Here is a 72,089-nt window from a genome sequence, read left to right as displayed (position 1 = left end):
ATAAACTGTGCAGTAAAATAGATACAATATATAGATGGTTACAATCAGTTGCCAAGCTCCAACTTGGACTTTGGTGAGGCTCCAACCTCCAGAGCACCAACTCTATTTTGCCAAGACACCAATCTTGGACTTAGGAGCACCAACTCCCAAGGACTACAATCCTTCCTGCTTTTGAGGCACCAGCCCCAAGGACTCCTATCCTTCTTGCTTTTGAGGCACTTTTGATAATAATGTTCTATTCTCAAAACTCTTCTCTGCTGAGTTCTGTCTATTTACAGCTTCACTGTAGTCTCCAAACTACAGTATCAATGACAACCATGTCTTCTTATGGATGAGTCTTCACAGCTCTGCACACTGCCCACGCATAGTCTCCAATAGCCTTCATGCTCTCTGATAATGTCTTCACACAGCTCTAGTCAGTCTATTGTTAGCTGCACTAAGCTCTGCATAAAGAACAACTTCTTGCTCAAGTTTATGTTTTCTGCTAGCTGCTTCTCCCCTTCGACTGTCTGCTGTCTTGTTAGCCCTACGGCCCTCTTTCTGTTCTGCTGGATCCTCTCGCTGCCTCTGTCTCCTCCAGCTTATTTCCACAGCATTCAACAACCTTCAACAACATTCACCGCTGCTACTTCTGCTATCTCACATTCTGATTTTTTGCAACAATCAACAGCCTCATGCAGTCCTCTGTTTTTACTACTTTTATGCATTCCCATGCCTCTGTCCATTCGTTTCCTCTTACTTGCTAGTTCTTCAGCTTCCTTCTCGCCTGCTTCAACTTCCTCACTGTTGGCTTGTTTGTCGCTATAGCTTCCTCTGTCTCATCGTGCTCACAGGACACGTTGAATCAATGGCCAGGTCCAAACGATCCACGAAGAATCTATCTTCCTTGTTTACCGTAACAGTGCTCCGTTTGGCAATGATGTCGGGCATACACAGAGTTTTACGTTTAACGGACCTGCCATGTCCTATCGCAATCACCATCATCGTAGTTCAGCCTGCTAAACTATCGGAACCGTTATCATATGCATTTTGGCCCTTCAAACCACGCGCAAGGCAAATATGTAAATACATAGGAAATATGAGTGAAACAGTCGAAACTTATTAAAGAGCTGGACTTCAATTTTAGTTCACCCGCAACTATTCCTGTATCGGGTCCGCTCCTCATGACATCACCGATGGCCGATGGGCCGATCCTCCACTGCTCCGATGAACCAGATGCGACGTAGCATTTAACCATGTTTTATATGCCCGTCGGGTCCACAGCCTTATCGCAATCGGTGATTTGAGGCTTCCAGGGGTCTTTTATATATCGACCCCATGACATCGCCGATGGCCGATGGCCGATCCACCACTGGGCGCGATATTATATTAAGCCCGTCTATAATGTTGCATCGGGTTTGGTCTTCCAATCGCAATCGACGCTTGCCCTTGGCTGTCGTCCGATGCGATATCACTATCGGCGATCGCAAGTCGCACAGGGTCACTTAACACTGTAATTACCTTCGCTCCAAAATCCTGATGCAATAATCGCTATCGACGATCGCAAGTAAAGGGACGCTTAACATTGTATGACTTTTCTCCCGAAGTCCCGATGCGATATTGTGTGCCAGACCCGATAGGACTTAACACTCCCGTCCATAAAAAATTAAAGTCCACTTTCTGCCTCCGATAGTGTATTTGCCTATGTACACGCCTTAGCCTCTGTTTGCGCCTCCGATAGTGTTAAACACATATATGCATAGTTTTTGTTGTCGATGGTGTATTTGCATATATAACCAAGTCTTCCGCCTCTGTTTGCATTATATGCATATCTATATGGTTTTTGGTCGCCGATAATGTTATGGACTCCCGATAGCTCTGTGTGCTCCTCTTCTTTGGCATATATATATATATATATATATATATATAGGCTCCATCTCCTCCGCTTGGTGGCTCTGTTTATATATTACTCCATTTGCTCTATATTGCTCTGTTTGCTCTGTTTTCTCTGCTCCCGATAGGCTCTCGATAGCTGTGTATGCTCCTCTTCTTTGACATATATATGGCATATATATATATATATATATATATATTGCTCCTCTTGGCTCCTCTTGCTCCATCTGCTCCTCTTGGTCCGTCTGCTCCATTTGCTCCTCTGGCTTGGTAGTGTCTTCCAAAGACCTCCTTGCATATGTGAATGCCTCTCTTGCTCTAATATCTTGTAATGTGATTTGATATGCCTCCTTAGGTAGCTCCTCTTTGCTTATGGCTTGGCTTTCCTGATGGCCTTGCTCCTGTCTCTTCATGAATCTGCTCTGCATCCCCTAGGCTTCATGTCATCCTCTAGTATCTAGAATATTACCATATTAACATCAATGACAACCTAGGTCAACAAGTGGAGCTTCATTCCACATGACCAACGATAAGAGTTTGTTCAGTACCTTGGAGGAGAAAGACCTCCAGATGTGCATCAAGATGGGTAATGATGAAAGGTATAGTGTTTCAGGAATGGGCACAGTTGCTTTTCAGAGGGAGCATGATGCTCTCATTACCTTGACAGATGTGAAGTACGTGCCTGGACTGAAGAAGAGCTTGGTATCGATTGCGATGGTGGAGGACAAAGGCTACGATGTTGTCTTCAATAAGGGAAAGGTATTCCTTAGACACAGCACCACAGGTCAGGTGAAACAGATCGGTTCATGGGTACAAAACCTGTATGCTCTTGAGGTTCAAGATGCATGGAAGGCCTTAAGGAGCAAGGCAACTGTTAGAGACTTGGTGGTTGAGAGGGAGAATACATTACCTCTCAACATGCAACACCATAAGAAGTCTCAGACAATTATGATGGAGCCATAATTGGTGAAGTACTTTCAGGAGATTGTGGAGTAGCCACAACTAGAGAAGCTGAGAGGAGATCGAGTGGAGGCATCCACTCATGCAGAGACATCTAGTAGGGGGAAATTTCAAGCCAAGTGGGCAGAGGTATCACATGCAGCCATACCTCCAGGTGTGAGGTGGGGCGATGTGAATATATAGTCCCAAGAAGATTGAAATAGGGGCAGGATCCTTGAGGTACCCAACCTCTTTTATTAGACCTTGCTACGGGAGCCCTGACGAGGAGTAGCATGATTGGCTAAGTGGGTAGAGATAGATGCAGATGGAGCGACAGAGGGAGCTTTAACATCAGAGGATGTTTCTAGCCCAACAGGGAGGTCAGTTGGGAGATCAATTACTTACTTCTCAGCCACTGAGTTGCAATGCAACAGTGGGTAGCACGATGCATGCTAGGAGATAGGACCAGCAACAACACAAATGCAGCAGTAAGAATCAGTGTGATTGATGCAGTCAGAGATCAAAGTGACAGAGGCTAGAGCAGTCAAATACTAAAGAGCACAATGGTGCATATTTTTTTAGTCAACAAAGGCAATAGCAGTCAGAGACTTTGATGACAGGGGCATCATTCTGATTCAGGTTGGATATTTTTTGTGTTTTTGAGTTGCTAGAGAAACAACACTTAAGAGAAGTGTTGCATGCAGAACATTCCAAAGGTTCATAATCGGGTTTGAGTTGAATGCCTTTCTTGTTGAGAGGGAATATTGAAAATAGAAACAAGAGATGCTAAAAATAGAACTGATAAAAATAACATTGCTATAAATAGCATTTCAGGATATACTCCAACTCTATTGGAAATAGCATAAAATAGAAATGCTAAAAATAGCATTGCTATAAATAACATTTCAGGATATATTCCAATTTTGATTTTTCCTTGAATCAAAATTGAGAATTAAAATTCGAATTTAGTCTTAGTAGCTGTTTAAAAAATAAGTAATTAATTCATATTGAGTTAATTAGTTGGAGAAATTCAAACATGAAGTCTTTGTGAAGACATGCAATAGTTATCCCTTTGATTGAGGAAGTTATCCCTTAATTAAGGAGATAAGGATGAGTTGTATTTGAGTTGTAATTAGTTAGCTCAGTTAACTGAGTTAAGTCTAGTTAGATTAGTTCCAAACAGTTTGTGGAACTAATTGTGAGTTCAGTCAGTTAATGCATGCATGAATGTAACTAGTGTTCTCCAGATAACTGAATATTCTCTCATAAATAACTCATGGATGTCAGTTCAGATAGAGACCCAGTTGAGATTAAAGACAGGGACATTGTACTATCAGTTGGAGGATTTTTCCTATAAATGAAACTCATCCATGTAGAAGGAATTAATCTCCTTCAGGATGGCACAGTTATTTCAGAGGCCAGAGAAGTGTGTGAGGTGAGAATTACACAGGGGGCAGCTGGAGGACCCAGGAGAAACGACACAAGGAAATAGGAGGCTTGGAGGACTGAAGGAAGGCATATGTGTTGTTTATTCTGTCTATGAGCAGTAGTGAGGGATTGTACTGAGATCTGGATAGGTTGTGAGCTAAAGCTTTGTGTAATCCTGAGATATTTCCACCTGTATGATAATACAGATAGCGAGGTTTTTAGCTGAGACTTTCCCAGAGTATTCTTCTATGTTTCATGTGTATGATTTCTTCTTCTCTATTATATGTGTTCCGATTGATCTTGCTCAAATTGATTAAGCTTCCGCAAAATTTGATAGTAGAAGTACATCAAGTATTTTGCTTCAGTACATTTTATTATCAGGTGATCTACAATGAGAATTTCTACATGGTATCAGATCTAGCTGATCTATAGAGAAATTTCTACAATTCAACTACACTTAGGGATGATTTGGTTCCTACAAGGTGAGACGATTTAGATCTTCCATTGGATTTTAGTGGTTTGATATTGGCATGGGGGACTTCACCAACATGGAAGGCTGGTGAGCAAGAGGATATTAGGTGAACTTCATCTGGGAGAGACTTCATCCCCATTGGGATTGTGTTGTGTCTTCGAGACTTTACTCTTGGAGTGTATGAGGTGGGCTACTTAGTAGGGCAACTACATGGGGAGATAGAGTACTACATTTTCAAGGTGCTCTTCTTATTCATAGTATGCATATGGCTTCTCATACACGTATCTGGCTGGATAGCAAGTGTAGCAAGGTGTGCTTCACATTTATTAAGATTGCTTGGGATCCTTGTATCGAGGGATTCCTTCATGTCGAGAAAATGTTGAGATTGGGGATGACATAGTGGTACATTTGGGACCCAATTATTATTGATGGTCACAATGGTGATCAGCAATTAGAGAGGACATTTGTTTAGAAATTGTTTGACGACAAACAATTTTTGGTGGGGAGGAATATAATGTCCCCAATTAGTAAATTTTCTAAGAGAAATTCTCAATTTTCAAATTCTGGCCAATCATAAATATTTTTAAATAAATAAAATTAGGACAAATAAGTTTTGGAGGTATTAAATAAATTTTGGAGAAAAGTAAATGGTTAGGACTTAAGGAAAAAAAGAAAATTAAAGTGAAGATAAATTTTGGAGATTACCAAAAAGGGAAATCAAGTCATGGGAAAAAAAAGAATTGTATCAAAGCATAGTATGATAGCAATCAAACCATGGTACAAGAAAGGGAAAACAACAATAAAAGGAAAGATAGAGCCTCATTTTGATTATTCTATTTTGGCAATTCATTCCAGAATTGGAGAGTTTTCTTGAGTTGCCTAATAGATTCAACTAGTGTTGTTTAGCTCAAGGAGTTTTTAAGTGAAATTCCACCCTCATTTTGGAGAACTTCGAGTGTCTCCCTAGTGAGTTAATTTGGTGAGTCCAATTCAAGATTAATGTAGGTATTCACTCAATTTTCCACTCCTTATGCAGAGAGACAATTCAAGTTGCTAATTGGAGGAACAACTATTGTACATTGGATTTCCAGCTATTTTGTAGGGGTTGAGCAACAGTGTTTTGCTGGGCATTGGAGTTGATTTTGGCTGGAAGTTTGAGGAATACATTTTGGAGGGATTTGGAAGAGTTTTCCTTTAGTGAATGTGTTCATTCTTACAGTAGTTTGACTTTTGTATCTCAATGGTAGATTGTGAAGGGCTACATGCGGATTTTGGAATTTCAGTGACTGGTGTATTCAGACCAAGATTTTTTTTGGTTTTTCTGGGTTTTGTGATGGAATTTTGTTGTTAAAATTTCATAATTTTTTGGGGGATATTCGGGTTTGAAAACCTCATTCTTATAGGTGGGTGAACTGCTCATTTAACTAGGATTTTCACTTAACTAGCGTCGGTTGGAATTAACTTAAAATATTTCTGGGTTTTATTGGGTGCCATGTGAGGAGCCTCTCTCTAATTTTTCAAAATTTTTGGAGAATATTTGAGGCCTCAAATATTAGTTTGCCTCCACCAACAACAACACAAACTTATGGGAAGTGTGAGTTATATGTTTACGCCATTTCATAATTCACAGGTGCAACTTATTGATTTCTAGTTCTATTTTGGAGACCTAATTTATTATTGCAGCAGATCTTCTGTGGTCATCACTATAGCTATTTCTATTGGAAGCTTTGTATGCAATTTCTATATTAAATAAATAAATTGTTCAATTCTCAATTTCTTATGCTATTTGCAATTGTGGCATTTATGGTTTTTTTGGAATGTTATTTTATTTTTTCCATGGTTCTTGTTCTACAATTGCCTCGAGAAATTTATGGTAGAAAATTTTAAGCAATATCCCAAGAAAATTAGGAAAAATTATAAATCAAAACATTACATATAATAATTATGTATTAAGTAATATTTTAAGATTATATATTAATGATTTAAAAAATATATCAATATATTAATGATTTAAAAAATATATCAATATATTAATGTTAATTACTTAATAAATTAATTAATATATTGTCAAATCTTTTAATCAATGTTAGTTAAACATTTAAATGTTTTAATTAATTAAAGTTTTAATGTTTTAATTAATAAATCAATTAATGTTACAATAACTAAGCATGACTTTCAATGAACAATGTTGAGTATTGTGAAACACTGTAAACAAATGATGTCATATTTCTTTATGTTTGTGTAATTTGTTGATTATCATAATTATGAATTAAGTAATTTTTCTAATTATTTATTAGTTTTGTAATTAATATATCGATGTATTAATGTTAGTAAATTAATATTATTTTTAAATAATATTAATATATTTTAGAAAACAGTCTTTCAGATTAATCACATTGTAAAGATTAGGTTGACGTTTCGAACCAACTAATGTAGTTCATCCTCAAGACAAGGTGAGAAGTCAGACAATCTGAGAGAATAAATAGCATGGATGCATCATTGTTCAGTGTTAGCCATTCAAAATTAATAGTTGGTGAGGTAAAATTATTTAGGAGTGGTTAACTAGTATTTAATTGGAAATTAATCGTTATGTAATAATTAATTATTTATTATCAAAATTGTCGAAATATATTAATTTAAATAATAATATAATCTAAGAAAAATAATAGTATAAGCTAAGGTTAACATAGTAAATGCAAAATAAGAAGAAAACTAGCCATTAACATAATAAAGTAAATAATAATATTAATACATTTATATAATATTATTGGTAAAGATTAACCTATAAAGAAGAAAACTAACCAATAAATAAATAATTAATTCATTACATAATAACTAAAACTTTTAATCAAATATTATTATATAAATCAATATAATGAAAGTGTTAAATCCTAAGTGTTGAATACATCAATTCTCTTTATGACATGCTAATATGTTATCAAAAATGTAGCGAAGTGATTAGTGTAATACTAGTTTAACGGTGAGGATTGAACCCGACCATGATTATCTCCGTTTGTTATAAGCTAGGGTTAACATAGTAAATGCAAAATAAGAAGAAAACTAGCGATTAACATAATAAAGTAAATAATAATATTAATACATTTATATGATATTATTGGTAAAGATTAACCTATAAAGAAGAAAACTAACCATTATAATAAATAATTAATTCATTACATAATAACTAAAACTTTTAACCAAATATTATTATATGAATCAATATAATGAAAGTTTTAAATCCTAAGTGTTGAATACATCAATTTTCTTTATGACATGCTAATATTTTATCAAAAATGTAGTGAAGTGATTATCGTTTAAAAAAAAATAAAAAAAACCTAGTGTAATACTAGTTTAACGGTGAGGATTGAACCCGACCATGATTATCTCCGTTTGTTCCTCGGAGGCTGCCATATTTTTGCTGGGAAATCACAAATTTAATGCATAATATTTTAACTTAAGAAGAATAGATTTGAATAAGAAACTCAATTGATCCGCGACTGTTAACGTGTGGGGAACCATCTCTTGGCCTGAATTTGAATTGGTCGTTGTCAGTGCCTACGGTCATGGCTCTTGCCAGGTTTATAACCATCCCCTGGTGTAAGGCCTCCGAGCTGCGATGCGACGGGCGTCGGGCGGGCGATCGTGCACAAGGGCGCGGGCGGGCACACAGGCGCGCGGGCAAACGGGAGTGCGACGAGCTGCGACATTGGTGCGACGATCATACGCGTTAAATGTGACGAAATGCGACGATAAGGAGCGTGTGCAAAAATGGCTAAGTGTTAGTACACTTGAGCGTATATGGGAGTTTATATGCATATTATATGAAAATAATATGAACATATTATATTATATACGATATGAACATATTATATGTGAATAAAATATAATATAATATGTGAACATACGACATAATAATATTATGGGATGAACATAATAATATAATATTATTATGTGAAAAAGGCTTCATATATTATATGTGAACATACGACATAATAATATTATGGGATGAACATAATAATATAATATTATTATGTGAAAAAGGCTTCATAACATAAGTCGGCTTTAAAGGAGATTACGCATGGTGTGAAGCATATGTATACATGAGCATGAGAGCTCATTAATCCAAGCAACTTCGCACTTCTTTCATACGCTCAAAGGGGTAAAGTACTTCGCAGGTTTTGGAGGTAGATACGCATACCTCATGCGTAGTCTAATCCAAGTACGAGGAGGAAGGGACTTGTAGGTTGAGGTATGAATGTTCGGTTGTGAGTGCGGATTTGGATTCTAAGGTACGGGTTTTGGTGTAGGACTTGGCAGAGGATTTTAGGTGGCTCGGGTGAGCACCATCCTTTGTGCAAGAGGTGCACAAGACTATTGTAAAAGGCAGGTGGCCTACCTTTGTAAAAATTGATTAAGTGTGAGACTTGGTTCGGCCAAGACACACTTGTTGTAAAATCTGATATTCTGATATAATATTATTGTTGGGCAGACTGTTCGGGAGTTGCCCCTCCCTTTATACTTGTGTATTGTTCTCGGTTTATTGTTGATGGTTAATGAATGGGAATGTTCTTTGTTGAAGTATAAAGGATAACATTTTATTCGGTTATAAGGACAAGTAAGTTTATGTTGAAAGAGGCGTAGCCCATAAACATTAGTATTGTTAAAAAGAAAGCGTTCAGTGGTGTCGCACCTCGCCGGCACAGTTGGAAGACTACCGTAGGCTTGGGGGCATGACACCCGGGGTCGTGGCCAGTCTGGACTATGTTTCCGTCCGATCTGTGAACCCTCTCCCATCCTTCGCAGACCTCCGTTCTCCACTCCCCTGTCAGCACGTCCACTTCATTATGTTTATTCCTCCTTTGCCGATTGGGCTTAACGCTATCGGTTTCCCCTTCATGTGTCTCCCTGCATTTAAGTCTTATTAACCGTAGTAACTTTGGTAATAAACATAATAAATTTCATTGTTTTGAATATAAAAATAATGATAATAATAGGGTAGTCAACTCGTTTATTTTTTCCTTTCGTTTCCCCTCCAACGTGGTAATAAACCTAATAAACTTTATTATTTTGAATATAAAAATAATAATAATAGTAGTAGGGTAGTTCGTTCATTTCTTTTCTTCTTTTCCATTTTATAGTCTTATGGAGAAAGGCTTAAATTTTCCCTTGCTACTAAAAAATATGGGGAAGAAATTATGTGTGACATTGAGTTTGGGATTAGGGGTTTACCGGATAATATTAAAGAAATAATAAGACAAGTCTGTGTTGTTGTCTTTAGGAATGCAAAGCCCTCCAAGAACAACATTAGCAAGGAAGAGTTTGATGCCCTCAAATCTTTGAACAGGAACCAGGCATCGTTGTTCTGAATGTCGATAAGGGTGGGGTTGTAGCAATTCTCGATAAGGAGGATTACCGTAAGAACATGGTGGATCACCTTTCTAACAACGAGAGCTACATAAAACTTAATAAGAATCCCTTGAAGAGGATCTCTAGAACAATTGTTTTAGCTATAAAATCTAGTAGCACTGTTGGCTCCTTTAGCCACAATCTCATCGAGAGTAGCCCTATCATAACTGGGATCTATAGACTTCCAAAGATCCATAAGGATGGTCCTCCCCTGACACCCATTGTCAACACCATATGAGAGCCAACCTATCTTCTAGCTAAATATTTAGCCCTGAAGCTTAAACCCCTTGTTGGCCTTACAGAGTCATTTGTCAAAGACTCTTCATCATTTGTCAATGAGTTAAGGGACATGAAGTTTGATCCTGGAGACAACGTTGTTAGTTTCAATGTGGTTTCCCTTTACACTAACATCCCTATCAAGGAGGCCCTTGAGGTCATCAATCACCTCACTTATCCCGACACTTCTAAATTAGTCAAGATTTGTCTTACTTCTACTTTCCCCTACTTTGAAGGGGAATTCTATGAACAAACTTGTGTTGTTGCCATGGGCTCCCCCTTGTCCCCTATTGTAGTTAGTTTCTTTTTGGAAAACTTTGAATCCAAAGCTTTGGCATCGTCTCGATTCAAGCCCGAGCTATGGAAAAGATCTATAGATGACACCTGCGTCATATGGCCTCATGGTCAGGATAAGTTAGATCTCTTTTTCAAACATCTCAACAATCAATCTAACTCCATAAAGTTTACTATGGAGCAGGAAGTTGATGGTTTCTTGTCTTTCCTTAATGTCCTTATTTCGAAGAAGGACGATCTATCTTTCTCCCACCATGTATTTCAGAAGAAAACTCATACTGAGAAGTATCTTCATGCCAAGTCACATCATTTCCCTACTCAAAAGCTAGGTGGTCTCAACACGTTAGGTACTTGTGCATTGAGAATTTCTAATGAAGACCACCTTTTTAAAGAGAAAACCCATCTCCTTAATTGTTTTGTTAATAATGGATATAATAGGCACTGGGGTCTTAAAGCTTTCCTTAAAGCTAGAAAAGGTCCTAAGGTTAAGAAAGATCTCAAGGATCGGATTTGAAGGGTGCATATCCCTTTCATCTGAGGGACATTAGACAAGATTGTGAAAATCCTGAAAAAGCATAATGTTCCTTCAACCTTTAGACCCATCAACACCATTTGAAGCTCCTTAAAATATGTAAAATACCTAGTGGACCCCAAGGATATGAAAGGTGTATATGTTATCCCATGTTCTTGTGGAACCCCCTATATTGGTGAAACAAGTTGCTCTATAAATCAAAAGATTCTTGAGCACATAGTCAATATTAGGCATAGGAGGATCTGCTCTTCAGCTTTGGCGCAACATGTGGAAAAGACAAAGCATCATAGATGCAATGAGGAGGCCTCAGTTATTGCAAGGATTACTCATTTTCATGACCATAAGTTTAGGGAGGCCATAGAAACCTAGTAATCTAAACAGGAACAATGACTGGAAAATTACCAGTTGCCCTTTCCTCTTAGCAAATTTTCCTTTCTTATCTCATTTGGTTGTATCGATTTCTATTATTCCCCATTTTTATTTTTATTTTTATTTTTATCTCCATTCTTAAAAAAAAAAATTAGAAATAAAATAATTTTTATTTCTTTTTAGGTTCTCTAAATCGGTCTCTTATAATTTCTCCCGTGAAGTTTATTGCTTCCTCTTTGTTCCCTTACTTTGTGTTAATTTATTTTGTCCCTTTCCTTTTATATTTTGTTATTTAATTTAATTTAATTTATTTTTTATATTTACATTCAATATTTGACTTTGATAATCTCTAATAATCTCTAATATATTTTAGGAATTCTTTTTAATTAAACCTTAAAATAATAATGATATTTCATATATATATATATATATTATTTAGTTATTTATTTAGATCAAAAATAAGAAATTCTTTTTCATTAAACCTTAAAATAATAATAATATTTCATATATATATTTAATAGTTATTTATTTAGATCAAAAATCAAGTCAAAAGTAGTCTCATATTATGAATTGGATAATAATCTTATCGTAATTTCAACGTTTTATATATATAATTTAGTTATTTAAATTAGAAAGAAAATATTCTTTCTTCTAATTTTTTGTAGAGTCAAAAGTAACTATTTTATTATAATTTTTGAAATGGTTTATCTTGAATTGGATAATAATCTTATTGTAATTTCAACGTGTTATATATATATATATATATATATATATATATATATATATAATTTAGTTATGTAAATTAAGAAAAAAATAATCTTTCTTCTAATTTTTAGTACAGTCAAAAGTAACTATTTTATTATAATTTTTGAAATAGTTTATCTTTTTATTTAACCCGTTGTCATGATCTAATTTTTCGTCTTATTTTGGCAGATTCCTCGACAAATAAATTTTGATGAAATTAACACTAAAAAATACTCAAAAATTAATATGAATCACCTAAGCCTAAATTTGATCATATACAAATATTATGAAAAATAATAAAATAACTAAACTTTATTAATATTTATTTGAATTTCTGACCATCGTTATTATTTTTTAACCAATACAAAAATTTCGTCATCTCCATAGTTAGGTATTTATTAAATGTTCTCCATAGTTTCTTTCACCTTTATAAATTTAACGTTTTAATTAAAGGCAAAGTTGATGATCGTTTGACTAAGTATTAAACCCTCTCCGTAGTTTCTGTCACCTTTGCAAATTTAAGTTTTTTACTGAAAGCTGCGACTCTGTATCCCATTTTATTTTACTGATCGAATTATTTTATTAAATGCAAAGTTGTAAAAGTGTATAAATCCTACATATTTTATTAAACTCTAAATCAAATCCATTTTACTCTTGTGAATTTGTATTGACCCAGGAAAATAATTACCCAATTACTCCATTGTATTGGACAACACAAGTTGCAACTATAACTCTTATAGAGGACGTATAAAATTAATAAAAATAAAAAATTTCAAAAATTATTTTTATTAAAGAGAATAATTGTACTATAAAAATTAGTTTGTATCATTGAAATTTTGATAAATCTGAAATTACACTATATATAATAAATCATATATTATATAATTAAGATAGTTTAAAAAAAATTGTATTTTTGTAATTTTTTTTTTTAATATGCCGTGGAACTTATGAAAGGATAGTTGAGAACCATATCTTATATAATTAAGATAGTTAAAAAAAATTGCTTTTTTGTAAAAAAATAAATTTCAATGCAGTGGAACTTATGGCAAGATAGTTGAAAGCGAAAAAAGTGTGGATCAATTTTAAGAAATGCATCAAAAAGTGGGAACCTTTGATATGGAGGGAAGTTAAAATAGTACCACACAAGAAAATGAAAAAGCTTAACTGCAAAAGGCAAAAGCACAACTTTGGAACCATCTACACAAATGAAAATGAGAATATATGAGTTGAAATGGAAATTGTAAAAGGAACAATTAAACGATCATAATCAAATGCAACAATTTAATGCTAGACTTAAGAGAATACAAGTGTTGATGACATCCATGGGATTATAAGCCATGGAAACCACTAACCCTACATTGAAGCAAGCTATGAATTAGGTAATCCTCTAGGGTTCTCATCTCTTTGATCTCCAATAGAATGATCGACTTTATTCGTGTGGGCTAAAAGGAAAGTGAAAAGCGTTACACTCTTCTAATACCCATCTCTCGCATGGCTTAAGGGTAGAACACACTCAATGAGACAATAAACACTTTTTCCAGGATCAAATTAACAAAAAACTTTGTGTACTTCGATGCCACAACCCCTCACATTCCTTAAAACACGCTTTGATACCCATTTCCTGCAAAGCTCAAAGAAGGTTAGAACAAGCTCAGATAATTGTCTGATCACTTAGGTCATCATTGGATTGACATACAAATTTGTGTACACCCACCTCATAATCTCTCCCCGGGGCGTCCTCGGAATATCTTTTACTTGTTCGTAAAATGTGTAAGATCCACTAATCCTTCTAGGTTGACAATCGATGAGAAGGTGCCTTCCTTGAGCACAGATGACGTGAGGGTTCAACTAATGTTAAGTTTTGGATTTGGATGCATCTCAGCTAAAAGGGAAGAGGTTAAAATGTATAAGTTCATGAATATCCACTTAAAAAATGAAATGAAAAACATAGTGACACACCAAACACAAATATCATTATATATTTTTATTGATTTGACAATAGTTACATATATAGAAATATATCACCAAATGGATACGGTGTAGGTGGATCTCATTAACTAAAAATAACTAGTGAAACTCACAACAATTAACACCTTGTACCACACCTATAAGCATTAATTCTAAGTCTCTCCCTTAATGCTTACATTACAAATATCAAAAATCACAAATTACAACACTGAAATTAAACATTGATGATTATCTAATCTGGTCATCATAGCACTTTCAGCCACTTTTGCATCTCGCACACTATGCTCTTTCTCCACCACACCGTCGAGCTTACCACTTGACCCATTTAAGACAAAACCACTTCTGACCATCATTGTCATACTTGTAAAATTAACAATATTGACACACTCGGCTCGTCGGGGTTTCTGCAAGAAAAACATTCAAGTAACTCAATCAATCTATGGACATGCATCCATTTGTTGAATACATGGTCTTTCACCATATTCACTAGTTATTTAGGAAGATCGTCTAGATATTCAATGTATTCAAAAGTTAATTGTACAATATGACCTCTTAAACGCACACACGAAATAACTTGTAAACTGATGTTTCTTGCTTCAGACGATGGGATCAACATATAACATATTGTAAACATATTCAAATCAACGATGTTCTTGTATCACCATATGCAGCAAAACCCACCAATTTGAATTATGTTACTATGCTCTATAATTTTGGTTCTTCATAATTCATTACAAATAAAAAATACAAGAGTGAAATTTTCCCACCACTAAATAAATTTCAAACCCACACCACATAATTATTTGCAATTGAAAGCTTCCAAAGAAAACAACAATATACAATGATCACGAAGCTATGAGCACGTGCACGGGCTTTTGGTTTTTTCTTCTTTGACATCCGCACGGCTTCTAAAGAAGAAAGACAATGCCTCCAACATGAGAAAATATCCTAGCCCTTTATTTAGCAAAAAAATATGGTTGATTCAATGACCCTAAATCCAAGTCTCTAGGTTTTCTTCCAGTCGTAAGAACCGTGAGGCTCAAGGAAATTTTACCACTCAAAACCCCCTTGAAACAAGATTGGAGATTCACAATATAACAATGAAATACAAAAAAAAGAAAAAATAATTACACCAACAAAGGTAAGAAATTAACCAAGTCATGATTGAGTCTTCTTGCCATTGAACAACAAGTTCACCTGTATTCCCTAGTAAACTGTCATTTGGATCATCTTGAAGGTCTCGAGTTCGAATCTTGATGAAACCCCTTTCCACAATTTCGCTACAAATACCACTAACAAATTTGAAATAGATACAAAACATATAATTTCGATGGGGTATTTCATATTTCAGAAGTTGGGAATTCATAAATGCACAAATTTTATGGAAATTCTTCAATAACAAGACGAATACATTCCTTTGACAATGACTATGCAAATTTTTTGAGTAGCACATGTACAATACTTTGGACGGTGATTTTGTACTCCGGATCCTTCTCACAATCACACACAACAAAACTATCAAATTCAATACTCCAACAATCACTCATACGGAAAATAAACACTCTCGCATTCTACCCTATGTAAAAGGATTTAAGCTTGTAGAATTGGCATCATCATAACAGCTCTCTTGAGAGAATTTGGGCTAAACCTATTTTGATACCAACTCAAAAATGAGGGAGCAAGCACAGTTACACACGAAACACAATCTCACTATATTTGTATTGATTTAACAATGGTGATTTAACAATAGTTACGTATATAGGAGTAGATTATGGACTAGATCCAATAGAAGTGGACTTGATAAACTAAAAATTGCTAACCTAGAAATTCACAAAACAATAACACACCTATAACCATTAATTCTAATTGAACCAAATAGTGAAAAATTGGAAAAAAATTGAATCTATTATAATTTAAATTTTCAAAAAAAGAAAATCAAAGACATAAATATTTATAAATTCAATATACATTTTTTGTCCATACATACCACAACGAATATTGCTGATATATATATAATTTGGACATCCAATTTCAAACACACTACCAACAATATTTTGTATAAAATGTATTATTTTAATCCATTTTTATTAAAAAAATTGTATAAATAAGTATTAGATTTTTCCTTTAAAAATTAAAAGTATGTTTTTTTTTTTTAAATTAATAAAAAAAACATTGCTAAAATAAAAACTAATTTTTATAAATATAAATTATAGTAACATAGTTTATAATTTTTATAAATTAGTGTTGATAAATTAGAAAAATAAATTATGGTAACATAGTTTATAACACTGGACCCATATAAGAAAAAAAAAAGGCACAAAACCAACCTTCATACTTTATATAATGAACTTGAAATACTTTTCTAACATAAAAAAAAATTAAAATCCCATAAAAAAAAATTCACAAACCAACCTTGATACTATATATAATAAGCTTGAAATACTTTTCTAACCTAAAAACAAAAATTTTAAAAATCCCATAATTTGTTTTTATGATTTTTTCATTCAATTTTCCATTTTATTCTTATTATGAATTATTCATTATCTATTTTCCCACCATTTTATAAGAATGTTAACTATGTAATTAATGTTATTGCAAGAGACATTAACTACCATCATCTAATAAAATCATAATAATTATAATATTTTATTATTAAATTAATTATATTTTAAATAATATTGATATCGTTAAATAATAAACATTAACCATCATCTAATAGTAATTATAATATTATTTATTATTATAAATTAAATTATTCTTTAAATAATATTTATATTATTAGAATAATTATTGAGATTGTTCGTCACATATCTTAAATGGATTTAGATCATTAAAAGAGAAAATATCATCACGGCATTATGGATTCATTTTTTTGTGGTTTGCCTAACCACCATCTATCATATCTTGCTCGACTAACAATTCATTTCAAAGATTAAAATTTCTCAATCCGACTTGTTTGGGAGGCCGTGTTTAATACGTCTACGTAAATTTTTTTCAAAACCTGTTATAAATATGTATATTCATTAGAAATCCAAAGTGTGGTCCTTCAATAAACAATGATAGGTACACTTTGACTCTTCGGTACTTTAAGAAGGAAGGAGGATGTTTATTTAGGTAGCATCCTCTATAAATTTATATCATTGCATTTTGCATACAAATAATTAAGGAGAATTGAGTTGCGGTCAATTTGTGAAAAGTTGACAAAGTATGCAGGACTTTGATCAAGGTTGAAGAGCTCGAAGTGACGCTCTATCTCATCCCTAGTTTACTGGCTTTTGTTGAAAAGAGCGAAGATATAGGTCTCAATGTTCATACCTGGCCTCTTGGGTGTCCTTGAATTCGATAAAACATGTTGGATGAGATTGTTGTTATAAGCCTGAGCATTCTAAGTTGTGGCCGAATCCGCGCCAGCGGAAGGCCATCCGCTTTCAGTGATAATGAGCGGGATGTTGGAATATCCCAAGGCTTCCATTGCGGAGAAAATAGAATCCACCATCGCATCGAACAAATTGCTGTAGCTGTGATCTTCATCTGGCACTGCTGTAGCCATGCGCTGAAAGAGAGCGTAGTCTGTTAGAAAAACTAATAAACGTAAACAGCGATTCTGCATGCGGAAAGAACTGAAAAGAATCATTGAAACTTAATGCCCAGGGATATGAATTACCTCCAGCCATTGGTGAAACTGTTGATGCAATTTCCTTCTGAAACACCACGCTCCCGCTGCACAAGCAAAAGGGAAAGAAGACAAATGATCTGAAGGCACTTCCAAGCTCTGCCTCTGCTATCTCAGCTAGATGGTGTAGAACTGAAGGGGATTGAGATATGAGCTTGGGGACCAAACAGATGAATATATAGCTAAGCTTCCATCAAGCTTCTAATAGCTATTGGTTAGATGTCCCACAAAGGTAGAGATCAGATCAAAGTGATGGACCACTTTAGTAGCTCCCAATTATAAATTTAGTAATTGCAGTTGATTTTCTTAACTTAAGGAAACTACTGCAGTTGGTTTCCATTAGTTAAGAAAAGCTGCAATTCCATAAATCAAGGCAGCGATTAATGGAAAAATCAATGGAGCTTAACATAGTCCAGATGAATGTTGTTGCTGTCGCCAACGTAGCTGAAATATGGATACACATTGGACATGAACGAAGCCCTGTTATCTGACAGAAATTTGAGTATAGAGCTCATGGTATCTTTCTCATCGTCACTGAATGCTCCATGTGAAGGCGGGTAACTGTTGCCTATAACATTGAAGGCATGGGGGGTAGAGACCTTGATGTTCTGCAGATTTGCGTTCTGGATCGCGGTTTGAATGTTGTTCATGGCAGGAACAAGATACGATACATACTGCGATCTAAACAAAACCTCGTTGCCCACCGCAATATATTTGATAGTGGTGCTGGAATAGGGGACAATATTAGCATTAACCCAAGCATTTGCTGAGTCCTGGCTAGAGGAGATGGCCTGCAAATCATGGTTACTGACAACTACAATTACATTGATCCCAGAATTTGCAAAAGACTGAAAATCTGTTGGGAATTTTCTGCTAAATTTCAAAACAAAATAACTTGAACAGAGAATGATGCTCTGTTTCTACCACATGATCTTTACACAGGGAAGCATAAAAGAAATTGTTTGCTGGAGAACAGAGTTTTACACACCAAAATAAACTTGTATTCATTAATCAAAGACAACTATTGTTACAAATTCTTCCTCTGCCAGAGGGATTTTCCAAGACTGCTTCAGATGCAGTTAAAAATACTTCACTGTCTCCCTCAAAGTTACTCTGTCTCTTCTTGCACAAAATTACACTGCTGTGTGTATAAAATTTTACATTTACTGCTGTGTAAAATTTTTTTACATATGCCCTGCTGTTACATACATTTCAACCAAAAAAAAAAAAAAAATCATGCATTCATTCGCACTCAGTGCGTTCTTCCCCTTTTTCTTATCGCGCTGCTTCGCCTCCATTTTCATTACATTACATTGAACAACCAAAAAACTTACCTCACACTGCTGTGTGTATATTCTCTCATGCGCTGCCTCACTTACATTACACTTCATATGCAATAATTAAAAAAAACTTACATACGTTTACTATGCCATGCTTTTGTAAGTAAAAAAAACATTAAAATTAAAATCTTTTACTTACAATCTACGACCATAATAAATTCATTAAATTACTTTCCTAACACGCTGGCGGTCAAATGAAACTTTTACTCCACGCAAGGTTCATGGATCAATGGTGGAGACCTGTACAACAACTTTGTTTCAATCGGATGGTGGACAGCCTTCATTTTAATCAAACAGTTATCACTTGAACAAAACAAATGAACATTACATTCCGGGAAAATGGCTGTTTTGAAAACTCCCTGCGGACACGTGTCAAACAACGTACAGTATCGGGGCCGTTTGAGAGAATACCACTGCTTAGAGAAAAGCGGTGAGATGAATGTACTGGTGGTTTTCTATAAATTAAATGCGCACGGCTTAACAGTTGCGGCAGTTGAAATTACAATTTCAACACTCCCTTTTAATTTCAACTGCTGGGTTATCAGTCATACCCAGAAATTTTCTCAAAAATTCAAAACTTTTCTGCCCCAATGGTTTGGTCAGAATGTCTGCAACCTGCTCCTAAGTCCTGCAGTGTTGTAAAACAATTTCTCCACTGTTTACCAATTCCGTGATGTAGTGAAACTTTGTGTCAATGTGTTTCGTTCTCTTATGAAACATAGCGTTCTTGGATAATACAATAGCTGAGCTATTGTCACAAAAAATCATAGTTCCTTTTACTTGTTCTTGGCCTAAGCTCCTTAACGTCCTCCTCATCCCAACTGCTTGACATGTTATTGCTATAGCTGCCACATATTCTGCCTCTGTTGTAAACAATGCTACAATAGGCTATTTTTTAGAAGCCCATGAAATGGCTCCTGAACCCATGTGAAAAACATAACCGAATGTGCTTTTCCAATCATCTACACTTCCAGCCCAATCACTATCAGTGTATCCAATTAAATCTGAACATTCTGAAGTGGTATATAAAATGCCAAACCTTTTAGTACCTTTAACATAATTCAGAATCCTTTTTGCTGCCTGCCAATGTGCTTCTTTTGGCCTCTCTATGAATCTGGAAATTAAACTAACATCATACATTATATCCGCCCTAGTTTCATTTAAATACATGAGGCTGCCAACTATGCTCTTGTACAAGTTAGGATCAAAATCCTTGCTGCTGTCCTTTTTGCTGAGTTTTAATCCCATCAATGTGGGAGTGATTGCTGCCTTGCTCTCTTACATATTAAATCTTTCCAACACTTCATTAACATATTTTTCTTGTGAGATAAAAATCCCATTTTCATTTTTATCTACTTCTATTTCTAAGAAGTATCTCAGCAAACCCATGTCAGTCATTTCAAATTCTTCTTTCATGACTGTTTTGAAATTTTCAATAAGGTAATCATCATTACCTGTGAAAATGACATCATCAACATATAACACAACAATTAGAATTTTACCATCATTTTCTTTGATGTAGAGGGTGGGTTCTCCCTTACACTTTTCAAATCCATTTTCCAGTAGATAGGAATCTATCCTACTGTACCATGCTCTTGGTGCTTGCTTCAGCCCATAAAGAGCTTTCTTCAATCTGCACACTTTGTGCTCTTGGCCTTTCTTTTCATAGTCTAGAGGTTGTTCAATATAAACCTCCTCCTTTAACACTCCATTTAGGAATGCTGACTTCACGCCCATTTGGTAAACTTTCCACTTGTTTTGTGCTGTTATGGACATCACTGCTTTCACTGTTTCCATTCTTGCAACTGGTGCAAAAGTTTCCTCATAGTCTCTCGCATACTGCTGCTTGTATCCTTTGACAACCAATTTTGCCTTGTGTCTTTCTATTTTGCCTTTAGCATTACTCTTGGTTTTGTAAACCCATTTAACTCCAATGACTTCTTTTCCTTTTAGTAGTTCAACTAAATCTCATGTCTTGTTTCTCTCTATGGCATTGATCTCCTCATCCATAGCTTCTATCAATTTCTTATCCTTAATTGCATCTTGAATAGGGTCATCAACATGACAATATAATGCAAACAAAGAATTCATACCTTCATTTGCTGCTTCTTGCTCATAAATATCACTTAAATTTCTTAACTTCTTACCTCTTTCATTTGGTGTGCAAGAGCTTGAAAAAGCACTTGAATTTCCTCCTTGTGGTGTGCTTGTAGAAGCACTTTCATTTCTCCTAAGGGTGTCCCTTGCTGTCCTTGTGTTGGTGCTGCTGTTTGGGGATGTATTTCAGCCATCTCCTCATCAATTTCATCATGAGACATAGAGTTTTTAACATTCACTATTTTCTCTATGCTTCCATCCCAAGCTTCCTCCTCAATGAACTGAACATCTCTACTCACAATGAACTTATTGGTGGATGGGTTATACAACCTGTAAGCTTTGGATTCCTCACTGTATCCAATGAAAATACATTTCTCCTTTTTGCTGTTCAACTTCTTCCTTAGCTGATCTGGAATGTGTGCATAAGCCACACATCCAAAAACTTTCATGTGGGTGACTCCTTGCTTTCTCCCATTCCATGCTTCTTCCAACACTCTGTTCATCACTGCTTTTGTAGGGCATCTATTCAAAATGTACGCTGCACAATGTACAGCTTCAGCCCAATAATCATTTGGCAAATGCTTTGCCTTTAACATACTCCTCGCCATGTCCATGATAGTCCTATTCTTCCTTTCGGCAACTCCATTTTGCTGCGGAGTGTACCTAGCTGTAAACTGCTTATGAATTCCATTTTCTCTACAAAACTGTAGAAATTCCTTGGAGATATACTCACCTCCTCTATCAGTGTTCAAAACTTTGATATGCAGCCCGCTTTGGTTCTCTACAAGTGTTTTGAAATTGCAAAATCTTTCAAACACTTCACTTTTGTTCTTCAGGAAGTAAACCCAAGTTGTTTTTTTTAAAATCATCAATGAATGTTAATATGTAGTGGCTCTCTGCAAGCGATTGAGTTTGCATCGATCCACATAAATCTGAGTGGACAATCTCTAAGGGTGCTTTTGCCCTTATGCTTTTCCCTGATGAAAAATTTTCTCTGTGTTGTTTCCCTAAGATACAACCTTCACAAAGGCTGTCTGGTTTCTCTATCAATGGTAATCCTCTTACCATTCATTTTCTACTCAACAAATTAAGACCTCCAAAGTTGAGATGTCCAAATCTCAAGTGCCACAACCAATTTTCATCCTCTAGTTCGCTTTGGAAAACCTCTTAAGTCTGTTGCAATTACTTCTTTATTTCTCCAATCTACTTTTATTTTGAGAGGGAACATCCTGTTCCTTGTCATCTTCACTTCAGCAATACATTGTTTGCTGGGTGCTCTATCTATGATGGTGCATACATAATTCTCAAAGAAAACATTGTAACCCTTTTGTACAAGCTGTCCAATATTTAAGAGATTACATTTCATTTCAAGAACATAATAAACATCTGCTATGGTTTTCTTTTCACCATTCTTTGTTAAGACATTTACTTCTCCTTTTCCCATAAAAGAAACTTTATTATCAGTCCCTAGTTTGACTTATGACTTCACATTCTGATCTAACATAGAAAACAAAGCTATGTTTCCTGTCATATGGTTGCTGCAACCGGAGTCTAGAAACCATACATCTTCACTCTTTTCTTCAGCAATATTACAGGCTAAAAACAAATTGTTTTGGCTGATATTTTCTCTAGTAAGATTTGCATTAGTTCTATTATTCATATAATGTTGTTTCTTCCTACATTCATTTGCATAATGTCCATATTTTTTACAATAATAACATTGGACATTGGCTTTATCATACCTTTGTCCTTGAGCATGATGTTGTCCACTTTGTTGGTTGTTGCCTTGGCCTTGGTTTTGATTTGGATTACTTCCTCTTCCTTGAGCATTTGCTGGACTGTTTCTTCTACCTCTCTTTTGGCTTCCGCCTCTTCCTCTCTTGTTTCCTCTGTCTTGATGTCTTCCTCTTCCAAAGGACATCTGGGTCTTAAAAGCATGTTCTAGAGATGATTTTTCATTCCTACTCAACCTCTGTTCATGTGTTATCAGTGATGCATGTAGTTCATCAACTGTGAAGTTTGTGGGATCCTTTGTCTCTTCTATGGTGGTGACAATCACATCGAAATTTGAGGGTAGAACCCTCAACACTTTCTCCACAATCCTCCTTTCTTCAAGAATCTCTCCATGAGACCTTATCTGTGTGGCCAGACTAATCACTTGTGTGAAGAACGAGTCAATATTGTCTGACTCCTTCATGCATAGATTCTCAAAATCTCTCCTCAGCAACTATAGTTTTGCTGTCTTCACTTTCTCCATGCCTTGATAGGCTGTCTTGAGGGTTTTCCATGCTTCTTTGGATGTCTTAGCTGCTGCTATCCTTGGAAACACACTCTCATGCACTGCTTGATACAAAAATACGAGGGCTTTTGAGTCCTTCTTCTTATAGCTCTTCAACAGATCTTTCTCTGCTTGTGTCAAGTTATTAAACTCTTCTTCATCTGCTGGTTCTTCAAATCCATCCTCAACAAATTCCCATAAATCTTGTGAGGCAAGCCAAACCTTCATGGTTATTGCCCAATAGTCATAGTTTTTCCCATTAAACTGTGGGAGTTGAGTATTAAAGATATCCATGCTAGCGCTGGTGCTGGAGCTAGCCATTCTCGCACTCTTAACTAAGCTTTAAAATGCTTAACTGTGTATTAAAATAACTCACTGTCTTCAACAGCAACACAAAAAACTAGCTTGAGAAATACCTTGGATTTTTTTGACTGAGTTTTCACTCTGCTGGAAACGCTGTTGCAGCAAGAAAACCCTTCCGCTTCTTTCACACCTTCAAAGAGCCTGGACAAGCTCTAATACCAATGTTAGGAATTTTCTGCTAAATTCCAAAAAAAAAAAACTTAAACAGAGAATGATGCTCTGTTTTTACCACATGATCTTTACACAGGGAAGCATAAAAAAAATTGTTTGCCAGAGAATAGAGTTTCACACACCAAAATAAACTTGTATTCATTAATCAAAGACAACTGTTGTTACAGATTCTTCCTCTACCAAAGGGATTTTTCAAGACTGCTTCAGATGCAGCTAAAAAGAATTCACCGTCTTTGAAAATTACTCTCTCTTTTTGCACAAAATTACACTGCTGTGTGTGTAAAATTTTACATTTACTGCTGTGTAAAATTTATTTATATATGCCCTCCTGTTACATACATTTCTAACTAAAAAATAAAAAAAAATTATTTATATATGCCCTCCTGTTACATACATTTCTAACTAAAAAATAAAAAATCATGCACTCATTCGCACTCCGTGCGTTCTTCTCTTTTTTCTTATCGCGTTGCTATGCCTCCACTTTCATTACATTACATTTAACAACCAAAAAACTTACCTCACACTGCTATGTGTATATTCTCTCAGGCGCTGCTTCACTTACATTACACTTCATATGCAATAATAAAAAAAAAATTACATGCGTTTACTATGCTATGCTTCCGTAAGTAAAAAATCATTAAAATTAAAATCTTTTACCTACAATCTACGACCATAATAAATTCATTAAATTATTTTTCTGACAAGCGGATGGTCAAACGAGACTTTTACTCCACGCAAGGTTCATGGATCAATGACGGAGACGTGTACAACAACTTTGTTTCAATCGGACGGTGAACAACCTTCATTTTAATCGAATAGTTATCACTTGAACAAAACAAACGAACATTACGTTCACGTCAAATAGCGTACAATGTCGGGGCCGTTTGAGAGAATACCACTGCTGGGAAAAAAGCGGTGCGATGAACGTACTAGTGGTTTTCTGGAAATTAAATGCGCAAGGTTCAACAGTGGCGGTAGTTGAAATTACAATTTCAACAAAATCTTCGTTTTCCCGATATTGTGGCCGTTCAGCAAAGTTACCACCTGGCCTGCAGGTGAGCATTCCGTAGTTCACTCCTATTTTATCACCATCTGCACAACCAATTGAAGAAAAATAATCGGTTTAATACAACTCAATCGATGTTAAGTCTTGAATAGCAATTGCATTTTAAAAATTAAAGAATAGTTGGGTAATGCTAATTTTTTTTTTTTTTAAATGGGGGTGGCTAGGCCCCTGAAGAATCATTATAGGCCAACTGTACAAATTTATATATATGAATACATCTGAATACATCACATCAATCATAAGCCAACTGTACAAATTTATACATATGAATACATCACATCAAATTTATACATATGAATACATCTGAATACATCACATCAATCAAATTCTGAATACATCACATCATTCAAATCGACAAATCGCTGCACAGCAGCATCGCAGATAGGGTTCGAAACTGGGCAGGGGCGTATAAGCCGCCGGCCCCGCCGTTAGACCATGCATTCGCGTGCATCGGGTAATGCTAATTTACCAGTGACGATTGCACAACAGAAGACGGCAATCAACCCAATCAAGATTCTCTTCATCTGTTCACTAGACGCTGCCATATTTCTCACAGGAAATGAGAGACTTGAGAAACTCTCCCGCGAGGACGGAAGCTCGACTGCTCTCCACAGCGATTGAATATTCAAAATTGTAGACCAAGTTGGACACCGTGCCGTGTGGGATCGGTTGCAACCTACGACCATTGACTGTTTAATCGTGGTAGTCTCCTAGGTGGCAGGGTTGCAGCCTACCACCATTGAATGTTTCACTAAATATGTGAAAGAACGAGAGCCGCCGGCACCCTTAGTCTTCGCCAGTGCAAAGAATTCCAATTTACAACTTTCGAGGTTTAGCAAGAACCAGTGTAGTCTGCAAGAATCGCATAGTTTATTCGCAAGCAGTCGTTATTGGCCTGCAGCGCGATCATAGCGAGAAAAGACCGTGTTAGTATTTATAAGTGCGCGTCAACGGTTTCATGAGTATGGGCATAATTTTAAGAGTTGGGCGGTAGAAGAGTTTTTTTTAAAAGAGAGATTAAAGATTTTTATATTCATGCCTCGCAATTATAATGGGCTTAAAATATTCTAAAGGTTTTGTTCAAGTTTTTTTAGACAAGGCCTAGTATATTGTAATCCGTTTATCAAAAATTAAATCCGTTTATCAAACTAATTTTTGAGTTTAATTTAGTTGCTATTAATACTATTTTTTTAATATTTGTTAATTAGAAAAATAAATTTTAATTTTTATAAAAAATATATTCTAATTTTATCATTGCCTAAAATTTTTGATAGGTTATTTTATAGACTCTAAAATTTATTTGTCACAAATAAAAGGTTAATTTGAAAATTAAAATTAAAAAAAAACACTCATTTCAAAAAAGACTCACACTAACTTCTGTCCAAATTATTAATGATCAAAGCATGCACGCGTTTCAAGATTTGGTACTTCTGTACTTTACCACGATTCATTTTGTTCCATTTCAAAATATTTAAATAAACCTTGGGCCAGGCCTGGAATTTCAAATCCCCACAACTTGTCAAATTGAATGAAAATTTGATGATAATTTTGAATTTTTCATACGTTTCGTTTGAAATTCTAATCGAATTTGTAAGCGTTATACTTCCACTTATTTGAAAACTTTTTTTCAAAAAACTTACAAATTTATTCTAGAACACAAAATAAGTCATGCACTGAAAACTAAATCAAATATATAGCGCGTGCAAAAAAATCAAATATACAGCAAGTGCAAAAAATTAGAGATCACATAGTGAAATTACGAATCAACTAGTGCAATAGCTCTTAGAATACAACTCCATCAAAGAACTCACTCGAAAGATTGTTGTAGTAAATGCAAATTTGAAGAAATTTCTACTAATTGGAGAATTATATTTCATAAATAGACCACACAAAACTTTTACCGCATTACGTACTTGCTATACATAGATCTACTGCACTACTTAGATTATAAATTGGTTTTTTATGCTATTTAAAAGTGAAATTGGTTTTCTCATGGTGGTTACTTTTCTTTTGGCATGTACTGTTGATGTCCGTCAGTATGGCTGGGGTTTATTTTTTGACAAGTTCTCCATCCTTTTGCATAGTTTCATCTATATGAGAGATAGTCCCTCAAATGTAATGGTACATAATGCTATGTTTATATTTCCAATATAAATACAATTATGCTTTTTCAATCTGAAAAAAGTGAAATTGCAAAAAAAAAATACGGTTGTATATATTTGTATAGGGTAAGAAATTGGGTCTAAAAATGAAATTGCAGAAAAAAATATGGTTATTTATATTTGTATAGGGTGATAAATTGGGTGAGAAATGGTTAGGAATGTAAATTAGGGAAAAATTAATCCAACCAAAAAATATTGCTAGAAAAGCGGTTTTTTTAAAGTGTTTCTGAAAAAATGGTAATTCCTAAATCTAAAGGTTTTAATTTTTATTTTTTTTTTAAGATTTTGGGCACTTGCTCTACATAGATTTACTACACTGCTTCGATTATAAATTGCTTCGATATGCTATCTCAAAGTGAAATTGTAGAAACAAGCATGGTTGTATACATTTGTATGGGGTGAGAAATGGTTCTGAATGTAAATTAGGAAAAATTTAATCCAACCAAAAAATATCATTGGAAAAACGTTTTTGCTTTAAAAGTGTTTTTGAAAAATAGTAATCACCAAATCTAAATATGTCTAATTTTTTTTTTAAGCCAACTAACCATAAATTTAACAAGTGATAATCAATTTAACTGATGGTCCATCTTAACTCATCTCCAGAATTATGAAAATAACTCATCAAATTCTAAGTTTATAACTGCTCTTATTTATAAAGATTAATTTTAAATGTTCATTATTCATAAATATTAATTTTAAAATGAGTTTATTTAATAGAGTCTTTAATGGCTAACCATATGTGGCCCACACGATACATGGACCTGTATATTACAGGCTGATTTAACAACAATCTAAAGAGTTTAATAAAGAAATTTAGTTAGCTATTAGTATATTTAAACTTTTATTAATCTTGTTACTAATTTGTGAAGGAAGCATGCGTAGATTGCTGAGTAGAATTATTTATTTCGGAGAGAATACATGACTTTGTTCGTTGAAGGGTTTTTGGTTAATATTTTAATGTGTGAATGAAGTATTTATTTATGAGAGAATACAAGACTTTGATCATTGAAGGGTTTTTGTCAATATTTTAATGTGTCAATAATGTTTCTAGTTGAATATTAGTTTATTTGTTTGTTGAAAATAGAGGACGATTCTATAATGCTTACATCAGCTTTGAGTCAGGTTAGATATTATGTCAACTTATAATTGATGGACTATAATTAAATTATATAGTGAGATTTTTCCAAAGCATAGTATATCTCATTAAAAGTCAAGCATTCTAGAGAAAATAAAAAAAAATATGCAATAATAGATCATAATTGTACTTCACTTAAATTTAGTTTCTCAAGAAACTACAGAAAAACTTATCAATAAGAATATCTCAGTACATCTATCCTTTATTAAACATAACCAAGAAGAACTTTCAAAGCACAAGAATCCTTCTTGACTTTCTATCTGTCCATACCTCATAAACTGCATGCCAATCAACATTAGAAGATTCAGGCCTATTCAAAGATACTCTCATTAGAGCATCTAGTGTATCCAAATCTAGCTTTGATTTTCTAATGTCCTTGATGATGTTTTTCTTAGAAACTCCCCTTTCATAATCCACTGTACTTGTAGGAATAGTGAGTACAACTTGCCATAATTTCATCATATTAGGATAATTTGTGTCATTGTTTTGTGTTACAAAAGACTTTCCATGCTCCTTTCATAGAAAAACCCTCACAATCCAGATTTAATGAATCAACAAAAAGGTGCAACTCTCTTTTACAAGATTTAACATCAAATAAATCTACAAATCTAATATAACTTGATATGGTATGTTGCAAATGTTGGAAAAGCTTTAAAATTCAATGTTCTTAATTTTTCTCATGATTACGATGCTCTTCTGGATAATAACAAGGGTTGAAAATTTTTGCTGCATTAAAAAGATGAAGGCCTAGAAATTTTTCATTCAAAGAATCTATGAGACTCTCTATATAACCTTCTATGAGTTGCTGGCAATTCTCTTGTGTACCTTCAATACAAGGTTTCATAGATTCTTTCCTTGCTTCATTGGATTCAATATCCATGACTGAGATAAAAATGTATCGTAACTCATGTCTATCTACAATTGTCCCTTCATCTTTAATATCAATTTATCCATTTTGAGAATCACTCAAAAATTTTGAAAGATAAGTTGTGCCTTCTACAAATGTCTCTTTTCTGAAGAACCATCTAGATAATGCGCTTATAATTACTTCAAGTGCTAACCCAATAGTTGTAATATCTACATTTTCTTCTTGAAAAGGCACATTCAACTTGTTCAATTCCCTTAGTACATCAACAAACATATGTAAACAAAACTGGATAGAATATATTCATGTCTTGTCATACCATGATGAAGTTTTTTTTTTTCATTTTTCCACATAGTTAAAATTGTTGGGATAACATTCACAAGACTTATAATAACACCCCCTTCAGATAACCATCTCACTGAATTCATTTGTAGAAAATCAAGAATATCAATTTGCATGACTCTAAGCAAATCATTAAGTTTATTATTTCTCTATGGGGATTTATGAACCCATGAATACACTTTGTTTGCAATTTTTTCAAAAAACAGTAACTCAAGTAATTTCTTAGAAGCATCTGAAGCTGCTAAAGACTCACGATGAGCCACAAAATGAATTGTAATAAGGCTTGGATTGTTCTTTTTCCTAAATGAAACAAGACCATTTTCATGTCCAATCATTGTTGAAGCCCCATCTATAGAAACAACTATCAAATGTTTATATTGAAGGCCTCTAACATTTATTAATTGATTGACATTATCATATTTTTTTTTCCTTTTCCATCCACTACATCCTTGAGCTTCATAAACTGGGAGAAATGTGGCCTGAGACCCTTTAAATATAAATATGTTGCATAAGTAACAAGGTGTTGCCTTAAGGTTCAATCCGTGCTTTCATCAACCATCAATGAAAGGAATGGACTTTCGAACATATTCTTTATCCAATTTTGTTAAAGATGTTTTGATATGCAATATATAAAATCATTTGTAGACTTACTATTTGTGTATGAAGAATACTCTAAATACTTTGGTACATTTGGAGTTTTTGCTTCCATTGGAAATTTGCAAAGCTTCTCATACTTTGATAGAGATAAATCTCCACAAATGAAATATGATACTTTCATTGTAAAAATCACTTTCCTTATTGGAATCTCCGACCTGTCTAATATGATCTGTAATTGGTTTCATCTTTCCCTCTAATGGATTAATCTCTCTTGCATTAGCATCTTTATGCACCCGTGATTTTTCATGAGTAACAAGAGCACCATGTTGTAATGTTGTGCAACCATTCCCTAAACCCCATGGTCCATTCATCCTATACTTCTCACAATAGATACACTTCATAGTTATTTTCTCATCAAACCTCACATAATTCAACCAAACAAACTTATCTAACCATTCCATGTGAAATTTTCTTTTTGTTTGAACTTTCATTATTAAATTATTATCAACCTTTTCTTCAACTTCATTTGTTTCTTCGTCTACATCATGATCAGAAGAACTTCCAAAAAATTCATGTAATTGTTGTTCCACATGAGCATTATGAGTTTTTTCACATGCTTCTAAATTGCTTTGAGTCTTAGATGTTTTCTCTTTTGTCCATCCATACATTTCCCCAATTGGAAATTGTATTTATCTCTTTTAAGACATTTGTAAATTTGCAACCAATTGTATAAAAAAATATATGCAAAAACTAGAATTCAATAAATCATACAAAATAGGTCCAATTAATACAATTAATACTTTTCAATAATGCATATTTTTAATTACTAAAAAACATTAAAGTTGTATAACACCATTACCAAAAAAATTATTTGTTAAAAAAAAAATTAAATGTAATGAGAAATAATAGGTATACTATATTTCATTTCGTAACATTAGTTAAAGAAAAAAAGAGTTAATGTGAAAAATATAAGAAATATAAACCGAAATTAATCGAATTTAGACATAGACATGAGTTGATACAATAATGAACAAGGATGGCTGCGAAGCAGCTAGTCCCTGCACATAGTTCTATCTAGCCTGCTGACAGTTTCCGAACTAGATCAGGAGATTCAGAGTTGATGTTTGAACGCAAATAAGCAGCTTGGCTTTCAACCAGGTTTTCTTCCCGGAAATCTCAAGCCTAAGTTTCACTTTCAGAAAACATAGTTTCCGAACTAGATCAGGAGATTCAGAGTTGATGTTTGAACGCAAATAAGCAGCTTGGCTTTCAACCAGGTTTTCTTCCCGGAAATCTCAAGCCTAAGTTTCACTTTCAGAAAACATAATGAATAATAAATACGTTGATAAATGTTTACAAAACCAAGTACATGGGCTGTCGTAGGCTTCAATTTTTAAGAAGTGCTAGCAAGAGCTAAGAGCAAAATGCAGCTTCTGTATCCAGAAGTTTTAAACAGGAAAGAAAAGACAATTTGAGGATAAAAAGGCATGTTTCAATGTAATTTAAACTTGCTAACATTTCACAATTAGAAATCATAATAAGACAATTCATTACCCTGGACAGCTACAGGAAACTAATTTCACTATTTACAAGATTTCTCCCCAGTAAGAAACTCTTCATGCTATAGCAGGAGATATAGTGGAGTAAGTTACTCCCCGCAGATTTGAAGTAGTTCTCAGAAAAAGAGAGTAGACTAGTTCACCAGTTTCAGTAATACATAAATCACACAATTGCAATATACACAATTGCAATATATATAGTCACATGAACAAGTTTCAGTAATACATAAACACGATTCAAGATACACCAGCTACAGGAAACTAATTTCACTATTTACAATATTTCTCCCCAGTAAGAAACTCTTCATGCTATAGCAGGAGATATATTGGAGTAAGTTACTCCCCGCAGATTTGAAGTAGTTCTCAGAAAAAGAGAGTTACAATATATATAGTCACATGAACAAGTTTCAGTAATACATAAACACGATTCAAGATACACCAGTTTATGTTGCTAGCCCAAAATGACACAACTGCAATAGAAATAGAGACATGAGAATACAAGACAAGCACGAATGCTAACAATTAGGACATTAGTGCCGCAGTCGAGCAGAGACGATAGAAGCATAAAAAATGCGAGTTGCAGCACCATGGCGGACCCAAATGCATATTTGAAGCATCGTTCGTACACCTGTAACAGAGAAGGAAGCGGGGAAATAAGACATGTGAAGAATACAAGACAAGCATGAATGCTAACAATTAGGACATTAGTGCCGCAGTCAAGCAGAGACGATAGAAGCATAAAAAATGCGAGTTGCAACACGATGGCGGACCCAAATGCATATTTGAAGCATCCGTCGTACACCTGTAACAGAGAAGGAAGCGGGGAAATAAGACAATGCGTAAGATGATGCAAAAGAGATGTTATTGTTTTTTTGGTTTCTTTTTTCTTTGTCTTTCGACTTTTACGATGTCAATAATCAGAAGAGTCATGAGAATAAGTGCTAAGAGAAACAATGCTGTGAGTTCAGTAAGTTGGCTTATGCTAATGGATTCCATGTTATGTGAAGCGGGGAGGTGTATGTGAATATCCAGGTGCAGAAGAGGCCAATTTATACAAAAGTTCAACGTGTTTGTAAGGTGGTTTTAAGTGTGAATGGAGCTAAAATACTTGAGGCTCAGATGGAGCAGGGCAGAATTTAATGGTCGGCATAAAACGAAAAGCTTACGTTAAGTGAGCAATCGGTGCAATTAAGTGGTCGATATGACATGGGGAGCAAATGGCATATGGAATGATGTATGTGGCGGCAGAAGTAAATGCGAAATTAGGTGATGTATCTGACGTTGGGCAATCTTGGTGGTAGATTGGGTCCGACAGGAAATCTATGTCAATATCTAGGTGCAGAAATCTTGAAGATCAGATTGGAGCAGGCCAGTATTTAATGATGGGCATAAAACGAAGACCTTACGTTAAGTGAGCGATCGGTGCAATTAGGTGATCGATCTGACATGGGGAGCAAATGGCATATGGAATGATGGATGTGGCGGCAGTAGTAAATGCGAAATTAGGTGCCCCTTTGAGTCTGTGGTGGTAGATTAAATATGTTGCTGTTATAGAAGACAGTAGGGGAGTTGCGAGGGGTCTTGGTTTTTCATAAAACATGGATTGTTAATTAACTTGCCTTGCTCAAGACCATGAAGCTAGCTGTATTCTCTAACATCAAGACAAGAGCCAAGATTACAAAACGAAGGCAGAGTAACCGCCAAAACAATACGAGTTATACTTTTGTCTCACATCAGCTGAACTTAGAGATACATGATTACTTAGGAAAATGCTTATGTGATGCAGAGTAACCCAATACGGGTTGTTCACTAATTACAAGCAGATTATGACATATCAGTTATTATGGATATGAAAGAGGTATAAGTAATACAAACAACTGAATACTTTACACAAGGTATGTTATAGCGTTTGACCTAATTAAAACATCTATACACTTTGAACAAGCTAGTTAAGCATAGTGATTACCCTTTTTCTATATCACTAAGCATGGGTTAGAGATTACCATTACTTTAGACGATAGGCTCATGTGTTAGTAATACTATGGTAATTACAGTACCTATGTTCTTTACAAAGTTTGACTCAGTCAGTGCAAGTTTGATGAATGACCTCACAGTTTGACTTGCAGGTTTCAAGGACAATCGAAGAGTATGACTTGTAAGTTTGACTCATACTCTCCAGGAAAAGCATAAATACCCTTTAGACAGGGACTTTCCACATTGTTTCCATCTGTTTGAGTGAATTTCCTCCATTCGTTGACTGCAAGTGACAAAGATAACTATAGGAGGGCAAAGTAACCCATCGAGGGTACCAACCAACACATTTTGGCCGTTCACCAAAAGAGCTGGGCATCTAGAGCATCAAAGACAGGAGGTTTTATCTAGATTTTACTCATTGATTGACTGTTACAGGCATCTTACAGCATCCATAGAGGTAACCTCTACATGTTGTTTTCTTCGTTTATTCATTGCTGTTTTTTATTTAGGTTTATAGCAAATTATTTTACAGGTTTTAAAAGGGATTTTTGAGTTATTTGGGTTATTTTCTGGAACTGTTCTTTTCAGGGGTTACTTTCTGCCTATAATAGCCTTCACTGGCAAAAACAACAACCTCAGCCTTTGACCTGTAGACTACTAGGCTGTTAGCTTGCTGTCCGCTGGCCCATTTCATAACAGCAACTGGAGAATATAGCAGCAAACAGTGCTATGGCAAGCTCTAAAAAGTGGCAAAACATTAAACCAAAACAGTGAAAATGGAAAGGACGGACTTTGCTTGCGTTTGCTGCGTTTTCATTGTGTGATACACTTGTGATACCTAGAACATGCAAATGGTACAAAAGCATGAATTGAGCACATTAAAAGCTACTCCTATCAATGCTATAAGTGGTCAAACTCTAAAGTTGTCCACATGAAATAAGCAGAAAGTGATAGGACAAATCTTTCCACTTTTAATATTAAACTTCCCTGATGTCCACTAATGAACTAAAATGCAGTCAACAAGACCATAGTAAAAGACACAATTGAGAATGCCTCATGCAACTCCAAATTTAATAAGAGATACTACAAGAGAGCTACACAGGTTCAGAAAGCCAAAATAAAGAACAGAAAATAAGTCCTTGAATGGTGTAGGACCTTTAGTATGAAAGAAGCGGCAATTGATACAATAAAAGTTTCCAGTTTTAACATGAACTAGCAGAGGAGGCCAACAATATAATTGCCTCCATTTGTCCTTCCAGCTCTTGTTTCTGTCCAGCCTTATTTTCTAAAATTGTTTAACAGGTTTATGTTAAATGAAACAAATCTTACAAACAATTGACCAAACAATAACTCAAGATCCACTTTCCTCCCTTGCAGTAAGGAACTAGGGAAAAGAAAAGCTTGGGACTAATTAGTGTCACAGTATCCAAAAGCTTTTATTCAACTAACCTCGTAAAGATCAATTTCCTCATCTGGTGGAAAACCAGCCATCGCATTCAGCTTTGTAATAATTTCTATTGGCTTGCCCAGAGCCTTGACAAAAAGCCTCCCAACATACCTGAAAGACAATATTCTATTAGGCTGGAATAAGCCAACTAAATTCTGATAAAAAATCCATATTTGGAAAAGTATATGAGTGGAAATAAAATGCACATTGCATACCATTGTGAGAACAGTTGATTTTTTCAACCAGTTTGGATTTCCAATGAATGAACCTGCAAATAACAATCCACAGATTCTTTCACTTCCCAAGTAAGGGCGACGGAAGAGGGTCGTTAAGTCGTATCCGTTGACAGAGGCAAATAAAATTGAAGAGTAAAAATGGAAAAGACTTGCAGTTTTCCCTGAAAAATTGTAATTAGATATCATTACATGAGAAGAGATGATACAGGAGCTATATCCATTGATTTAATTAGACAATAATCGTGACAAGATAGGATAGCACTGGTTATAAGCTCATATTGGACATTCATTACTTATGATGCATTATGATTATGGATTCCTTATAGGTGATAGGTAGAAACAGGCAGCAAGCAGCACATACCTTAATGACACAGAGCTATATAGCTATGAACAGCGAGGTATAACAAGAGATTTTCTAGCTTACCTCACCTCCGTGGGCTATGGCTGGTTCAAGATACTAGTATGTTTCAACCAAACTCATTGCTCATATAAAACACGTATTCTCCATATAGAGATGATATCATGACATAACAGCTACTATTCCACCTTAAACGTAGCTGGCAGAAAAACCTGTGAACCTTTCTGGCAATATCAAAAGCACTACCCGAATCAGTTCATTTGCCATGGATGGTGTAATATGCACTGCCCTTTGTGAAAATAGAGGGAGCGGAAAATTATGATTAAACCTCGGGGTACATAATATTTTTACTAAATCATAAAAAGGGGATTTCACTTCACGCAATGGTTCAGTCATACGAGAATGATATCTGCTTTATATCAAAATTAGTAAGTATAAAGACAGCGATCCAAAATATGGAATCTTCAAGAGGATTACTATCACCTTGAAATATAGATGTAAGTAGTTTTTGAAATTTCGAAAACTTTCTGAAAATCTTTGATCCCTTAAAAACATTATGTGCTTCATAGAGTGCAGGCGTTATCAGCATGTTAACCCTCCGGTGATACTTTGTAAAAGCCCTCACAGGTTCCGGCTTCTGTAGCTGACGTGAGGCAGAATATGATTAAAATCTGCCCTGAAGTTAACTCTGAACAAGCTTACACTCTTGAATTTTGGTTAATCTATACATACATTGTTCTGTCAAGCTCAGGTTTTGAAGATTGGATTGTATGAATTGCTGTACATTGAATTGGACTATTCATTCTGCTCACTACAGTGTTACAATTATTGACACAGTGTACCAGAAAATACATAGAGCAAAGGAACTACAACAATATGTGAGCTGTTTGTATCAAGAAGACAAGAATTAATTGGCCAATGCTTTCATGGCATACCTTTATGTTCAGTACTGCTGCCCATGATAGGCATTAACCAGTGTTTGGATTGGGTCAAAACTGTGTAATGAGCGGGTTGATCAACAGACCCGCTTGACCAACATAGTCCCTCTCATGTGTGTTGAGCAGATGTAATAAATAGGCGTTGAATACGAATAAGAGAGGGGTGTTACCATTAGTATTTGATACTGTACTTCAATGATTGAACTAAAGGATACATAAGAGGTATATGACAGAAAATGCAGCTGGTATTAAGTACCCAACCTTGAACCTTAAGCTCAATCTGGAACTATAGGATCTGAACCTACCCCCTGGAATATTGTGATTATACCTGTATAGAGATTCGTTTCATTTTGTGCATGCTCCTACCTTTACCATTGCACCTGCCTCTGCTCCCATTGCCTTCGGTTCTATAAAAACAAGATCAACGCCCGGCTCGTGGTAATTTCCAATGTTTCCATCCGTTCGAGATGTAGTTGTAGTAGCCAGTTCCATTATAGCCCAAAAAGGAGCGGTGTTGAATATTACCCAACCAGTAGGGAAGCGGTAGGGTCAAACCCCATTAGCTAAAGCTCATAACAGCATCTCCTTCCCTTCCTTGGTTCGTCGCTTACTTTCAGTTGCGCTCCGGCCCGGCCCTATCCTCCCCTGGTTCGGGGCATCTCAATCTGGAACTATAGGATCTGAACCTGCTCCCTGGAATATTGTGATTATACCTGTATAGAGATTCGTTTCATTCTGTGCATGCTCCTACCTTTACCATTGCACCTGCCTCTGCTCCCATTGCCTCTGGTTCTATAAAACAAGATCAATGCCCGGCTCGTGGTAATTTCCAATGTTTCCATCCGTTCGAGATGTAGTTGTAGTAGCCAGTTCCATTATAGCCCAAAAAGGAGCGGTGTTGAATATTACCCAACCAGTAGGGAAGCGGTAGGGTCAAACCCCATTAGCTAAAGCTCATAACAGCATCTCCTTCCCTTCCTTGGTTCATAGTCGCAGTTATTCAGCCTTTCATTTGGTCGAAGTTTCATTGGGAGCTAGTGAGACCTCATTGGGCTCTTCTTTGCTCTTTCTTTCACACTTCAGCACCATTAGCTTTCGCTCTTTCTTTCCACCACCATACCCGTTCCGATTAGGTGGAAGAGTAACCTTCCGTCCCATTGAGTGTTCATTAGCAGCCATGAGCTCCAGCGATTAACAACATTTGAACCATTAGCTTTCGCTCATCCGCTTTTGGCTATTCCTAAATGGTCCTGTTTATCAGTAGCAGGACCGGGACGAGCAGAACCAGAAGTTGTTGCTGCATCAGAAGCCATACCCGCAAACAAGCTCAAGAAGCCCGTCCGCACTGTCGATCCAGCACCAAAAGCCCGAGGCGGCAAGAACATAGGCGGTAGGCGGTGGTTGATGACACCTCCCGCCATGCACGGACACCTGCACACCTGCAGCACCAACACCCGTTAACATGAAACCTTAGCATACCCTGCAAACAAAACAAAACACCCGTTAGCATACCCTGCAAACAAATTAATGTTAACATTAATATGAAACCGTGACGGTTAACGATAATGAACAGGTCGCAAAACGCAAATTAGGCTATGCTCCAGCCTCTTCCGCCTCGGGAAGAGGCCAAATAACATGGCAAAGCCTCAACCCGCAATAAACTTTGGTTATTTCTGCACATCCCCGCACAGCACCTTCCGAAACTTTATTATAAACGCCGAATAACACCGCAGGAAAACTGCAAACTAATGCTAACTCAAATCTGACTGATTACTATAGTCCCTGCCGGATGCCAGATGGCAGGGACTAATAAGGGCATTATGATTTATGGAATTCAAATAAAATATTTCCACTCTCTGTCTTTCTTGATGTTAAATAGAGGCACTTGAAAAATAAATCATATACTGAAAATCATGAAGTTAAAAGAGAAAATGGAAAATCCACTCGTAGATTATAAATATCCTCTAGTGAGAAATCTGTGGTGTAAAAAGGTGGAAGGAAAACGCACTCTGAAAACATAAAGATCCTTAAAGAGAAGAAGGTAAAATGAATTTTCTGCAGTGGGCCATAGGAATTTTTCTAACGTAGGCCACTTTGTTGCAGCATACCATATTTTTTAGGAATTATAATAAAACATGGCTTGTTTTTTCAGGTATTTTTCTACATCAATCCATGATATGTTTTTTTGGGAATTTTACTAAAGAAAACCATGTTCTTTTAAGGAATGTTCCTAAAGCGGTTGTATTTAGAGTTCACTACTTTATATCTTTGACTAACAACTCTTAAATATATCAGTGATCTCAATTTTTAAAGATGATGAAAGCTTGAATTATAACCAAAATCATTTTTTCTTATTTTAATCATAATTCTAAAATAAAACTTGAAAATTATAATAATTAGACAATGCCTTTGAAAAATTATGCAGGAGAATGAAAATTCACCTCTGTATTATGGATGTGTTGCAATATTCCATTGACTGACATCAAGTCTTTTCTTTTGGGAGACAAGACAAAGGAACTGTCAATTGTCATGTAAGCCAAGATGCCACAACAGTAGGATTCATTGAGATTCGATTGTGGGAATCCTAGAGGAGACACTAGTTTCATAGGTCACATATAGAAACATTCGTCCAACTCCACTTTTTTCTTCCCTGTAGCATCAAGATGGAGGGGTTTCTTATCAGGATGTTTCAACATCGAGTGATCTGACAATTGCGGTGTAATGATGCGGGCAAATAATTGAATGTGTGGGCATGACAAAGTTTTTTCCATGATTCAAACTTAAACAAGAACACTACAAATTACAGATATAGTCATAAATACATAGATGTAGTAGAAAAACACTTCATTTCATTAATATAAAAATAATGAATTATGCTTACAAACAGAATGGAAATAAGATAGCTCGGACAATGATAACTTATCTTTGAGAAGAGATGTGGCGGCTACATGCCAATTGAACTGTGTTACAATTAGGCTCAAGGGCCTATTTATTATTGAAAAACATGAGGAAACCCTAAACAACCAAAACCATAACCCCAGGGGATGTAACACCAATATTTTGTGGGCCCCACTGGGATTAGTTGGGTAGCCAACTTCTTGGGGTCGTAACTTGGTCATATTATCTCCATTTGATGCGTATAATACCTTGTAGGAAAGGCCTCTATTAGTATTATAAGTTTTTCCGTGGGTCGTTGCCTAAGGCTATGGACATGTAGTGTACCTCAAGAAAATGTCATTTAGGGGTTCAACATTGCTTCAGAATTTCAGGACCCGAAAAAATGCGAAAAATAGCAAATGCTGAAATAAATAAGTAAACAAATGAAACTGACTCGAGGGTCTAGGTGGAATAGGTAGGTAGCCACCAATATCCACCTATATCATTCCTCCCCCCTCAAGGAGCAATGGTACCCATTGCATGCAAAGCATCCAAGAGGTGAGGAAATTGCTATTGAACCTAGTCCCTAGTGAACCACTTAACCTAATGAATGAGTTGACTTGCTTTGACAACTTGATATAACTGTATCCTATGTTGGAGAGGGTCCTTGATCTATGTGTCCATGATCTGGTCAGTTGTGGCCAGTTGCATGCAGTCTAGGTTGAGCTTTGTTGGCGTGAGTTGTTCTGTAATGTTGGATGTGTCCAACAATGGTGGGAAGTATGGCTGAAGGTGGTCTACATTGAACACTAAGTGCAGACCAAGGAACGGTGGGATGTTGATCTTAAAGGAATTATCAGTGATAGCATTGGAGATGGTCTATGGTCCATATCTGAGCGAGTGAAGCTTGAGATGGGGTCCATCGAGGCGCGCCTTCTGCAAATGTAGCCAATTTTTTTGCCCACCTAGAACTTGTGCGACACTTGATGTTGATCATGACACTGCTTGTAGTTAGCATTGACTCTATCCAAGATATCATGGACCTGCTGATGGATGTGTTGAATGCTCTCATTGAATTTGTTAGCCCTTTTGCCTTCATACTAGATGTAAGCCAAATCTCCCTGTGTGGCTGCAAATGGTATGGCCACATCAGTGGGACATAATGGCTAAAATCCCAGCCCTACACGAAAATCATTTTGGTCTGTTGAGATGTGGAGAGCTCTATTGTAGCTCTGTTGGACATAAGGGAGAATTTCATTCCACTTGCGTGGATGCTTCAAGTTGTACATTCATAGAATGTGTACGATCATCCTGTTGACAACCTCTGTTTGGCCATCAGTTTGGGGATGGAAATCCGTGGACTTAGTAAGTTTCGTATCTAGCATCGACATGAGACTGGACTAGAATGTACTCAGGAATCTGCTTTCTCGATTTGAGACAATGGACTATGGGATCCAAAAGTGTACCCACACTCACTCAAAGAAGAGCTTAGCAGTGGCCTCTGTTGTGATACTCTTCTTGTAGGCCACCATGATGACCATCTTAGAGAATCTGTCGATGATCACGAAAACAAAATCATTTCTATGCTAGGTAGAAGGAAGGCCCAACATGTAATCCATGGAGATAGATTCCCAAGGCCGACTAGGAGTAGGTAGATGAGTATACATGCCTTGCTTCTTGATGGTTGGCTTGGAAATCACATAGACGGTGTAGGATATAATGTACTTCCCAAAATCCTAATGAAGTTTCAGCTAATAAAAATACTTCTGCAATATTGACACTATTTTCTCTACTCTAAAATGTCCAGTGACCCAACTATAGTGTGCCTCCCAAATCATCTTAGCATGCTCGCTTGAAGGAATAGAGATGTGTCCAAAGTGGCAAAAAAATGCATCCTTAAGGTGAAAATTTTGAACTTGCTTCCCTTCTAGGAGTGTCTGCCATGTGCTTCAGAATTTCGGATCACTCTTGTAAACATGTGGTCACCCCGAAATCACATGCCAATAGGAGTCGAGCACAGTGATCAATGTAATGACTAGCTGTCCGCTAAAGAAATCAACAACTTATTGGTGTTGCCCTTCTTATACTTAATGTTCAAGTGGAACTATTGCAGGTAGGTGGACCATTTCTGATGGCGATCGTTTTGCAACTTCCCCTTTGTATGTATGAACTACAGGGGTCGGTGGTCTATGTGGATGATCGTTCCCTTCCCAAGAATGTAATGCTTCCATTGATGACAGACCTGCACAATAGAATACATTCCTTTGTCGTAAGTGGGATACTTTCAGACTCTGTCTGAAAGTGTCTCACTATGGTAATCCACTGTATGCCCATGTTGAGTAAGAACCACAAAAATAGAATAGTCGGAGGCATCTGTCTTAATCTCAAATGGTTGTTGCGAGTCTGGTAATGTGAGCATTGGTGCAAAGAAAAGGTGATGCTTCAACTCGGAAAACACATGTTGTTGGATTTTAGACTGAAAAATAGTTTCTTTCGCTCTGCCCTTGGTGACTTAACTTAAAGGCCAAGTGATAGGAGATAACCCCAACACGAACTAGAGGTAGAAATTGGCAAGACCCAAAAAGTTGCAGAGCTCTGTTAGAGTGGTTGGGGCTGGCCAATCCTGAATGAATTATCTCTTGGATGGGTCCACATGTACACCCTACTCATCAATGATGGACCCCAGATATTGAACCTGGGTCAGGCCAAAAGTGCATTTCTCCAAGTTAGCACACAACTTGTGTTATCACAGGCTTTGAAGGACCTGTCGAATATGGTGGAGATGCTCTTCCCAACTCTAGCTGAAGATCAAGATTTCATCTAAATACTCCACCATGAATCGATTGGTGAAGGGTCACAAGGTGTCGTCCATGAGTTTCATGAAGTTTGTAGGGGGATTCCTTAATCTGAATGACATGACCAACCGTTCGAAAAGGCCCTCCTTGGATTTGAAGGCAATCTTCCATACATCAAAGGGTTCGATAAGCACATGGTGATAAACTGACTTCATGTCAATCTTGTTGAAATGTTTGCCCCCCTTCAGATGGTCCATGAGGTCATCAATCTATGGGATTGGGTACTTATTCCAGGCAATGATCTTGTTTAGTGCCCGATAGACAATACAGAGTCTCTAGGTCGAATCCTTCTTCTGTACCAATACAATTGGGCTTCTAGAGGGTGATGAACTTGGCCTGATGTGCCATTTCTGTAATAGTTCCTGAATCCATCTCTTGATCTCATCGTTCTCTAGAACAGAGTGTTGATAGTTGGTCCATTGGGCAGCGGCATGCCCAGGGTCATATCGATGGAGTGCTTTACCTAACAGTGCAAAGGTACCCTCGTAAGTGAGGCGAAAATACCCTGTGCTTCTCCATTACCTTATACATTTGTTGCTACTTTGCAGAGGAGCCCTGCTTGGAAGCCGTCGCCACGACCTTCTTCTTGCCCAGAGGGCGAATCATAACGAAAATAAATTTTCTAGTATGGGAAATGATATTATTGTATTTCTTTGCAATGATCAAAGAGATGGCAGTAGGCGGGGCTACCTCCATATCATGTACAACTTATAGGCCAAAGTAATAATCACAAAACGAGGTCTAGATTCATATACAACATGTCGTTTCCACAAGTATGGTTGTCCTAACAATACATCACAAACTTCAAGAGGATAAACATCACACAGTACCTTATCCATGAAGGGCTTGATGTTGTAGGGAAGGTGACACTGCTGGCTGATGCGTAGATGTCATCCTTGATGAAGCCACTGGATGGTGTAAGGATGTGGATGTGCTGTAGTCTTTAGGCCCAGCCGCTTCATGACTTCTATTGAAATGAGGTTATTTTGGTACCTGCAGTTGACAATCAAATACAATGGAGAACCCTTCACCCACATCTGTGAGTGGAAGAGGCATTCCCCCTCATCTAGATCTTCAGGATCAATCTTCTGGATCCTGGTGGTAGCCACGGTGGCACAGGGCTCAGCATTAATGATTTTCTTCCTATTTTCATTCCCCTTATCAGGTTCTGATTTAGAGTAGGAACATGCATCTCATTAAGAGGCCTTCAGCTTGGCAACCAGTGACTGCCTGCCCTGACACTAACTTGTGTTGTGAGTGGAGCTCTTATGGAACTCACACAATTTTCCCGTGTCCTTATTTTTCTTCGTGGTGTTGTTCTTTTCTTGCGACTTCGACGGGTTGTCCTAGGTAGCCCCACCTTGGCTTTGTCCTTTTCTCTTTGGTTTGGAGGTGCATTTTCCTTGCTTTGGATTCACAGATCCAAAGTCCCGCTTATTCTGTTTAAACTTCTGCTCAATCTTGATAGCGTATCGGTACATCGTGCAAAGCGATGAAATATCCAAGAACTCCATCTCATCTTGGATGTACTTGGGTAAATAGTCACAGTACTTAAGTACCAAATGCCACCCAATACCCTTGATACCCAGCTTCATGTGAAGGGTATGGAAAATATTTGTGAACTCCGACACATATTAGTCCCTTCCCTGCCGTAGCATGCTCCACTTTCTGTATTTATCTTCATAGCTTCCAACAAGGTAATATTGTCCCTTGATGGCATCTCAAAAATAATCCCAAGTGGGTGTGCTAAAAACAATGAGGGTCCACTCTCGGCCTTTTTCCGTAGTAGGTGTCCCACTAGTCCTTGACATGTGGGGTGGTTTTGAGAAGTGAAAAAGTAATCTTTTCTTGATTGGAAAAGTCATGAACTGAAAATATCCTTCCAACAGATTTAATCATTTAATATGAGAATATTGTTTTATTACTATTATTATTTCAAACCATATATTATATGTAAATTGTTGACATTGAAATAACTTAATTAACATGAAATATTTTATTTATGAATTACATTGTAAAGAATTTTTTTACTATAATATATTTTTAAATGCATCTCAATATTACTTAATTTTACATTAGTTTATTTATGGTGCACATTGAAATTTTCAATTACAACTAATATTTTTTAAATGTTACATGTTAATTATATAGTAAAAATGGAATGAATTACACATCTCCCTCTTATTAATATTATTACAAAGGAGTTTAATCTTTTTATTTTCAATTACTTCTTGACTTTGCACAACAAAATATTTATTGTTGTTAGCATGTACACTCACATACACATATTTTTTGCAAAAGGGAAAACAAATCATAGTAAGGATAACCATCATTAACTATTAATCTCAAATGCAAGCTTACCCATCACTATTATTCAAATAAAACCACATCACCTATAATCAGTTGTACAATTTTAAAATATACCCAAACTTAATTCTATATATAAATATATATATACACTCTAAAATTAATAATAAAATAAAATATTTATCCATACTTTTCAAATTGAAAAACAAAGAACCGAAACTTTGCATTTATCCATACTTTTCAAATTGAAAAACAAGAAACCGAAACTTTGCATACATTCCTAAACCTAAGAGATTTATAATACTTTTAAGTAAATCAAGACTTTTTTGGTCGCGATGACAACCACTAATAACTATATTTTATAATAATTTTAAGTAAATCAATATTATATATATATAAAAGAGAGACGAAATCACGACAAAGATAAAATTAAAATAGATACTTTTAAAATAAATTTTAATTTACATTTAAAATTTTAAAATATTGTAAAATTAAATTTATAATTTGTTGTTATAAAATATTCGATGAAAGTTAAATCTATGCGGCCGGATTATTGATCATTAAATTATGTTACAGCTCCTAATAATTGTTAATGAACATTAAATTATAATCCGGCTAATAATAATTAAATAGAACGAACAGGAGAAGCAAGTTTATTAAGGAGTTGTTTATAATGTGATTTTTTAGAGATTCCGGTAACGGAATCCGGCGGAAGAAATTGAGGTTAAATTTTGATTTGTTGCAGTTAAAATGGTTTTTTAACTGCATATTTGGATTCAGCACCCTGGAAAACCCCCGCGACGCTTTCATTGTGCAGAAACTAACTCTCAAACTTGCGATTCCAATAAATTCCTGCCGGATTTCGACGGAAAAAACCCGCCGAAAAAACTTTCAAAACGTCGCATTATAGACCACTGCGTTTATTAAGCTATCACAATCACCATCGCCACCGCCTATCTACCCTTTACCCACCTTCCGACGAAGAGCTTTACTACTTCGTTTCACTTCTTTCTGCTTTCCGATTGTGCACCGCGTGCCAGGCTCCAGTTAAATGAATAATTGTTATTGAACATTAAATTATAATACACCTAATAATTAAATAGAACGAACATAGAAGCAAGTTTATTAAGTAATTTCGTATTGAAATCTTCCCATAGTGTAAAAGTCATGTCCTAGTTAGACGTCAACGTCGAGAGTATTTCAAGACTTTGCCTGTTATAATCGATGGCGGCTATTTAAAAGTCATGCCCTAGTTAGACGTTAGACGTGAACGTCATGAGTACTTCAAGACTTTGCCTGTTATAATCGATGGCGGCTGTTCAACTCTTGGGCAGCGACAAATTGATGAAGAAAAATGAGCAGAAACGACCAATGACATTTCATTTCACGACGAATAAATGTGCCCCCAGCTCTCCCTATTGTACAACTTTGGATATAACGTGACGTACCGGAACAAATTGTCAGTGCAAACGAGACAGAGCTAATCCGATACGGCACGGCATCGTTCTTGCCCTATCGATTTTGAATTTTCAATCCATGCGCAGACCAATCGAGCTCCTTATAAATACAACGCCCTCGCATGCTATTTATCAATCCTCTCATTTCCTGTGATAAAAATGGCAGCCTTTAAAGACCAATCTAGGATCTTCCTGATTGGATGTGTGGCCATCTTCTGTTGTTTAATTCTCGCAGGTAAATTAACATGATATTGCATTCTTTTCCTTCCTACTTTGATACATGCTTCATACAATAGGATTGTTATTCAAAGATTTAAGTTCAATGTTGTCGCTCTATTAAACTGATTTAATTGAATTCGGTGTGCAGATGGTGATAAAATAGGAGTGGACTATGGCATGGACGCAGACAATCTTCCATCTGCAGACGAGGCGGTAACTTTGATGAAGTCCAACAACATTGGGAAAACGAGAATTTACCAGGAAAACAATGTTGTACTGCAAGCTTTGGCGAATTCTGGTATCGATGTAATAGTGGGTGTCGCTAACGGCGAACTGCAGGCCATATCTTCCAGCCAAGAGTCGGCAAACCGTTGGGTTAACGAGAACATTGTGCCCTTCTATCCCGCCACCAATGTCAAATACATTGCAGTGGGAAACGAGGTTTTGATAACCTCGGACAACGTTCAGTACGTACCCTATCTTGTTCCGGCCATGAACAACATTCAAACTGCGATCCAGAACGCTAATCTGCAGAATAGCATCAAGGTCTCTACCACCCACAGGCCGGATGTTAGCAGCGGCTACCCGCCGTCTAAAGGAGTCTTCGTAGATGCTGTGAAGGACACGATGAGCCAAATACTCAATTTTCTGTCACAGAACGGTGGTCCCTTCATGGCGGACGTCTATCCATACTTCAGCTACATCGGCAACACAAAAGACATTTCTCTGGATTATGCTCTGTTTAAGTCTACGTCTACGGTGGTGCAAGACGGTGATCACAGCTACACCAACCTGTTCGATGCCATGGTTGATACTCTTTTGTCGGCCATGGAAGCCTCGGGGTATCCCAACATCCCGATCGTCATTACCGAAAGTGGATGGCCTTCCGCTGGCGCGGATGTGGCCACCATTGAGAATGCTCAGACCTATAACAATAATCTTATTAAACATGTATTATCGAATGCAGGAACACCAAAGAGGCCAGGAATGAGCATCGACACATATGTTTTCGCGCTTTTCAACGAGGATTTGAAGACGGGGGATGAGACGGAGCGTCACTTTGGGCTTTTCAACCCTGATCAAAGCCCTGTATACCCTGTCAACTTTTCTCCATAATTGAGCCAAGTCGATGTCGACCAGGCTTAGTAGTGATATATAATTATAGGAGAATGCTACATAAATAATCATCTATCTGACTAATGTGTAGATGACGATGTGTCGAAGCCGTCTCACCATGAGTTGTGTTGGAATCCACATCACATGTGACCCGAGTCGATGCAGACAAGCCCTTATCTTCATGCAGGGCTATATGTAATCGGCTAAGTGTATGGTCATTACTACTAAAATAATTTGTGAACAATAAAATGTCAAAGAAGTTGAGTTTAATATCGTTTTGGAAACTGAAAGTCTTTACATTTGTTTTCAAAAGTGACGTTGAGAGTTGAGAAACAACCCGTGTAGTTCGCCAATTATAAGCATGCAGGCAGACTTCCCTGAGTTTTAACCAAAACAAATAGCTATATCAAATTTTCTTTGAAGCTACCGTGGCAACCTAAAAATCACAAAATCATGTAAAAGAAGAGTTCATGAGAATTTTTGCAGTAAGGGAAAAATTTTTTTGTGGTAAAGTAAAATTGTAATAAAATTTTGATGTGTATGGTTTAAATTTGTTTTTTTAATATATAAATTTAGCATTCTAAAAAATTTTAAACATTTAGATTATCAAAAATTTACTCATCAAACTTATAATTTCAATTAATGCAAAACAAAACATGGTTTCGAAATTTAGACTAACTGCGTTTATTAGTATCCATTCTACGCCTATGTAGGTGTCCAAACCATATGCCTCTGCAAGTTCTTTGAATTTACAGAGTTATATATTTAAAATGAATGGACACGTTGGATGCATGCGCTCGTCTGTACAGTTGGGTAGTTTTTTCGCATTCAAAGCATTTTTGATGACTAGTAAATTGTGTGCCTTCGGGTTTCTAAGTCTATTGTAGACATGTTCCTGGATATTGGCGAGTTGGGTTGTTGTTCGCACATTCCAATCCCTTCAATCCACCACGCAGGAGCACCACAGCCGTCCAGAACTCAAACTTAGCAAAACAACCCCACCGAATTATGAAGGTATACATTCCATCTGATTCAACAACCTTCATCGTGAATATGGATCATGGAATGGAATAGGTAAGATTCAAGAATGCAAATTGCATCAACATCTCTCATTAGATTTGGTTTAGCGTAGACTCTGGAGTGAAAGAAAACTTTAGAACCGCGGTCCACATTTATTTACACTGAGGTAGAAACTAGGAGGACGGTAGTTATCCATTAAATTTTCATATTAGTTGTATACCATTTGGATTAATTTTAAATATCATTCGCATGGGTTGATTTGGGCATCGAGAGTTACTCCCATTAATGTTAGGTAGTAAGTACTATGGTGGTAGGCAGTGAGACGCCAGAGAATTTAAATCGCCTTCAGTTCAAATGTCTTGTGTACCATGAAATATAGGTATTATAATTTTTTACGGTTTAATTGCGAAAGTGGACATCATTTTGACAAGTTGAATATGTAGAAAGAACGCCAGGTTTGATGTTGAACTCTTTTAAGCTGTCGTCAAATGCATTTGGAAACCAAAAATACATCCCGTGGGACGTCAAGTTCCAGGCTGGGCCAGGCCAATCTGTTAAAAAAGTGCAGGGCACGATGCCTGTGGTACATTCAATGCATCAACTACCCTTAAGAAATAAACTAATTGTATCTTGACCTCTAATTGCATCTTGACCTCTTCTCTGAGTGATTTTCCCTCCAGCGTACTTGTCATGTCTAAGGTTTACGAGTTCAATGTCATTTTCAAGCTAAAGAAAAAACCTATCACTTTAGGCTGGAGCAAGTTTTTCATTACACTCATTTTGGAGTAACACATTATCTATATGTTCTCGACACAAAGCCACATATACAAAAACATATGCCGTTTGAGAAATAGAATATCTTAGCTTGCATTGAATGTTAAAATCACACTTTCCAAAAATTCTCTCCAACAACCCATGATATATGTGTGCTCAACACATACACAGCGAGACATTTAAAAAAATAATTGCATCATTTGAGCGATGGAATATCTCCACCAAATTGTCATTATGTTTTTTTTCCATGTTTAATTTAATTTTCAAAAGTTTTATATATGTGCTCCGCACATAGCCACACATCAAAAAAAAATTGCACCATTTGAGTGATAGAATATCTTTGTCAAATTCTCATTACGTTTTTTTATTATTTAATTTAATTTTAAATTTTGATTTTGATTTTTTGATTTTTTTTTAATTGGATCAAAATGAATAAAGGTGCCATTAAAATAATTTAATTACAAAATTTTAAATAAATTTGAAATCTAACAAAGCGTAAGCAAAATCAGACAATTGATTTCTGTTCTATCCATTAAATTTTCAAATATTTCAAACTTTATAATTAATTGAAATATATCCATTAAATTTTCAAATATTTCAAAATTTATAATTAATTGAAATATATATGATTCTCCAACTCACCATGTAAGGTAAGAAACTTAACCAAAATATGTGTTGTCCATAAAGACCACAATTTTGCTTGGTGAAATTTTTGGTCGAAATTTAGTGAAAAAATTCAAGAAATCCATTCTTAGTATTTTTTTGAATTGTTTTTTGATGGTTGAAATGGATTAAGCAGCATCAAAAGCCCCTGGAGCACCCAAGAGCCTTAAAATTGATAGCTATAACCTATATTTCAAAAAACAATTGCCAGATCTACTTGATAGCTATAACCTATATTTCAAAAAACAATTACCAGATCTTTTCAAATACGACCATAATTTCCATTGTTTTCATGCCTCCTTGCGCCAAAATACACCAAACATGCCCCATTTAAACAATATAATATGCTAACTTCAGTTGGCCACAAAAGGAAATATCTTTATATTCCTAGTCTCTCAGTAAATTTGTACCGTAAAATTGTCAACAATGTCTATATACTCATAGCTTCTCTCAGATTTTGTGCTCCAACAATGTCAATATATGCATAGCTTCTCTATGTAAAAATTTCCATATACACATAGGCTATCTAGAAATTCTAGAAATTGTTGTTTAATAGTTACCATCTTTGGACACTAATTAATAAATTTTAACCTCTAATTACAATTACAATAAAATGAAAATATCGTGTTGTACCGTAAAATTGTCAACAATGTCTATATACTCATAGCTTCTCTCAGATTTTGTGCTCCAACAATGTCAATATATGCATAGCTTCTCTATGTAAAAATTTCCATATACACATAGGCTATCTAGAAATTCTAGAAATTGTTGTTTAATAGTTACCATCTTTGGACACTAATTAATAAATTTTAACCTCTAATTACAATTACAATAAAATGAGAATATCGTGTTGAACTCCATAAATAAGGTGTTTTTTGCTTGGACATAGGCACTCGTGTTATGGCTTGCTTCAAAGATGGATCTCCTCTTAGGGATAGGTTACAATCTACAAATAGTTAACAAGGAAGTTTTAATTAGTGCAAATACTTATCACTCCAACATAAAAGTCCAAGACCATACGATGCAGGCATATATTCATTTCTAAATATATTTTATTAATATTGTGCATGGTGGTGTAATTTACTTTATTTGTATAATACATCTACACACATTTTTGAAGTCAAATAAGGTTTTTAAGTATAAGGGGGTTTACGCAGTGCATTATATTAGATATCATTTTCGGATTCAACTGCATTGAGTAAGTCATTCACGTATGACCATTTCCATGAGAGGTAGTCGTAAATGACTAATTTCTCATGATTTTTGAATAGTTCAATTAGCACTCATTTCATCAGGTGATGCTCGCAGGAGTAAAGAAGTGGGATTGAAACTAGTGAAATGAATCACATAGCGTCAATCATCACTTCTGGGGCTTACACTTGGTAACCAGGACTTCCAGGGAGGTCACCCATCCCAGATCGCCTCTGGCTCAAGCGCACTTAACTGTGGATTTTTCCACACAATCAAGCCCACCTAGTTTGCTACCCCATTTGCAAAACCTTAGCAAGTATTGTGCCTCATGAACCATTCATGTAGAGATTGCTTCACTCTTTTTGAATTTAAGTATTAGGGGGTTTATACAGTGCATTATATTAGATAGCATGTTGGGATTCAACTGAGCTAAGTAAGTCATTCATGTATGACCATTTCCATGAGAGGTAGTCGTAACTGACTAATTTCTCATGATTTTTGAATAGTTCACTTAGCACTCATTGCATCGGGTGATGCTCACAACAAGAAAAGAAGAAGAAGATCAAGCAAATTTGGAAGGTGAAGGGTCAATCTAGTCATTGCGAAAGTGGTGGTCATTAGAGAGCCACATGTTGGAGGCTCCATCCACAGCAATGTCGCAAGGACAAGAGCATCTGAGCATGAACTAGGCGAAACAATTTTTCAACTAGTGAATGTGCCATAGGGAAGATCATCCATCCACTTTGATAAGTGAGGTATGGTTCTTCTAGTTGTGGTAGAATGTCATGGCCTTATTTTTTCATATGTTTCATTTTAAATTGTAAAAGTGATCATGTGTTTTCCATCACTTGTTGCAGCAACAATGATGCTTGGCCTTATTTTGTGTTTCTTTTTGAACTCTGAAAGTGATGCTGTGTTTCTATCACTTGTTGAAGCCACAATAGTGTTTGGCCTTCTTTGTGTAAATCATGTGCTGCAACGATGATGTGTTTTCCATCACTTGTTGAAGCAACAATGATGTTTGGCCTCGTCTTGATAGCTGGAGTATTGTTTCCTTTTTAATGTAAACTTGACCACAGAGTATATGTTATAAACTCATGGAAATTATGGGATGCTTGGCTCATTTTGGTCATAGAGCTAAACATGTAGTTTGCAAGATATTGTACTACAAGTTTGCAGGGGATGCAATTGTTGGTGCATCGCTTATGGCTCCGAAGGACAGAGGTGAAGGAGAAGGAAGGATGTCTTGTTAGGGCACTTGTGGTGCTAATAGAGTATAGAGTAAATGCAGATTAATTAATGCTTTTGGAGGAACAACATATTCTCTTAGTGGGGAGGATTGATCCAGGAGGATTGATTTAGGAGGATCTAAGAGGATTGATCCAAGTGGATCTCTCTAAAGTACCAGTGGCATGGTAAAAGGATAAAAACTCAAAGTGGTAAAATATGGGTAGGTTTAGCATCGGATCGAAGTGATCGTCATCCTGAATCCAATGGTATGAACAACACTCAAATCTGAGTCCAGATGAAAAAGTTAGAGCAATTCAAACTTTTAGTTTGACTTTTCCAAGTGAAAAGAAGAAGATGACATGGCAAAGTTTCAACGAATGGCGTGCCATGTGGTAGTTCCACTTGGCCCCACATATCGCTTATCGGTGAAAAGGATGAGAGCTCAAGGAAGAATCGACTCCTCGCGTTCCTAGCTACGATTGCGATATCGCATATCACAGTCTGGAGGAAGAACATAAAGGTAAATTGGCCACGCTGAGACTTTTTTAAGATGCGATATCGTATATCACGATCACATATTAGGAGAGGTTTTGGATCGACCCTAACAGGACTTCGTTGCGATGTGATACATATCACAATCACATAAAATTGTTTGTGTTTACGAAGTGGTTTGGCTGTAATCGTTGATTGCGATTTGCGACAGGATTGCCCAGATGTGATATTTATAAATTGTATTAAATAAACCCGATCGGTCTATGTTATGAAGACTTGCGTCTATCCACTGATGGAAGCCTCTCATTGCAAGTTGTGATGGACTGCCAGAAGAAAGATTTTTATGAACAACATTTGGTAAAGTCGTTGGGACTGTGTATCGCGAAATGTGGAGAGTGTTGTTTTCTAGACTCGCCTTGCCTGCTGATTGAACGAACATCGATTCTTTGTTAAAGCCATCAGTTTAAGACCTAAAATAGAAACAAGCTATTGGACTGCTCTTCGATGGGGTTTTCTATGTTAAGGATGTAAAACACCGAGAGTTGTTCGCCAATAAGTATTGCCGCCAAGATGTATGCAAGATTAAAATGGGTTTTCACCATTTTTGCAAGTTTGGTTTCCTTGTATCATACATGTCCGAGATCCTTGGTCTCACGATAATCCCGCTTGATAAACTTGCCATTTGCTCTTAAAACTACCCAATTATGAAGGATTCAACCACACCAGCATATAAATATGACTATTTAGGTCTGAGGAAAGGGGGGAGAGCATAGAGCAGTGCAAGTTTGCATAGCAGAGCAGTGGCACCTACTCCTAGCAGGTGGTCGGGACCTTATCTCAGAGATCAAAAGGTTCCGAGAAGGCTACAAAAGGCACGATTATCTGAATGGGGTGTTCGGATAGGCGTTTTTGCACTATTTTTCGCTAGGAAGGTAGTGGTGTTGTATGTTTCTAGAGATGGGCTCTCTATTTTCCAGTTATCTTCCAGATTGGACATATAAGGATGGTTATGTAAAAATATTCTTGTACTTCTCTCTTTTCATGCTAGTTAATAAAAGAAGGCATCCCCACTATTGAGTAGGTCTCAAAGATGTAGTCCAAATTGGACAACTTTGTAGTCAAATCTATATGTCATGATCTTTTGTTATCATGTCTCTTTGTCTTCATTTTTCATGCTTATGTTTCCATGGGTTTTAAGCGTTGTAACTCATGTTAACTCCGATGCATCCATAAGTATAATAATCATGGATCATTGGTGGTATCCAACACCATCAACAACTCCTTTTTTGGTGAGGGGCATCAAAGTCAAGGTTACCAACTTAATGAGAACTAAAACCTAAAAACGAGAACTCTAGCCAAAAAAACCCAAAAAACATGAAAAAAGAGCTCGAAAACAAAAAGTGTTGATGTTGGAACAAAAATTTTATTTCCTTTTTTCGGGGTAAATTTTCACTTTTCTTAAAAATGGAAGTAAAAACCATTTTTTTTGCACAAAAAACATGAAAAAATCCCCTTGAATGAAAAGTGTTGAGGCAATTTGATGTTAAAATTTCATTTCTTTTGGGTTGCAACTTATTGCATCAACACTTTTCTTTTGGGTTAAACTTTTATATTGTTAACATTGACATTAAAAACTAAAATCTTTGTGCAGTAAACACAAAAAATCACACGAAAATATGGCATCAACATTTTTTTGGCTAAAGTTCCAACATGTTTTAGAATTGGCATTAAAAATAAAATATCATGAATCCAAAATTAATTAAAATTCCAATAGTTTCAACAATACGGTGAAGTTAAAATATCACAACTCCAAAAAAGCTAAAAATTCCAACAATTTTCAACTATGGCATTAAACATAAATATCATGAATCTGAAAAACATTAAAGTTTTGGCATTTTCTAACCATGGCATTAAAGATAAAATATCACGACTTTGAAAAACTTAAAATTTCAACATCTTTTAGCCATGGAATCAAAATAAATATCATGGCTATAACAAACCTTAGGTTTTCAACGTATTTCGAGATCAAATATCATGATTAAATTAAACCTTAGTAATAAATACCTAAATCAAAAGGTATTTCTACCAAATGTTAAAAATATAGTTTTTTTAAAACATTAGCCTAAGAAAACTTGGCACATAACAACAAAAAATTAGAAGTCAACCATCAAATTGACACGTAGTAGGGCCATTCTTGATCCATTGTAATGAAAACTTGAAAATAAACCATCAAATCAAGACATAGTGGAGGTGAATTTGATTCCTTATAATGAAAACTAAAAATAAGCTATCAAATTGACACATATTGGAGTCGGGTTGCTAGTCGAACATCAACACAACCTTTATAGCAAGACATAAATTAATAGATTAATAAAATAAAAAAAACCAAAAAAAAAATATCATAACCCAAAAATAATAATAAGCTAAAAACATTCCACGAGGTCTTGGATAGTAGGTGATCGGGTGCTCTATTAATGAACACCTTGATGTGAAGTTATCAGTTCAATTCCCTACCCTCATTAAGGTGATATATTGGGCATGATGAAGATGTAGTTCGACAAAGCTTATAAAAAAGCATTGAAAAAGAAAAGTTAAAAATGAAAAATGACACATATAGATAACCAAAATAAAAAAAGAATAAATAAATAACATAATTTAATAACATAGATGCATTATATGGTAGATGTGGATAAAGGATCAATCAAGGAGGGTGATGAGGAGGGGTTGGAGGAGTTGAGGGTGCAGGAGGGGTGGCTACGGTTCTAGCTACCGCCTCCCTGGTTCATGCCTTTGTTGGTTCTTCTTTGTCTTTTTGAGATGTCATGGCTCTTCCACTTGTTCTTGCTGCTGACCATGTGTGTGTTGGCTTGGCTTTTTCTGGGTAGTTTTTTTGTTGATTCGTGTTGTTACTAGTGTCACTTTTGCTATATATTTTAGCTAGAGTCATCTCTCCTTCTTGCAACTACTTTCCTCATCGCTTTGACGAGTTGTCTATTGGCTTATGGCTACCTTGACACTCGCTTGGGATTAGGGCATTGCCGCATTTTTCTTTGGATTCCTGTTGACAGTTTCTCTTGCCTCTGCAAACGGCCTATTCCATCCACTTTCTTGGGGCTTATGTTTCTGCTGAAGTGGTTGTTGGCTCCCATTTGGGCTCATGGCCCTACTCCGTCATCGTGATTTCCGTGATGGTCTCCTTGTGTGGGCTTATGCACCTCGCAATCGTGTTTTTTAGTGTCCTCTCCTAGCATTGATGTTGTTAAGGGTCTCCATCATTAGCTAATGTTGGGTGCATTACGGTCGCCTTTGCTGTGGCTCTCTTGCCGTCTTTGTCTTAGACTTGGTAGTTGAGGGAGCAAGGTTGAAGTGGCTCTCCCACTGCTTTTGACTTTAGCCTCATGCCTCTTCTCTCTTTTTTGTGGTTCATCCCATTGTAGAGGTGTTTTTGTCACAAATTCTTTAGGTTTGTCTTCGCTATTTGGGCAGCCTGCGCCTAGGATTTGTTTAAAGTTTGAGCCAGATTTTTTGTTGGCTTCTTGGTTTTCTATTTCGCCCTATGGCCTTTTTTCGAGTGGGCCTTCCAGCTAATGTATGTAATGTCCTCAGGCATCTGCACAATGTAATTTTGTCTTTGAATCAAATATCAATTTTTTTCTTGGAAAAAAAAGCATAATTAAAAAAATAACCCATTAACAATGAAAATTTAAACATAAAAAAATAAGAAAAAAAATTATGAGAATTGACCTGTCGCCCAGACATGGTGCCAAAGGGTTGTCGCTAGGGTAGCTGGAGCAGCGCATGTTGTAGGGGGGCTTGATTCCAGGAATCAAATGCTCGGCTTGACATGGTGCCAAAGGGCCACCACTAGGCTAGTTGGAGCGGCACACCATTCCTTTGGCCCTGTCAACAACCCTTTAGGGCACAACCAAGGCAGGGACCCATGTGTGTGTGTGTATATATATATATATATATATATTATATTTCCTTTTAAATTTTTAAATATTTTTTTAATTCTTTTGATGTATATTTTCACATTTTTCAAAATATTTTTTTATTTATTTTCATTTCATTTTTAAATTAATAATTTTATTTTTATTATTTTTTCTACTAAATTTATATTCTGATTAAAAAAAGGTATTTTGTATTCAGGCTTTTGTGATCCATAATGAATTAAACAAAGTATTCGGTAGAAATCACATAAGAGAAATTTTTGGCCGACGCATTTCAAACCAACAAGTGTGGTTCATCATGAGGACTAGATGAAGAGGGAGACCATGGAAAAGGCTTAAATAGAGAGCAATGTAGAGACATATTTCAAGTAATGACTATATTTGAATAATAATATTTAAATTATGATATTAATTTTATTAATATATTAAAAACAAATATTATTGAGTAACGACTATATTAAACAACTAGTCTTTGAAAAATAATATTTAAATAATCATATTAATTTATTAAAAATACTAATAGGTAAGGTTATATTAAACGATTAGTTTTTGAAAAATAATATTTAAATAATGATATTATTTTATTAATTTATTAAAAATATTACTAAGTAATGGCTATATTAAACAACTATTCTTTGAAAAATAATATTAAAATTATGATATTAGATTATTAAAAACAAATATTAATAACCACTATATCAAACAACTAGTTTTTGAAATATAATATTAAAAAAAAGTCAAACTCTAAACAAGGAGGGAAGTCAAAAGTTATAAGAGGAGTCAAGACCCTACTCATCGTAAAGTGAGGAAGGCCCTAGAAGTTCTAAAGAGACCCAATAATTTGAATAGATATGATGGTTGGAATATTAGTAGAAGTTGGGTCCTTGTCCTATCCTCCTAGTTTCTTATGCTTCTATTTGGGATTTATCTTCTTTATTTGTTTATCTATGTAGATATTAGCGTCCTTTTTATAGTATTTGTTGTTGATTTATTCTTCATTAGAGTTTATTTTCTTGATCCTCCACTTTTTTTATGTATTTTATCATCTTATTCGTTCTTAATTCCTTTTAGTATTTTTGTTATTTGTTTAATGAACCTCAACCCCATATCTTATTGTTGACCATGTTTTATTTATTGATTTTCTTTGAATATCTATCTATCTATATATATTTCTTTTGACTTGTGTATGTTTTTATTTTATTTTATATATTTTTCCAATTATTTTTAATTTGGTTTATTTTATTTCAATTAATTATTTTATTTATTAAATGATATTGTCTCGATTAGGGCCTTGACTCCTTTTATAATTTTTGGCTTCCCTCCTTGCTTAGAGTTTGACTTTTTATTTTTTATTTTTTTAATTAATTTTTTTTTTTAAACTAGTTGTTTAATATAGTGGTTACTTATTAATATTTGCTTTTAATAAACAAATAAAATAATATCATAATTTAAATATTAATTTTCAAAAACTAGTAATATTTGGTTTTATTTAATTAATTTAAATATTATTTTTTCAAAAACTAGCCATTGACTATAGCCATTACTTATTAATATTTTTACTAAATTAATAAACTAGTATAATTATTTAAATATTATTTTTCAAAAACTAACCATTTAATATAGCCATTACTTAATAATATTTGTTTTTAATATATTAATAAATTGATATCATAATTTAAATATTATTGTTCAAATATAGTCATTACTTGAAATTATGTCTTTAGATTACTCTCTATTTAAGTCTTTGCCATGGTCTATGTCTTCATCTAGTCCTGATGATGAACCACACTTGTTGGTTCAAAACGCACTGGCCAAAACTTTCTCTCATGTGATTTCTACCGAAAAACTTTGCTTAAATTATTATTTTTATTTTAATATTTCTAAACAATTAATATTTTATAATTATGATTGTTATTTTTTAATTTATATTATAATATTACTTTTTCAAATTATATATATTCAAGTTTGTTTTTATTTTCCTTCTTGTATTCAATTAAATTATGTTTTGTTTGTTGTGTTTTTTTCCTAATTTATTTAATACTTTTTTTTCTAATTTTTTTTGTTTTTGAATTTTTAATTTCTGAACATTTTTTATAATTGTTTAATATTTTCTACTTTTAATAAAAAAAATCTCTTTCCTTTTTTATATATTGATTTTAACTAAATTCTATTGTTTTATTTATTGGTTAATTTAATGTTTTTTTCAATCTTTTTAAAATGCTTTAAATTGTTTCTTTAAACAAAAAATTTCAATTTACTTTTATTTTAAAGAATATTTTCAAATTTTTTTTTTAATATTTAAGTTTTTTATTTTGTTATTTCTACTTAAACTTTTATGTGAATCATTATTTTTGGAAAAACACCATCAAATATTATCAATTTTGGACATAAACTTCATAAAATTTGCTATTGTTTCAATTTTTTATGTTCATTTTTTTCCATAAAAATCATTTATTTGACGTGTCACTTTTAGGGAAAAATCCTAAGATATGTACTTTTCTAATTACATCTCTATGAAAAATGTGTAGTTTTTAATCAATAATTTAAAATTAATTTTTTTAGTGACAACTATTTTATGTGTATTGAAGTTATTATTAATGATACATAAATCTATAAAAATCCTAACTTCAAATTATTATTATTATTATTGCATTTTTTAACTTTGCAAAAAAAATGAAAATTTCAGTACTTGAAAAACAAAAACACAAACTTGAAAAACATTCAAAACTAGACATCTCATGAAGAAAACAAAAAAGAAGAAGAAGAAGACAACTTGAAACATGGTTGAATAACCAATATCTAAAAAAAAATGTGCATACTTAAGACATAAAAAAAGAAGAAGAAGATTAAAGTGTCAAAAATATCTCAAAAAAAAAAAAAAATTATTGATGCTCCATCAACGCTTTTCAAATTTCGCATGAAAATCATGAACAATTTAAAAATATCATCCATACTTAATAATAAAAAATTTTAAAGTATAAAAAATAAGCCTAAAAAAGGGGGTTGATGTTGCATCAACACTTTTCAAAATTGGCATGAAAGTCACTAACATTTAAAAAAATGTGCATATTTAATACATAAAAAAATTAAAGCGTTACAAATATTTCCCAAAGAAAAAGTTGAATTGTGAATCAACACTTTTCAAAATTGGATGATTTCTTGCAACCTCTAGAAAAGTGAGAACTCGGTATGGTTCCCCTTAAGTTGGTAATTTTGTTCAAACCCTATACATTGAGTGATAAGATTGTCATTTTTGAACCCCCATAGGGGCTTTCTTAGCCACAAGAGCCCCTATAATGGTATTTTGTTTACCTAGTTTTATGTTGTTTATTTCTCTTTGTTGAGACTTAGATAGAAAAGAAATTCTTCCAGCATGTCCAATTGAAGGGGCATCCTCTGCTAACTTGCCTTTTAAGATACCAATATGGAAGGATTTGATCCTTGACCGAAGCTCGTAATCCTTTCTATTGTCCACCATTTTTAGATTGAAACTCCTTTGTCTTGTTAGTTCTATCTACTAATACAAGGACAAAGATGAACTTGGCTAAAAAGAAGTGGATTATGAATAAGGAACAATAGATGGGGGCTGGGGGTGGGAGGGCGGGGGGCATTAAGGATAGGGGTGGGAGACAAGGTAAGTCAAGGATGTAGTGTAAAGGAAAAAATTATCTAGGGCAGTTCTAGTGGCTGAAGTATCTTCAAATGTGGAGAGTGAAACCATGTTTTGTACACCATCCAATAATGTAAAATCTACCATTAACAACACATAATCAATTATGTGAATATCAAGAGGGGTATCATACTTCAAACCTATAGATGTTCGCATCAATGTTGTAGAAGAGCTTGTAAGGAAAAAGAATATAGACATAGAAGCATTAAGGAAGAAGTTGAAATTACCAGCCACATAAGATCCTCCGGCCAAGGACATTGAAGAAATATTCTACAAGATCATAAGACAAAGACTGAGACTTTCCATTGCAGGCTCAAGTAAATATTCTACAAGATCATAAGACAAAGACTAAGACTTTCCATGCAGTAGAGTTACAGAGAGCTCAAAACCAGGTAGAAATATGGAGGAAATTAGCAACTCAGTCCTCTATTGGCCACACATTGGCCCGACTCAAACAAGTTATATCGAACAAAATCATTGAGATAATGGATGAAATTTGGCCTTGTATCTAGATTATATTTGAGCAGAAAGAGTTGATGGAGAAAGCCAAGTAGCCCATTTCCACTATCAACAATGGATTGGGAGAAATGCCTACCACAACCAACCAAATCATCAAATTTCTCAACTATAAAAACAAATATGAATTCAATGATTTAGGAATAGATGATAGAAGAAAAACAATCTTAAAAGTAAAGAAAGTTCTGACAAAAAAGGACTTGGTTTTGTAGTTGACAGAGAAATGTCACACTTTGGAGGTAGTAGTTAATAGGTTTTTCACGAGAATAGAAGCATTAAATAAGAAAGGCCTGCCATCTTTATTTGTGATTAATGACAAGATGATGTCTGGGGAAGAATATATGAAGAAGCTAAAAGGCATTGCAAAGGATATGACCAAGTCTTCCCACATCAAAGGTGCTATGACAGGTAGAGAATTTTATGAAGCTATCAACAACATGAGTTTCATCCAGAATGAGAAAAAACACATTTTTGTAGTAAAACCCACATTCGCTCAGTATACTAAGGTAGATGAGATCTACCGCAAAGTAACAAAAATTGCCATTCCAGATGAGGAGGGGTGGGATAAACTATGTGAATTCCAATATTAAAGAAAGGGTCAACTTCATCAACCTGACACATAAATAGTGGCCTCTCAACAACAGTTCTCCACCAAAGCCGTGCCAAAATGTCCATATCACTTCACTAATTCTCCTCTTTTGGTCGCATTATTTCATTTCTATTAGTTTGAAGTTAATAATGGAATGCCATGTCAATGAGGCATTAATTGTAAGATTTTTTGAAAATTATGTTTAAATATTTCATTTAGTCGAAGTATTGAGGGTCGGATCTTGATCACTGTAACTCTTTTTATGAAGCACTATACTTTTTCCACGCTACTAGAGCATCAATAATAAAAAGACTCTTCATATGATATTTATGTTGAGATATACTGGTGATGCTTTTCTTAGTATAATTGTGTTTCCATTGTTATTCTCTATCTTTTTATCATCTAAAATCTAATTGTAAAACAAAATATATAAAATATAATATATGTTAGTGAGCACCTTATTTGGACTGTGTTTAAATCTGTATGTTTTCTTCTAAAGTCCGATTGATAAATTCTTAAATGCTTTTCAATCAATACTGAATCACCTCTTTTATCCATTCCATAATTCAATTTAAAGATCCAGTAAATGTAACTAACTTTCCTTGTGATTACTCCTTTAAACTTTTGATGCAACATTCAACTTAATTTGACTCCATATCCCAGTGGAAAGAAAGTAATTTGATTAGATCGACCATCCAACCAATCAAACAAATTCAAACAAATAACCAACCAATCATAACTACCCTAAAATCAACTTAAAAGCCAAGATAAATTATAAAGAGCGATCCCTTTCTGAAGCTGGCAGGGCTAGATCCCAACTCAAAAAGTGGTTTTGATGTTTTCCAATGTATTTAGTCCCACAACCTCAAAAATACAGAACAATAACATAGTGGTGATCATACTGGGGAAGAATACTTTTTAATCCAAAACATTATTATTCCCTAGTTTAAAACCAGTATTTCAATAAGCAATTGTTGTACCAATATGAAATACATGATCTAAGGTTGTTTTTTGTTGATATGTGTTGTATCTTTGATTTTCATTTTGAGTTTTGTGTGATGATTTTTCATACCCTTGGCTCCCAAAATAATTCACACTAGATCTCACCCTGATCTCGACCCTTCTAAAATTGTAGATGACCCTGAGAAATTGGTGAGAAAGAAAATCTTTAGAGAGAGTCAAGGTAGTAATAATCCCTTGTCTAGATTCAATTCTCCTCTGGCAAATACTCTGTCAAGGTCTAATTCTCTCCCAAAGAAATTTGAAACTTTACAAGATATAGAATTTGATTTTCCTTTTTCAGTAAAGTTTGTTTAGATCCAAGTCTGAGGCTTTTATAGATCAAAATATCATAGACAAATGGATACTGCAACCATATGTTTCCCAAACCCAAGACCTTGAAACAGACTTTGATCTTGAACCTTTACAATAATTTCACAAACTACAAGGTCTAGTTTCAATATTGGACCAAGGTATAGAAGAAGCTTTTTTTCAGCAGTCTGTTGAATTTTTTGCTTTAACTATTGTAGCAACCTCTTTGTCTAGTCAGTCTTCTCAGTCTATACATTTACAGCCTCCCAACCCTACTCATTCTATAGTTTCAACTTCCCTACCTCTGGTTTCTGAAACTACTATACCTACTAACCTTGTAGTTATCAAAAATACACCTCCACTAGGTCCATCCTCAACTCACTCTACCAGGACAGTTATGATAGGAAGGTATGCACCCTTGGTGCTACCAGGCCAGTGAAATGTTATGTCTACAGATTATCCATCCAAAATTGTGACCTTTTATAATACTGGCAGTTACACTGCTCAACAGCTTGTGCATAGGATGAATGATGTGTTTGATATCCAAGAAGTGTATGAATTTGATGTTAACATGAGATTGTCTGCCCAGAGCTTAGGAGGTGATGTGAAGAAATGGTGTATGGGTTTACCTACAGGAAGTATAGCCAATCTTGTTTCTTTTTGTCATTTCTTTTAGCCAGATGGGAGATCAAGAAGAACCCACTTCAACTCCTAAACAAATGAAAAAGGTTAAAAAGAAAACCCAATGAAACTATGGAAGAGTATTGTGAAAGATTCAATATTGTTTATAATGCCATTCCACAAGACATCAAGCTCTCCCTTGGCCTAGCCCTGATTGATTTTCAAGATGGTTTCAATGTAGATATGGAGTATCGACTTAGGGAAAGAGATCGGGAAACTTTGGAAGAAATGCAAGCAAATGAAATTAAAGTTGAAGCCAACATCCTGGAAAAAAAAGACAAACTGAAGTCTGAACGCAGAGTAACCATAAAAGAATAACCTTCTACTTCTATTGTTGACCATAAGATTGATAACCTAGTCAGAGTAGTAAATCAAATGATGCAAAGAGTGAGCATCAATGACCAGAATCAAGCAAGAGAAAACCAAAATGTTCAACAAACCAGAAACCAAAACTTTAGAAGAAATGTTCCCCAAATTAAACAAAGAGAGCAAAAGGGACCAGATCAGCAAATTTGGCCTCCTTTTGAGGAAAATTACATAGATGATGAGGGGAATATTGTGGAAGATTTGGATGATAACAAAATTAATTTTTTAGGGATAAGTGATGATGAAAATTTTTTCCTCAATCATGAGGAATAAGAACTATTTTTTATAGCCCAAACTTAAATGAATTTTTAAGAGTCAGAAGAATACAAACAAGGATTTGAAAATGCCATAATGGAAGTCCATATGCAGTATAATCTTAGAAGTAAGAAACGTCAAGATACTGCAACTAAAAAGAATGGTGAAAATCCTGTGAAAGAGGTCTCTGATTCTGATCCCAAGAACAAAACATAAAATCCCCTTAAGAAAACCACAAAAAATATTGGAAAGAAGCCAATAGAAGCTACTATGAAAAAGGCAATTGATACAACTTCCAGAATTACTCAAACTGATCTTCCTTCTACCAACCAACAAACTGAGCTGACAACAAAACTAGTTGCTGATAAGTCAGATTTTTCAAACCTTCTTAAAAATCAATCACCATTCAGTATAGAAAATAAACTTGTCAAGCTGAAACTTTCTATCCCCTTGACTAAATTGATTAACAAGAATGTATACATGACTTAGGTCTTTAAGGCATTAAAAATTGGGGAGAAAACGGATGATGTGAATTTGAGTGATGATCAACCTAAGCTCCTATTTGGGCCAAAAGTAGAAGGTAAACCACAAGAAGGAGGAGTCCCTCCATTTTATGTCAGTTTGAATATTCATGATAAAATTCTTCATAATGCTATGCTAGATTCAGGTGCATCCCAAAATTTAATGCCCAAGGCTATCATGGAAAGACTTGGACTTGAAATTACTAGACAATACAAAGATTTGTATTACTTTGATTCTAGAAAAGTTAGGTGTGTAGGTCTTATCAAAGACCTATGTGTTACTTTAGCCCAAATCCCTCCTAAAAGTCTAGTGATGGATATAGTGGTTGTTGACATTCCCCCAAAGTATGGCATGTTGTTGTCACACTCATGGGGAGAAAAATTACAAGGAACCCTACAAATAGACATGATTTATGCCACTATACCAGTGTTTGGTCAACAAAGGAGACTGTATAGGGAAAATTTAATGAAGTATATGGTCAGCAGTCAAGATAAACCAAAAAACTACCCTCTCTACTATGTTCATTCCAACCTAGACTCTTCATTCGTTATAATGATGAAGGCGTTGATGCAAAGGTTACTCAAGAAGAAAATGATATTGGTAAAAAAAATGAAAATCAAACTCTAATTGTGCAAGAAAACACTGAAACTGAACCTTTTTGGAACATGAGCTTTTATGGCTCTTGTAGAAAATCAGGTTCAGGGGTAAGTGTTTGGGTGTCCAATTCAGGGAACAACCATGCATAGGGTCATTCCTATAAACTCAACTTTCATTGCACCAATAATATAGCAGAATATGAGGCACTTCTCTTAGGATTTCAATTATTGAAGAAGTTAAGTGCTAAAAGAATTGTTGCTCATGGGGATTTTGAATTAATTGTAAGATAGATCAAGGGAGAGTATGCTGCCAGACGTCCTAGGTTGAGAGCCTACAAAAATGATGTGCTTGAATTTATAGGACCTTTGAAGAATATGATCTTACTATCATTCCCTGAAATAAAAATGTCTTGGCTAATGGTTTAGCTTTTTCAGCTAGCACATGTAAAATGCCTCACCCTAACAAATAATATACAATGGAGGTTAAACATCGTCCAGCTGTACATGAAAATATGAGACATTCACAGGTATTTGGAAGTGACAAATAAATTGAAATCTTTTTGCAATCCAAGGATGAGTATGAAGAGTACACAATAGAATTAGAGTGTGAAGTAGAAAATCAGATTGTTGAATATGTTAGTACAGATAAGTAGCTTGATGATTCTGATGTAAATATTTTAGTCAATAAATATGCACATAAATTAGAATTGCATGAAATAGATCCAGAAAAAGAAGAATTTGAAGTAATAGAGCTTAAGGATAATGTTCTGCCTAGGGGTTTAGTTCCATTAGAAGAATGTTTCGATTTTAATGATGTGGCAAAAAATAAAAAAATAGAACCCACAGGGACAGACATAGAATAATGCAATATAGGTAGTGAGCAGAATCCAAAAATGATAAAACTCTCAAAATCACTTTCTATTATCACAAAACAACGATACATATCCCTTTTAAAAGAGTTCATAGATGTGTTTGCCTGGAGTTATGAGGATCTAAAAGCATATGAATCTAGCATCATACAACATAAAACCCAATCAGGGAAGATCAAAAACCATTTAAGAAAAAACTTCGTAGGGTAAATCCTTCCCTAATCCCTTTGATTGAGAAAGAAGTAAAAAGGATGTATGATGCTAAAATTATACCTCCTCTTAGGTACTCTAAATGGGTGTCTAACATTGTCCTACTAGAAAGAAAACTGGAGATATCAATTGTGTATTGATTTCAGAAATCTAAATAAGTTATCCCTTAAAGAAAATTACCCGTTACCTAAAATGGATCATATATTACAAAAGGTGGTAGTCTCTAGTAGGATTTCCTTGTTAGATGGTTTCTGATGTTACAACCAAGTCTTAGTGCACCCTGATGACCAGGATAAAACTGCCTTCACTACACCATGGGGAACCTTCATGTATGTGAAAATTCCCTTTGGCTTAATGAATGCTGGAGCCACTTTCCAAAGAGCAATGGATATCACCTTAGCTAATGAAATTTCCCATTTTATTATGATTTATCTAGATGACATTACAGTCTATTCTAAAACTGATGAAGAACATTTAGCACATCTGAGAAGAGTGTTTGAAAAATGTAGGAGGTTTGGAATCTCAATCAATCCTAAGAAGACAATGTTTGGCCTTGAGGAAGGAAAACTTCTTGGTAACATTATTCCAAGGATAGAATTAGGATAGATCCCAAAAGAATTGAAGCAACATTAAAAATTAGTCATCCAAGAAACATCAAAGAGCTTCAGTCTTTTATTGGTAAAATCAATTTCCTAAGGAGATTTATTCTTAACCTCACAGAACTTCTTAGGAACATAACAAACATGCTTAAAAAGGATTCTGAAATCAAGTGCAGTATTGAGGCTAAATAATACATTGACTTAGTTAAACAAGCATTGGCCAAGGCACTAGTGTTGATCAGCCCAGATTTTACCAAATATTTAATAATCTTCTCTTTTGCTTCTGAACACACTATTGCAGCATTTTTACCGCAGAAAAGCAGTGAAGGCTTTGAACAACCTATTGCATTATTTAGTAAGAGATGAAACTTTGAAATACAATATTATGGAAAAGCAGGCCTTTGCATTGGTTAAAGCAATAAAATATTTTAGAGTACATATTTTTCATTCCCATATTATTGCTTATGTACCTAATGCAGTAGTTAAGGTGATTTTGACATGGAATGGACCTAATGGAAAGTAAGGCAAATGGATTGCTCTCATTCTGGAATATGACTTAGAAATCAAGCCCACCAAGTTAATCAAAGGTCGGGGACTAGCCAAATTGATGGTTGAGTCAAATTTCCATGCATTAGACTTTAACTTGATTGATTCATTAGATAATCAAGAGGAACAAATGACTCCACAAATTGATGAGGCATTTATGAACTCACCCTGGTATACAGACTTGCTTTATGTTTTATTCAATTTAAATGCTTCTCCTGGTTTGAAAAAAAAAAGGAAATACTTATGAATTTAAAAGCAATTAAATTTTGCATTATAGATAATGTTTTGTGTTGGAAATATGTTGGGGGTATTTGACTTAAATGCTTGTTAAAGGATGATGCAGATAAAGTTATGCAGGAATTCCATGTAGGTGACTGTGGTGGACATCTTTATTGCAAAACTACTGCCAATAAAAAACTTAGAGATGGTTTCTACTAGCCTACCCTTTTCCCTGACATTCACAAACAAGTCACCTCATCTCATAAATGCCATATTTTTTAGGGAAATAGAAAATTATTGCCCTTGCCCTTAAATCGTATCTTTGTTGAAAGCCCTTTCCAGCAATGGGGATCGGATTTCATTGGTGAAATTCATCCCTCTTCCTCTGCCCAACATAAGTGGATTCTTACAGCCACTGACTACTTTACCAAGTGGATAGAGGCCACCCCTTCCAAAAATGCCACTGATGTTGTCATTATTAGATTCCTTGAGACTAATATCCTCTTCATATTTGGTTGTCCTAGAAAACTCATCACTAATAATGTTGTAGCCTTTACATCTAAAAATATGGTTGAATTTTTCCATAAATACCACATTACTCTGGTAAATTCAACAACTTATTACCCTCAGGGTAGTGGGGTAATGGGTTGGCTGAATCCTCAAAAAAAAGTTTGGTAAACATCATTAAAAAGCTGTTAGAGAAAACAAAAAGTCTTGGCACAACAAGTTGGTCAGTGCACTTTGGGCTAACAAACTTACTACTAAAAAATCAATTGGAATGTCACCATACCAATTGGTCTATGGGATGGATGCAGGTTTTACATCCTCCTTAGGAGTTCCTGTCATGAAGATCATTCAAGAAGTGCAAGATGAACCCAATGATGTACAAAGAAGGATTAATCAAACTATCTAGTTGCAGCAGTCTAGGGAGGAAGTATACAACATGACCTAAGTTATTCAAGAAGACGTTAAAAATATCTTTGACAGAAGAACAAAAGGTGATGACTTTAACATTGGGGACCATGTTTTGAGATGGGATTCAAGGAGAGAAGACAAAGGTAAACATGGAATGTTTGATCATATTTGGAATGAGCCATATATTATACATGCTTTGAGGCTAAATAATGCATTCTACCTTAAGGACTTAGATGGAGCAGAGATACCTGGAGGTCCTGCCAATGGAAAGATGCTAAAACATTACTATTCTTAGCCTACATATTTTCCTTTCATCATTGTAAATATCATAGTCTTTATGGTTTTGATTGGGTAACTTATTAACAAAGGTTGAAGCTCGTAGTGAAGGCCCTAAGCCTGGATTGATGAGCTACCAATAGTATCTTAAACAAAAAAGAAATCAAATGAAGACGTTACAGACATGAAGTACTCAAGGCTACTAATCATATGTTCTTGACACTTCACTTGGAGAAGTGCCATCCCTAACTGGAGCCACTGTTAGGGTCCTATAAATTATATGATCCCAAGGTGATTGAGTATTTTGTATTTGTGATTTCATATTGTACATAATTTTAATATTCAAATTATTTCCAAAAATATGAAAAAAGAAAATGAAAAGAGGGTATGTTAAAAAAATAAATAAGAAAAAAGGAAATAAGAAACTTGTGAAAGAAAAAATAGAAAATAATATTGAAAGTGCTGCAAGTATAAATGGCACTACTGATAAGTTAGTTATTTTAATTCATTATCAAAAAAGGTTGTGTGAAAATTGTTTCTGAATGCCACAATGACTAAAACCCTGCTCAGGTCATACATTTTAATCATGACTGAACACATTTAAATTTCTGTTAAATAGGTTAGTGAATAAAGGTTTACCAAACAATTTAATCTTGGTAAATCAGTAGTTAGGTAGAAGTAAAATTGATTCAATAGATTAATCTAAATCAATAGTTAGATAAGTAATAGGTTAAGGTAGATTTTTAGAAAAGAAAAGTGATTTGGGTCTGCTAGTTTAAAAGCACCGTACAAAGCAAGAAGAGAAAATGTTAGCTTAGAAAAAGAATTGAAATGAGAAAGGGTAGGTAGAAGCACTATGGTGGTTAGAGGAAAAGCATGAAAGTTTTATTCTAAGATGAATTTCAAATACATTTCATGTGCAGAGCAAAGGCAAAAGGATTGAAGTTTTACTCTAGAGTATGATATATTAATCCCCTATTCCCAAGTTTCAATACCCCAAAGTCACCCATCCACTCACATTTCCATTCATCCCCTACCCCACCATACACTCAAATCTTTTCCCTGTTCTACATTAAATTCATTTCTCCTGACCCCACTGAAAGCCCTGTCACATCACCTTAACATCCTACCACTTCTACCCTCATTTGTGCCCACCTCTCAACATACGATGGCCCACAGTACATTTCAGGCCCCCTCACCATCCAAACTTTACCATCGTAGGGGGGTCCAAAATGGGTGGTATTTGAAACTGTGCCCATCGCAACATGTCAACACCACATGATTTCACACCCCCCTCGGCCAAAAACATTAATCTCCTCCCACATCCCTCCAAAAAGTGGTTTCTCTGCCTCCTGATACCACTTCTCTATCTGTTGCGCTCCCTTTAGTCACCACATCATCTGCCCGTTGATCCCGCCAATCACATCCGCTCCCTCCAAAATTAATTCATTAGGCAATTAATTTTCTTAATTGTTAATTCAATGGACCCACGCCTCCATCAATGGGAAAGATAGAATACTATATAATCCCTCCTTTCGCCCATTCATTGGTTACTAATTTTCACACTGCCATTTTCATTGTCTTGTTACAGGTTTTCTATTCTGAACTCCAACAATTTCACCTGGCTAGGGACATTGCCCTCTCACTAAATTTTAGGTCACTACCTTGTCTTCCTATCTACATATTCCAAGTCCTCTTTGCGCAATGTAAACTTGTAATCTAGATTTCACCACTATCCTTAGCTTTATCCAATCATGCCTCTGAAAGACAAGGGACTAGAAGAACCGTTGAGTCCTCTGATCCACCCTCCCATTTATTTTCACCACATCCCTTTGGTAGAAAGAGACTATAAAATTCATGAAACTCTCTGTGAATTTGATCTTTTTGAGATGTATTGCTGGTTTGAGGACAAGTTTATATATAAATATGATGATATTCAACTGTGGTAATCCAATTAGCCCCACTATATCTTTCCCCGTACCCACAAAACCCCTGAATTTGTCAGGAAATGTCATACATGTTATCTGCCTAGCCACAGAGCTATTATTTCCCCCACTGGACAAATTTTGTTCACTCTCACTCCCTAAGCTATAGAACAAATGATGAGGGCCCCTACAACAGAGAATTCCACCTCTTTTTCTCATGAATAACCTGTTGAATTATATGCAAAATTGGACTTTGGTAAGAGAACCAAAACCCTTGAGATTTTCTTGACTGAAGATGCCCCATTACCCAAGAAAAATCCCCCCTATCCATCCTCTATTTTCCCTGAGAGAGCCAAGAAAATCATCACAATCATATCCTACCTCCTTGGCTTTTACACTGATCAGTGGGTAGATGAGGCAATTATAGGATTTCTTTCCATTTCCTTTGTAGATCCCAAGCCTTCCATCTTGTTTAACTTTGGCCAATTTCTTGAAGATTCTATCCATGAGCAGATTATTAAATTCCAAATTGAGGAAGTATTCAAATATGATTTTGTGTTAGTTTATATGTTTTTATATTTTCAGGGAGACAACATCAAGCTTTCCTTACAAAAGATGGATGAATAAGGAAATCAACAATCAATCATCTTCTAGGCTATGCTAGTAATGAAGGAACAATAGGAATTTTCATACAAATAGTTCATAGAGATGTTTGTACATCTAGCACTCACTCTCCTAAGCAGCAAGATAGAGCCAAGGATTAGTTAAGAAATTAAGAAAGTTTTATAGCTATAAGACCAAGTCCAGATAGGGGATTGGCACCTTTATCAGAATTACAGAAGGTTGAAGATATTTGGGTGTGAGCTAGCCCCTTACAAGCTGCCAAAATTCCTCCCAATGAGGTTTATTTCTCTAGAATAGATCAGGAAAATGCTCAATATGGATGAGATTCACTTTGTAGCTTCCAAGAAG

At 35.2% G+C, this 72,089-nt stretch overlaps 2 protein-coding genes across 3 annotated transcripts; one reads left to right on the top strand and one right to left on the bottom strand.

The window, feature by feature from the left end:
* Positions 1–32,363: 32,363 nt before the first annotated feature.
* LOC149184324 (uncharacterized) lies at positions 32,364–37,093 on the bottom strand. 2 transcript variants are annotated; one of them, XM_089418900.1, is made up of 4 exons: positions 36,030–37,093; positions 35,585–35,637; positions 35,372–35,480; positions 32,364–32,750 (listed from the first exon to the last, which is right to left on the bottom strand). In XM_089418900.1, exons 3-4 carry the CDS (start codon positions 35,411–35,413, stop codon positions 32,400–32,402), a joined length of 393 nt encoding a protein of 130 aa, XP_089275026.1. In that variant the 5' UTR covers positions 35,414–35,480; positions 35,585–35,637; positions 36,030–37,093; the 3' UTR covers positions 32,364–32,399. The 2 variants fall into 2 exon arrangements, 1 of the variants encoding a protein (XP_089275026.1); XR_016257776.1 differs by lacking the exon at positions 32,364–32,750 and adding an exon at positions 34,578–34,760 and having other exon boundaries at positions 36,030–36,733.
* A 9,391-nt stretch (positions 37,094–46,484) lies between these two features.
* On the top strand, positions 46,485–48,002 carry LOC149184323 (glucan endo-1,3-beta-glucosidase-like). Its single transcript, XM_089417447.1, has 2 exons — positions 46,485–46,632; positions 46,765–48,002. Exons 1-2 carry the CDS (start codon positions 46,557–46,559, stop codon positions 47,730–47,732), a joined length of 1,044 nt encoding a protein of 347 aa, XP_089273573.1. The 5' UTR covers positions 46,485–46,556; the 3' UTR covers positions 47,733–48,002.
* The last annotated feature ends 24,087 nt before the right edge of the window (positions 48,003–72,089 follow it).

The sequence above is a fragment of the Pinus tabuliformis genome, chromosome 3_2 (genome assembly GCF_031772625.1).
Source record: "Pinus tabuliformis cultivar Carrire ecotype Pingquan chromosome 3_2, CPIR1, whole genome shotgun sequence".
In the NCBI taxonomy this organism is placed as follows: domain Eukaryota; kingdom Viridiplantae; phylum Streptophyta; class Pinopsida; order Pinales; family Pinaceae; genus Pinus; species Pinus tabuliformis.
The sequence above is the reverse complement of the archived record's forward strand: the minus strand, read 5'-3'. Positions and strand labels throughout refer to the sequence as shown.

What these genes read in the sequence shown, in the direction of transcription:
- LOC149184324 (XM_089418900.1), bottom strand. Translation starts at nt 35,413, where the DNA reads ATGGCTGGTTTTCCACCAGATGAGGAAATTGATCTTTACGAG. An exon ending in AGGAAATTGATCTTTACGAG is followed by an intron (nt 32,751 to 35,371) that starts GTTAGTTGAATA and finishes TCTCTGTTACAG; the next exon opens with GTGTACGACGGATGCTTCAA.
- LOC149184323 (XM_089417447.1), top strand. Translation starts at nt 46,557, where the DNA reads ATGGCAGCCTTTAAAGACCAATCTAGGATCTTCCTGATTGGATGTGTG. An exon ending in CTGTTGTTTAATTCTCGCAG is followed by an intron (nt 46,633 to 46,764) that starts GTAAATTAACAT and finishes TTCGGTGTGCAG; the next exon opens with ATGGTGATAAAATAGGAGTG.